Source organism: Lampris incognitus, chromosome 9 (genome assembly GCF_029633865.1).
Source record: "Lampris incognitus isolate fLamInc1 chromosome 9, fLamInc1.hap2, whole genome shotgun sequence".
Lineage (NCBI taxonomy): Eukaryota > Metazoa > Chordata > Actinopteri > Lampriformes > Lampridae > Lampris > Lampris incognitus.
In genome coordinates this window covers 92,250-151,414 of record NC_079219.1, presented here as the reverse complement: position 1 = coordinate 151,414, position 59,165 = coordinate 92,250, and the positions used below count along the sequence as shown (strand labels likewise).

Sequence of the window (59,165 nt, the reverse complement as noted above, 5' to 3'; positions counted from 1 at the left end):
AAGAGTTCGTCTCTGTTGCTGTGGTATTCTCTGTGTCATTGTCTGCCTGAGCTGATAAAACCCTTACACTAAGCGAAACGTATAGAAAGAAACGTCCATTAATTTTATCCAAGACTTTCACTCCGAGAAGCTTAGTACTTTCCATCAGAAATGCCATTGCCGTGGTTAGCTTGGCTACTGCGAAGAGTTCGTCTCTGTTGCTGTGGTATTCTCTGTGCGATTGTTTGCCTGAGCTGATAAAACCCTTAAGCTAAGCAAAACCTAGAAAGAGCCGTCTATTAATTTTATCCAAAACTTTCACTCCGAGAAGCTTGGTACTTTCCATCAGAAATGCCATTGCCGTGGTTAGCTTGGCTACTGCGAAGAGTTCGTCTCTGTTGCTGTGGTATTCTCTGTGCGATTGACTGCCTGAGCTGATAAAACCCTAACGCTAAGCGAAACATGTAGAAAGAGCTGTCCATTAATTTTATCCAAAACTTTCACTCCGAGAAGCTTGGTACTTTCCATCAGAAATGCCATTGCCGTGGTTAGCTTGGCTACTGCGAAGAGTTCGTCTCTGTTGCTGTGGTATTCTCTGTGCGATTGTCTGCCTGAGCTGATAAAACCCTTACACTAAGCGAAACCTAGAAAGAGCCGTCTATTAATTTTATCTAAGTCTTTCACTCCGAGAAGCTTGGTACTTTCCATCAGAAATGCCATTGCCGTGGTTAGCTTGGCTACTGCGAAGAGTTCGTCTCTGTTGCTGTGGTATTCTCTGTGCGATCGTCTGCCTGAGCTGATAAAACCCTTACACTAAGCGAAACCTAGAAAGAGCCGTCTATTAATTTTATCCAAAACTTTCACTGCAAGAAACTTGATACTTTCCATCAGGAATGCCATTGCAATAGTTAGCTTGGCTACTACAAAGAGTTGGTCTCTGTTGCTGTGGTATTCTCTGTGCGATTGTCTGTCTGAGCTTATAAAACCCTTACACTAAGCGAAACGTATAGAAAGAAACGTCCAGTAATTTTATCCAAAACTTTTACTGTGAGAAGTTTGGTACTTTCCATCAGAAATGCCATTGCCGTGGTTAGCTTGTCTACTGCGAAGAGTTAGTCTGTTGCTGTGGTATTCTCTGTGCGATTGTCTGCCTGAGCTGATAAAACCCTTACACTAAGCGAAACATAAAGAGCCGTCCATTAATTATATCCAAGACTTTCACTCCGAGAAGCTTGGTACTTTCCATCAGAAATGCCATTGCCGTGGTTAGCTTGGCTACTGCGAAGAGTTCGTCTCTGTTGCTGTGGTATTCTCTGTGCGATTGTCTGCCTGAGCTGATAAAACCCTTACACTAAGCGAAACCTAGAAAGAGCCGTCTATTAATTTTATCTAAGTCTTTCACTCCGAGAAGCTTGGTACTTTCCATCAGAAATGCCATTGCCGTGGTTAGCTTGGCTACTGCGAAGAGTTCGTCTCTGTTGCTGTGGTATTCTCTGTGCGATTGACTGCCTGAGCTGATAAAACCCTAACGCTAAGCGAAACATGTAGAAAGAGCTGTCCATTAATTTTATCCAAAACTTTCACTCCGAGTAGCTAGGTACTTTCCATCAGAAATGCCATTGCCGTGGTTAGCTTGGCTACTGCGAAGAGTTCGTCTCTGTTGCTGTGGTATTCTCTGTGCGATTGTCTGCCTGAGCTGATAAAACCCTTACACTAAGCGAAACATAAAGAGCCGTCCATTAATTTTATCCAAGACTTTCACTCCGAGAAGCTTGGTACTTTCCATCAGAAATGCCATTGCCGTGGTTAGCTTGGCTACTGCGAAGAGTTCGTCTCTGTTGCTGTGGTATTCTCTGTGCGATTGACTGCCTGAGCTGATAAAACCCTAACGCTAAGCGAAACATGTAGAAAGAGCTGTCCATTAATTTTATCCAAAACTTTCACTCCGAGTAGCTAGGTACTTTCCATCAGAAATGCCATTGCCGTGGTTAGCTTGGCTACTGCGAATAGTTCGTCTCTGTTGCTGTGGTATTCTCTGTGCGATTGTCTGCCTGAGCTGATAAAACCCTTACACTAAGCGAAACATAAAGAGCCGTCCATTAATTTTATCCAAGACTTTCACTCCGAGAAGCTTGGTACTTTCCATCAGAAATGCCATTGCCGTGGTTAGCTTGGCTACTGCGAAGAGTTCGTCTCTGTTGCTGTGGTATTCTCTGTGCGATTGTCTGCCTGAGCTGATAAAACCCTTAAGCTAAGCAAAACCTGGAAAGAGCCATCTATTAAGTTTATCTAAGCCTTTCGCTCCGAGAAGCTTGGTACTTTCCATCAGAAATGCCATTGCCGTGGTTAGCTTGGCTACTGCGAAGAGTTCGTCTCTGTTGCTGTGGTGTTCTCTGTGCGATTGACTGCCTGAGCTGATCAAACCCTAACGCTAAGCGAAACATGTAGAAAGAGCTGTCCATTAATTTTATCCATAACTTTCACTCCGAGAAGCTTGGTACTTTCCATCAGAAATGCCATTGCCGTGGTTAGCTTGGCTACTGCGAAGAGTTCATCTCTGTTGCTGTGGTATTCTCTGTGCGATTGTCTGCCTGAGCTGATAAAACCCTCACACTAAGCGAAACGTATAGAAAGAAACGTCCATTAATTTTATCCAAGACTTTCACTCCGAGAAGCTTGGTACTTTCCATCAGAAATGCCATTGCCGTGGTTAGCTTGGCTACTGCGAAGAGTTCGTCTCTGTTGCTGTGGTATTCTCTGTGCGATTGTCTGCCTGAGCTGATAAAACCCTTACACTAAGCGAAACATAGAGCCGTCCATTAATTTTATCCAAGACTTTCACTCCGAGAAGCTTGGTACTTTCCATCAGAAATGCAATTGCCGTGGTTAGCTTGGCTACTGCGAAGAGTTCGTCTCTGTTGCTGTGGTATTCTCTGTGCGATTGACTGCCTGAGCTGATAAAACCCTAACGCTAAGCGAAACATGTAGAAAGAGCTGTCCATTAATTTTATCCAAAACTTTCACTCCGAGTAGCTAGGTACTTTCCATCAGAAATGCCATTGCCGTGGTTAGCTTGGCTACTGCGAAGAGTTCGTCTCTGTTGCTGTGGTATTCTCTGTGCGATTGTCTGCCTGAGCTGATAAAACCCTTACACTAAGCGAAACATAAAGAGCCGTCCATTAATTTTATCCAAGACTTTCACTCCGAGAAGCTTGGTACTTTCCATCAGAAATGCCATTGCCGTGGTTAGCTTGGCTACTGCGAAGAGTTCGTCTCTGTTGCTGTGGTATTCTCTGTGCGATTGTCTGCCTGAGCTGATAAAACCGTTAAGCTAAGCAAAACCCGGAAAGAGCCGTCTATTAAGTTTATCTAAGCCTTTCGCTCCGAGAAGCTTGGTACTTTCCATCAGAAATGCCATTGCCGTGGTTAGCTTGGCTACTGCGAAGAGTTCGTCTCTGTTGCTGTGGTGTTCTCTGTGCGATTGACTGCCTGAGCTGATCAAACCCTAACGCTAAGCGAAACATGTAGAAAGAGCTGTCCATTAATTTTATCCAAAACTTTCACTCCGAGAAGCTTGGTACTTTCCATCAGAAATGCCATTGCCGTGGTTAGCTTGGCTACTGCGAAGAGTTCATCTCTGTTGCTGTGGTATTCTCTGTGCGATTGTCTGCCTGAGCTGATAAAACCCTCACACTAAGCGAAACGTATAGAAAGAAACGTCCATTAATTTTATCCAAGACTTTCACTCCGAGAAGCTTGGTACTTTCCATCAGAAATGCCATTGCCGTGGTTAGCTTGGCTACTGCGAAGAGTTCATCTCTGTTGCTGTGGTATTCTCTGTGCGATTGTCTGCCTGAGCTGATAAAACCCTTACACTAAGCGAAACATAGAGCCGTCCATTAATTTTATCCAAGACTTTCACTCCGAGAAGCTTGGTACTTTCCATCAGAAATGCAATTGCCGTGGTTAGCTTGGCTACTGCGAAGAGTTCGTCTCTGTTGCTGTGGTATTCTCTGTGTCATTGTCTGCCTGAGCTGATAAAACCCTTACACTAAGCGAAACGTTTAGAAAGAAACGTCCATTAATTTTATCCAAGACTTTCACTCCGAGAAGCTTAGTACTTTCCATCAGAAATGCCATTGCCGTGGTTAGCTTGGCTACTGCGAAGAGTTCGTCTCTGTTGCTGTGGTATTCTCTGTGCGATTGTCTGCCTGAGCTGATAAAACCCTTACACTAAGCGAAACATAAAGAGCCGTCCATTAATTTTATCCAAGACTTTCACTCCGAGAAGCTTGGTACTTTCCATCAGAAATGCCATTGCCGTGGTTAGCTTGGCTACTGCGAAGAGTTCGTCTCTGTTGCTGTGGTATTCTCTGTGCGATTGTCTGCCTGAGCTGATAAAACCGTTAAGCTAAGCAAAACCTGGAAAGAGCCGTCTATTAAGTTTATCTAAGCCTTTCGCTCCGAGAAGCTTGGTACTTTCCATCAGAAATGCCATTGCCGTGGTTAGCTTGGCTACTGCGAAGAGTTCGTCTCTGTTGCTGTGGTGTTCTCTGTGCGATTGACTGCCTGAGCTGATCAAACCCTAACGCTAAGCGAAACATGTAGAAAGAGCTGTCCATTAATTTTATCCAAAACTTTCACTCCGAGAAGCTAGGTACTTTCCATCAGAAATGCCATTGCCGTGGTTAGCTTGGCTACTGCAAAGAGTTCATCTCTGTTGCTGTGGTATTCTCTGTGCGATTGTCTGCCTGAGCTGATAAAACCCTCACACTAAGCGAAACGTATAGAAAGAAACGTCCATTAATTTTATCCAAGACTTTAACTCCGAGAAGCTTGGTACTTTCCATCAGAAATGCCATTGCCGTGGTTAGCTTGGCTACTGCGAAGAGTTCGTCTCTGTTGCTGTGGTATTCTCTGTGCGATTGTCTGCCTGAGCTGATAAAACCCTTACACTAAGCGAAACATAGAGCCGTCCATTAATTTTATCCAAGACTTTCACTCCGAGAAGCTTGGTACTTTCCATCAGAAATGCAATTGCCGTGGTTAGCTTGGCTACTGCGAAGAGTTCGTCTCTGTTGCTGTGGTATTCTCTGTGTCATTGTCTGCCTGAGCTGATAAAACCCTTACACTAAGCGAAACGTATAGAAAGAAACGTCCATTAATTTTATCCAAGACTTTCACTCCGAGAAGCTTAGTACTTTCCATCAGAAATGCCATTGCCGTGGTTAGCTTGGCTACTGCGAAGAGTTCGTCTCTGTTGCTGTGGTATTCTCTGTGCGATTGTTTGCCTGAGCTGATAAAACCCTTAAGCTAAGCAAAACCTAGAAAGAGCCGTCTATTAATTTTATCCAAAACTTTCACTCCGAGAAGCTTGGTACTTTCCATCAGAAATGCCATTGCCGTGGTTAGCTTGGCTACTGCGAAGAGTTCGTCTCTGTTGCTGTGGTATTCTCTGTGCGATTGACTGCCTGAGCTGATAAAACCCTAACGCTAAGCGAAACATGTAGAAAGAGCTGTCCATTAATTTTATCCAAAACTTTCACTCCGAGAAGCTTGGTACTTTCCATCAGAAATGCCATTGCCGTGGTTAGCTTGGCTACTGCGAAGAGTTCGTCTCTGTTGCTGTGGTATTCTCTGTGCGATTGTCTGCCTGAGCTGATAAAACCCTTACACTAAGCGAAACCTAGAAAGAGCCGTCTATTAATTTTATCTAAGTCTTTCACTCCGAGAAGCTTGGTACTTTCCATCAGAAATGCCATTGCCGTGGTTAGCTTGGCTACTGCGAAGAGTTCGTCTCTGTTGCTGTGGTATTCTCTGTGCGATCGTCTGCCTGAGCTGATAAAACCCTTACACTAAGCGAAACCTAGAAAGAGCCGTCTATTAATTTTATCCAAAACTTTCACTGCAAGAAACTTGATACTTTCCATCAGGAATGCCATTGCAATAGTTAGCTTGGCTACTACAAAGAGTTGGTCTCTGTTGCTGTGGTATTCTCTGTGCGATTGTCTGTCTGAGCTTATAAAACCCTTACACTAAGCGAAACGTATAGAAAGAAACGTCCAGTAATTTTATCCAAAACTTTTACTGTGAGAAGTTTGGTACTTTCCATCAGAAATGCCATTGCCGTGGTTAGCTTGTCTACTGCGAAGAGTTAGTCTGTTGCTGTGGTATTCTCTGTGCGATTGTCTGCCTGAGCTGATAAAACCCTTACACTAAGCGAAACATAAAGAGCCGTCCATTAATTATATCCAAGACTTTCACTCCGAGAAGCTTGGTACTTTCCATCAGAAATGCCATTGCCGTGGTTAGCTTGGCTACTGCGAAGAGTTCGTCTCTGTTGCTGTGGTATTCTCTGTGCGATTGTCTGCCTGAGCTGATAAAACCCTTACACTAAGCGAAACCTAGAAAGAGCCGTCCATTAATTATATCCAAGACTTTCACTCCGAGAAGCTTGGTACTTTCCATCAGAAATGCCATTGCCGTGGTTAGCTTGGCTACTGCGAAGAGTTCGTCTCTGTTGTTGTGGTATTCTCTGTGCGATTGTCTGCCTGAGCTGATAAAACCCTTACACTAAGCGAAACCTAGAAAGAGCCGTCTATTAATTTTATCTAAGTCTTTCACTCCGAGAAGCTTGGTACTTGACATCAGAAATGCCATTGCCGTGGTTAGCTTGGCTACTGCGAAGAGTTCGTCTCTGTTGCTGTGGTATTCTCTGTGCGATTGACTGCCTGAGCTGATAAAACCCTAACGCTAAGCGAAACATGTAGAAAGAGCTGTCCATTAATTTTATCCAAAACTTTCACTCCGAGTAGCTAGGTACTTTCCATCAGAAATGCCATTGCCGTGGTTAGCTTGGCTACTGCGAAGAGTTCGTCTCTGTTGCTGTGGTATTCTCTGTGCGATTGTCTGCCTGAGCTGATAAAACCCTTACACTAAGCGAAACATAAAGAGCCGTCCATTAATTTTATCCAAGACTTTCACTCCGAGAAGCTTGGTACTTTCCATCAGAAATGCCATTGCCGTGGTTAGCTTGGCTACTGCGAAGAGTTCGTCTCTGTTGCTGTGGTATTCTCTGTGCGATTGTCTGCCTGAGCTGATAAAACCGTTAAGCTAAGCAAAACCTGGAAAGAGCCGTCTATTAAGTTTATCTAAGCCTTTCGCTCCGAGAAGCTTGGTACTTTCCATCAGAAATGCCATTGCCGTGGTTAGCTTGGCTACTGCGAAGAGTTCGTCTCTGTTGCTGTGGTGTTCTCTGTGCGATTGACTGCCTGAGCTGATCAAACCCTAACGCTAAGCGAAACATGTAGAAAGAGCTGTCCATTAATTTTATCCAAAACTTTCACTCCGAGTAGCTTGGTACTTTCCATCAGAAATGCCATTGCTGTGGTTAGCTACGCTACTGCGAAGAGTTCATCTCTGTTGCTGTGGTATTCTCTTTGTCATTGTCTGCCTAAGCTGATAAAACCCTTACACTAAGCGAAATATGTGGAAAGAGCTGTCCAGTAATTTTATCCAAAACTTTCACTCAGAGAATCTTGATACTTTTCCTCAGTAATGACATTGCCTTGGTTTGCTTCGCTTCCACGAAGAGTTAGTTTCTGTTGCTATTGTATTTCTGCGGGATTGTCCGACTGAACATATAAAACCCTTACTGTAAGTGAAATATGTAGAATAGCCGTTCATTAATTTTATCCAAAACTTTCACTGCAAGAAACTTGATACTTTCCATCAGGAATGCCATTGCAATAGTTAGCTTGGCTACTACAAAGAGTTGGTCTCTGTTGCTGTGGTATTCTCTGTGCGATTGTCTGTCTGAGCTTATAAAACCCTTACACTAAGCGAAACGTGTAGAAAGAAACGTCCAGTAATTTTATCCAAAACCTTTACAGTGAGAAGTTTGGTACTTTCCATCAGAAATGCCATTGCCGTGGTTACCTTGGCTACTGCGAAGAGTTCGTCTCTGTTGCGGTGGTATTCTCGGTGTGATTGTCTGCCTGAGCTGATAAAACCCTTACACTAAGCGAAACGTATAGAAAGAAACGTCCATTAATTTTATCCAAGACTTTCACTCCGAGAAGCTTGGTACTTTCCATCAGAAATGCCATTGCCGTGGTTAGCTTGGCTACTGCGAAGAGTTCGTCTCTGTTGCTGTGGTATTCTCTGTGCGATTGTCTGCCTGAGCTGATAAAACCCTTACACTAAGCGAAACATAGAGCCGTCCATTAATTTTATCCAAGACTTTCACTCCGAGAAGCTTAGTACTTTCCATCAGAAATGCCATTGCCGTGGTTAGCTTGGCTACTGCGAAGAGTTCGTCTCTGTTGCTGTGGTATTCTCTGTGCGATTGTTTGCCTGAGCTGATAAAACCCTTAAGCTAAGCAAAACCTAGAAAGAGCCGTCTATTAATTTTATCCAAAACTTTCACTCCGATAAGCTTGGTACTTTCCATCAGAAATGCCATTGCCGTGGTTAGCTTGGCTACTGCGAAGAGTTCGTCTCTGTTGCTGTGGTATTCTCTGTGCGATTGACTGCCTGAGCTGATAAAACCCTAACGCTAAGCGAAACATGTAGAAAGAGCTGTCCATTAATTTTATCCAAAACTTTCACTCCGAGAAGCTTGGTACTTTCCATCAGAAATGCCATTGCCGTGGTTAGCTTGGCTACTGCGAAGAGTTCGTCTCTGTTGCTGTGGTATTCTCTGTGCGATTGTCTGCCTGAGCTGATAAAACCCTTACACTAAGCGAAACCTAGAAAGAGCCGTCTATTAATTTTATCTAAGTCTTTCACTCCGAGAAGCTTGGTACTTTCCATCAGAAATGCCATTGCCGTGGTTAGCTTGGCTACTGCGAAGAGTTCGTCTCTGTTGCTGTGGTATTCTCTGTGCGATCGTCTGCCTGAGCTGATAAAACCCTTACACTAAGCGAAACCTAGAAAGAGCCGTCTATTAATTTTATCCAAAACTTTCACTGCAAGAAACTTGATACTTTCCATCAGGAATGCCATTGCAATAGTTAGCTTGGCTACTACAAAGAGTTGGTCTCTGTTGCTGTGGTATTCTCTGTGCGATTGTCTGTCTGAGCTTATAAAACCCTTACACTAAGCGAAACGTATAGAAAGAAACGTCCAGTAATTTTATCCAAAACTTTTACTGTGAGAAGTTTGGTACTTTCCATCAGAAATGCCATTGCCGTGGTTAGCTTGTCTACTGCGAAGAGTTAGTCTGTTGCTGTGGTATTCTCTGTGCGATTGTCTGCCTGAGCTGATAAAACCCTTACACTAAGCGAAACATAAAGAGCCGTCCATTAATTATATCCAAGACTTTCACTCCGAGAAGCTTGGTACTTTCCATCAGAAATGCCATTGCCGTGGTTAGCTTGGCTACTGCGAAGAGTTCGTCTCTGTTGCTGTGGTATTCTCTGTGCGATTGTCTGCCTGAACTGATAAAACCCTTACACTAAGCGAAACCTAGAAAGAGCCGTCTATTAATTTTATCTAAGTCTTTCACTCCGAGAAGCTTGGTACTTTCCATCAGAAATGCCATTGCCGTGGTTAGCTTGGCTACTGCGAAGAGTTCGTCTCTGTTGCTGTGGTATTCTCTGTGCGATTGACTGCCTGAGCTGATAAAACCCTAACGCTAAGCGAAACATGTAGAAAGAGCTGTCCATTAATTTTATCCAAAACTTTCACTCCGAGTAGCTAGGTACTTTCCATCAGAAATGCCATTGCCGTGGTTAGCTTGGCTACTGCGAAGAGTTCGTCTCTGTTGCTGTGGTATTCTCTGTGCGATTGTCTGCCTGAGCTGATAAAACCCTTACACTAAGCGAAACATAAAGAGCCGTCCATTAATTTTATCCAAGACTTTCACTCCGAGAAGCTTGGTACTTTCCATCAGAAATGCCATTGCCGTGGTTAGCTTGGCTACTGCGAAGAGTTCGTCTCTGTTGCTGTGGTATTCTCTGTGCGATTGTCTGCTTGAGCTGATAAAACCGTTAAGCTAAGCAAAACCTGGAAAGAGCCGTCTATTAAGTTTATCTAAGCCTTTCGCTCCGAGAAGCTTGGTACTTTCCATCAGAAATGCCATTGCCGTGGTTAGCTTGGCTACTGCGAAGAGTTCGTCTCTGTTGCTGTGGTGTTCTCTGTGCGATTGACTGCCTGAGCTGATCAAACCCTAACGCTAAGCGAAACATGTAGAAAGAGCTGTCCATTAATTTTATCCAAAACTTTCACTCCGAGAAGCTTGGTACTTTCCATCAGAAATGCCATTGCCGTGGTTAGCTTGGCTACTGCGAAGAGTTCATCTCTGTTGCTGTGGTATTCTCTGTGCGATTGTCTGCCTGAGCTGATAAAACCCTCACACTAAGCGAAACGTATAGAAAGAAACGTCCATTAATTTTATCCAAGACTAACTCCGAGAAGCTTGGTACTTTCCATCAGAAATGCCATTGCCGTGGTTAGCTTGGCTACTGCGAAGAGTTCGTCTCTGTTGCTGTGGTATTCTCTGTGCGATTGACTGCCTGAGCTGATAAAACCCTAACGCTAAGCGAAACATGTAGAAAGAGCTGTCCATTAATTTTATCCAAAACTTTCACTCCGAGTAGCTAGGTACTTTCCATCAGAAATGCCATTGCCGTGGTTAGCTTGGCTACTGCGAAGAGTTCGTCTCTGTTGCTGTGGTATTCTCTGTGCGATTGTCTGCCTGAGCTGATAAAACCCTTACACTAAGCGAAACATAAAGAGCCGTCCATTAATTTTATCCAAGACTTTCACTCCGAGAAGCTTGGTACTTTCCATCAGAAATGCCATTGCCGTGGTTAGCTTGGCTACTGCGAAGAGTTCGTCTCTGTTGCTGTGGTATTCTCTGTGCGATTGTCTGCCTGAGCTGATAAAACCCTTAAGCTAAGCAAAACCTAGAAAGAGCCGTCTATTAAGTTTATCTAAGCCTTTCACTCCGAGAAGCTTGGTACTTTCCATCAGAAATGCCATTGCCGTGGTTAGCTTGGCTACTGCGAAGAGTTCGTCTCTGTTGCTGTGGTATTCTCTGTGCGATTGACTGCCTGAGCTGATCAAACCCTAACGCTAAGCGAAACATGTAGAAAGAGCTGTCCATTAATTTTATCCAAAACTTTCACTCCGAGAAGCTTGGTACTTTCCATCAGAAATGCCATTGCCGTGGTTAGCTTGGCTACTGCGAAGAGTTCATCTCTGTTGCTGTGGTATTCTCTGTGCGATTGTCTGCCTGAGCTGATAAAACCCTCACACTAAGCGAAACGTATAGAAAGAAACGTCCATTAATTTTATCCAAGACTTTAACTCCGAGAAGCTTGGTACTTTCCATCAGAAATGCCATTGCCGTGGTTAGCTTGGCTACTGCGAAGAGTTCGTCTCTGTTGCTGTGGTATTCTCTGTGCGATTGTCTGCCTGAGCTGATAAAACCCTTACACTAAGCGAAACCTAGAAAGAGCCGTCTATTAATTTTATCTAAGTCTTTCACTCCGAGAAGCTTGGTACTTTCCATCAGAAATGCCATTGCCGTGGTTAGCTTGGCTACTGCGAAGAGTTCGTCTCTGTTGCTGTGGTATTCTCTGTGCGATTGTCTGCCTGAGCTGATAAAACCCTTACACTAAGCGAAACCTAGAAAGAGCCGTCTATTAATTTTATCCAAAACTTTCACTGCAAGAAACTTGATACTTTCCATCAGGAATGCCATTGCAATAGTTAGCTTGGCTACTACAAAGAGTTGGTCTCTGTTGCTGTGGTATTCTCTGTGCGATTGTCTGCCTGAGCTGATAAAACCCTTACACTAAGCGAAACCTAGAAAGAGCCGTCTATTAATTTTATCCAAAACTTTCACTGCAAGAAACTTGATACTTTCCATCAGGAATGCCATTGCAATAGTTAGCTTGGCTACTACAAAGAGTTGGTCTCTGTTGCTGTGGTATTCTCTGTGCGATTGACTGCCTGAGCTGATAAAACCCTAACGCTAAGCGAAACATGTAGAAAGAGCTGTCCATTAATTTTATCCAAAACTTTTACTGTGAGAAGTTTGGTACTTTCCATCAGAAATGCCATTGCCGTGGTTAGCTTGTCTACTGCGAAGAGTTAGTCTGTTGCTGTGGTATTCTCTGTGTGATTGTCTGCCTGAGCTGATAAAACCCTTACACTAAGCAAAACATAAAGAGCCGTCCATTAATTATATCCAAGACTTTCACTCCGAGAAGCTTGGTACTTTCCATCAGAAATGCCATTGCCGTGGTTAGCTTGGCTACTGCGAAGAGTTCGTCTCTGTTGCTGTGGTATTCTCTGTGCGATTGTCTGCCTGAGCTGATAAAACCCTTACACTAAGCGAAACCTAGAAAGAGCCGTCTATTAAGTTTATCTAAGCCTTTCACTCCGAGAAGCTTGGTACTTTCCATCAGAAATGCCATTGCCGTGGTTAGCTTGGCTACTGCGAAGAGTTCGTCTCTGTTGCTGTGGTATTCTCTGTGCGATTGACTGCCTGAGCTGATCAAACCCTAACGCTAAGCGAAACATGTAGAAAGAGCTGTCCATTAATTTTATCCAAAACTTTCACTCCGAGTAGCTAGGTACTTTCCATCAGAAATGCCATTGCCGTGGTTAGCTTGGCTACTGCGAAGAGTTCGTCTCTGTTGCTGTGGTATTCTCTGTGCAATTGTCTGCCTGAGCTGATAAAACCCTTACACTAAGCGAAACATAAAGAGCCGTCCATTAATTTTATCCAAGACTTTCACTCCGAGAAGCTTGGTACTTTCCATCAGAAATGCCATTGCCGTGGTTAGCTTGGCTACTGCGAAGAGTTCGTCTCTGTTGCTGTGGTATTCTCTGTGCGATTGACTGCCTGAGCTGATAAAACCCTAACGCTAAGCGAAACATGTAGAAAGAGCTGTCCATTAATTTTATCCAAAACTTTCACTCCGAGTAGCTAGGTACTTTCCATCAGAAATGCCATTGCCGTGGTTAGCTTGGCTACTGCGAAGAGTTCGTCTCTGTTGCTGTGGTATTCTCTGTGCGATTGTCTGCCTGAGCTGATAAAACCCTTACACTAAGCGAAACATAAAGAGCCGTCCATTAATTTTATCCAAGACTTTCACTCCGAGAAGCTTGGTACTTTCCATCAGAAATGCCATTGCCGTGGTTAGCTTGGCTACTGCGAAGAGTTCGTCTCTGTTGCTGTGGTATTCTCTGTGCGATTGTCTGCCTGAGCTGATAAAACCCTTAAGCTAAGCAAAACCTAGAAAGAGCCGTCTATTAAGTTTATCTAAGCCTTTCACTCCGAGAAGCTTGGTACTTTCCATCAGAAATGCCATTGCCGTGGTTAGCTTGGTTACTGCGAAGAGTTCGTCTCTGTTGCTGTGGTATTCTCTGTGCGATTGACTGCCTGAGCTGATCAAACCCTAACGCTAAGCGAAACATGTAGAAAGAGCTGTCCATTAATTTTATCCAAAATTTTCACTCCGAGAAGCTTGGTACTTTCCATCAGAAATGCCATTGCCGTGGTTAGCTTGGCTACTGCGAAGAGTTCGTCTCTGTTGCTGTGGTATTCTCTGTGCGATTGTCTGCCTGAGCTGATAAAACCCTTAAGCTAAGCAAAACCTAGAAAGAGCCGTCTATTAATTTTATCTAAGCCTTTCACTCCGAGAAGCTTGGTACTTTCCATCAGAAATGCCATTGCCGTGGTTAGCTTGGCTACTGCGAAGAGTTCGTCTCTGTTGCTGTGGTATTCTCTGTGCGATTTACTGCCTGAGCTGATAAAACCCTAACGCTAAGCGAAACATGTAGAAAGAGCTGTCCATTAATTTTATCCAAATTTTCACTCCGAGAAGCTTGCTACTTTCCATCAGAAATGCCATTGCCGTGGTTAGCTTGGCTACTGCGAAGAGTTCGTCTCTGTTGCTGTGGTATTCTCTGTGCGATTGTCTGCCTGAGCTGATAAAACCCTTACACTAAGCGAAACATATAGAAAGAAACGTCCATTAATTTTATCCAAGACTTTCACTCCGAGAAGCTTGGTACTTTCCATCACAAATGCCATTGCCGTGGTTAGCTCTGCTATTGCGAAGAGTTCGTCTCTGTTGCTGTGGTATTCTCTGTGCGATTGTCTGCCTGAGATGATGAAACCCTTACCCCAACCATAACCGAAAGATATAGAGCCATCCGTAACGTTTAGCAAAACCTAATCCTACTTTCGGGGATAAGTTCTTTTAGTCTTATCGTGAGAAATGTTTTTCTAAAGTGAGTTCCGCCACCCACGATGATGAGCTGGGGTGCTTCTTCATGAGCGCTAATGTGGTACAGAGAAGTGGTTTAATCACAAGCTCTGTGCCTTAGATGATGTTCAATGTTCCTTTCATGGGAGCATCAAGAGAAGGGGCATGTTCTGAGTGGTAAAAAGGAAAAAAGTGCAGAAATTCATCAATTTGATCTAAACCTTAGTCTTAACTCTTAAAACATTAAATTGCAATTGCAGAAAAATTAAATTTAAAAACCAAAAACAAAAAAACACTTATTGTTCCAAACCCCACCAACAACATTTCAAGTTTAAAACGGGATAAAGTAATCAAGATATAAGACAATGGGAGATCAGTTGTAACGAATAAACACCCAAATTGCCCCTAGACTTAACCAATCAAACTCTATCCCTAACCGTAATCTTTGGGGTATTTCTAATCCAGCACTTGGGCATTGGCGGAGGTGCTCAGTTGACATGTGTTGGCTCTGGCATTCAACCCTAACCATAAAGTTAACCTAGTATTTTCAATCTGAAATGCCCTTGCCGTGGTTAGCTTGGCTACCGCGAAGAGTTGGTCTCTGTTGCTGTGGTATTCTCTGTGCGATTGACTGCCTGAGCTGACAAAACGCTAAGCGAAACATGTAGAAAGAGCCGTCCATTAATTTTATCCAAAACTTTCACTCCGAGAAGCTTGCTACTTTCCATCAGAAATGCCATTGCCGTGGTTAGCTTGGCTACTGCGAAGAGTTCGTCTCTGTTGCTGTGGTATTCTCTGTGCGATTGTCTGACTGAGCTGATAAAACCCTTACACTAAGCGAAACCTAGAAAGAGCCGTCCATTAATTTTATCCAAGTCTTTCACTCCGAGAAGCTTGGTACTTTCCATCAGAAATGCCATTGCCGTGGTTAGCTTGGCTACTGCGAAGAGTTCGTCTCTGTTGCTGTGGTATTCTCTGTGCGATTGTCTGCCTGAGCTGATAAAACCGTTAAGCTAAGCAAAACCTGGAAGGAGCCGTCTATTAAGTTTATCTAAGCCTTTCGCTCCGAGAAGCTTGGTACTTTCCATCAGAAATGCCATTGCCGTGGTTAGCTTGGCTACTGCGAAGAGTTCGTCTCTGTTGCTGTGGTGTTCTCTGTGCGATTGACTGCCTGAGCTGATCAAACCCTAACGCTAAGCGAAACATGTAGAAAGAGCTGTCCATTAATTTTATCCAAAACTTTCACTCCGAGAAGCTTGGTACTTTCCATCAGAAATGCCATTGCCGTGGTTAGCTTGGCTACTGCGAAGAGTTCATCTCTGTTGCTGTGGTATTCTCTGTGCGATTGTCTGCCTGAGCTGATAAAACCCTCACACTAAGCGAAACGTATAGAAAGAAACGTCCATTAATTTTATCCAAGACTTTAACTCCGAGAAGCTTGGTACTTTCCATCAGAAATGCCATTGCCGTGGTTAGCTTGGCTACTGCGAAGAGTTCGTCTCTGTTGCTGTGGTATTCTCTGTGCGATTGACTGCCTGAGCTGATAAAACCCTAACGCTAAGCGAAACATGTAGAAAGAGCTGTCCATTAATTTTATCCAAAACTTTCACTCCGAGTAGCTAGGTACTTTCCATCAGAAATGCCATTGCCGTGGTTAGCTTGGCTACTGCGAAGAGTTCGTCTCTGTTGCTGTGGTATTCTCTGTGCGATTGTCTGCCTGAGCTGATAAAACCCTTAAGCTAAGCAAAACCTAGAAAGAGCCGTCTATTAAGTTTATCTAAGCCTTTCACTCCGAGAAGCTTGGTACTTTCCATCAGAAATGCCATTGCCGTGGTTAGCTTGGCTACTGCGAAGAGTTCGTCTCTGTTGCTGTGGTATTCTCTGTGCGATTGTCTGCCTGAGCTGATAAAACCCTTACACTAAGCGAAACCTAGAAAGAGCCGTCTATTAATTTTATCTAAGTCTTTCACTCCGAGAAGCTTGGTACTTTCCATCAGAAATGCCATTGCCGTGGTTAGCTTGGCTACTGCGAAGAGTTCGTCTCTGTTGCTGTGGTATTCTCTGTGCGATTGTCTGCCTGAGCTGATAAAACCCTTACACTAAGCGAAACCTAGAAAGAGCCGTCTATTAATTTTATCCAAAACTTTCACTGCAAGAAACTTGATACTTTCCATCAGGAATGCCATTGCAATAGTTAGCTTGGCTACTACAAAGAGTTGGTCTCTGTTGCTGTGGTATTCTCTGTGCGATTGTCTGCCTGAGCTGATAAAACCCTTACACTAAGCGAAACCTAGAAAGAGCCGTCTATTAATTTTATCCAAAACTTTCACTGCAAGAAACTTGATACTTTCCATCAGGAATGCCATTGCAATAGTTAGCTTGGCTACTACAAAGAGTTGGTCTCTGTTGCTGTGGTATTCTCTGTGCGATTGTCTGTCTGAGCTTATAAAACCCTTACACTAAGCGAAACGTATAGAAAGAAACGTCCAGTAATTTTATCCAAAACTTTTACTGTGAGAAGTTTGGTACTTTCCATCAGAAATGCCATTGCCGTGGTTAGCTTGTCTACTGCGAAGAGTTAGTCTGTTGCTGTGGTATTCTCTGTGCGATTGTCTGCCTGAGCTGATAAAACCCTTACACTAAGCGAAACATAAAGAGCCGTCCATTAATTATATCCAAGACTTTCACTCCGAGAAGCTTGGTACTTTCCATCAGAAATGCCATTGCCGTGGTTAGCTTGGCTACTGCGATGAGTTCGTCTCTGTTGCTGTGGTATTCTCTGTGCGATTGTCTGCCTGAGCTGATAAAACCCTTACACTAAGCGAAACCTAGAAAGAGCCGTCTATTAATTTTATCTAAGTCTTTCACTCCGAGAAGCTTGGTACTTTCCATCAGAAATGCCATTGCCGTGGTTAGCTTGGCTACTGCGAAGAGTTCGTCTCTGTTGCTGTGGTATTCTCTGTGCGATTGACTGCCTGAGCTGATAAAACCCTAACGCTAAGCGAAACATGTAGAAAGAGCTGTCCATTAATTTTATCCAAAACTTTCACTCCGAGTAGCTAGGTACTTTCCATCAGAAATGCCATTGCCGTGGTTAGCTTGGCTACTGCGAAGAGTTCGTCTCTGTTGCTGTGGTATTCTCTGTGCGATTGTCTGCCTGAGCTGATAAAACCCTTACACTAAGCGAAACATAAAGAGCCGTCCATTAATTTTATCCAAGACTTTCACTCCGAGAAGCTTGGTACTTTCCATCAGAAATGCCATTGCCGTGGTTAGCTTGGCTACTGCGAAGAGTTCGTCTCTGTTGCTGTGGTATTCTCTGTGCGATTGTCTGCCTGAGCTGATAAAACCCTTAAGCTAAGCAAAACCTAGAAAGAGCCGTCTATTAATTTTATCTAAGCCTTTCACTCCGAGAAGCTTGGTACTTTCCATCAGAAATGCCATTGCCGTGGTTAGCTTGGCTACTGCGAAGAGTTCGTCTCTGTTGCTGTGGTATTCTCTGTGCGATTGACTGCCTGAGCTGATAAAACCCTAACGCTAAGCGAAACATGTAGAAAGAGCTGTCCATTAATTTTATCCAAAATTTTCACTCCGAGAAGCTTGCTACTTTCCATCAGAAATGCCATTGCCGTGGTTAGCTTGGCTACTGCGAAGAGTTCGTCTCTGTTGCTGTGGTATTCTCTGTGCAATTGTCTGCCTGAGCTGATAAAACCCTTACACTAAGCGAAACATATAGAAAGAAACGTCCATTAATTTTATCCAAGACTTTCACTCCGAGAGGCTTGGTACTTTCCATCACAAATGCCATTGCCGTGGTTAGCTCTGCTATTGCGAAGAGTTCGTCTCTGTTGCTGTGGTATTCTCTGTGCGATTGTCTGCCTGAGATGATGAAACCCTTACCCCAACCATAACCGAAAGATATAGAGCCATCCGTAACGTTTAGCAAAACCTAATCCTACTTTCGGGGATAAGTTCTTTTAGTGTTATCGTGAGAAATGTTTTTCTAAAGTGAGTTCCGCCACCCACGATGATGAGCTGGGGTGCTTCTTCCTGAGCGCTAATGTGGTACAGAGAAGTGGTTTAATCACAAGCTCTGTGCCTTAGATGATGTTCAATGTTCCTTTCATGGGAGCATCAAGAGAAGGGGCATGTTCTGAGTGGTAAAAAGGAAAAAAGTGCAGAAATTCATCAATTTGATCTAAACCTTAGTCTTAACTCTTAAAACATTAAATTGCAATTGCAGAAAAATTAAATTTAAAAACCAAAAACAAAAAAACACTTGTATTGTTCCAAACCCCACCAACAACATTTCAAGTTTAAAACGGGATAAAGTAATCAAGATATAAGACAATGGGAGATCAGTTGTAACGAATAAACACCCAAATTGCCCCTAGACTTAACCAATCAAACTCTATCCCTAACCGTAATCTTTGGGGTATTTCTAATCCAGCACTTGGGCATTGGCGGAGGTGCTCAGTTGACATGTGTTGGCTCTGGCATTCAACCCTAACCATAAAGTTAACCTAGTATTTTCAATCTGAAATGCCCTTGCCGTGGTTAGCTTGGCTACCGCGAAGAGTTGGTCTCTGTTGCTGTGGTATTCTCTGTGCGATTGACTGCCTGAGCTGACAAAACGCTAAGCGAAACATGTAGAAAGAGCCGTCCATTAATTTTATCCAAAACTTTCACTCCGAGAAGCTTGCTACTTTCCATCAGAAATGCCATTGCCGTGGTTAGCTTGGCTACTGCGAAGAGTTCGTCTCTGTTGCTGTGGTATTCTCTGTGCGATTGTCTGACTGAGCTGATAAAACCCTTACACTAAGCGAAACCTAGAAAGAGCCGTCCATTAATTTTATCCAAGTCTTTCACTCCGAGAAGCTTGGTACTTTCCATCAGAAATGCCATTGCCGTGGTTAGCTTGGCTACTGCGAAGAGTTCGTCTCTGTTGCTGTGGTATTCTCTGTGCGATTGTCTGCCTGAGCTGATAAAACCGTTAAGCTAAGCAAAACCTGGAAGGAGCCGTCTATTAAGTTTATCTAAGCCTTTCACTCCGAGAAGCTTGGTACTTTCCATCAGAAATGCCATTGCCGTGGTTAGCTTGGCTACTGCGAAGAGTTCGTCTCTGTTGCTGTGGTGTTCTCTGTGCGATTGACTGCCTGAGCTGATCAAACCCTAACGCTAAGCGAAACATGTAGAAAGAGCTGTCCATTAATTTTATCCAAAACTTTCACTCCGAGAAGCTTGGTACTTTCCATCAGAAATGCCATTGCCGTGGTTAGCTTGGCTACTGCGAAGAGTTCATATCTGTTGCTGTGGTATTCTCTGTGCGATTGTCTGCCTGAGCTGATAAAACCCTCACACTAAGCGAAACGTATAGAAAGAAACGTCCATTAATTTTATCCAAGACTTTAACTCCGAGAAGCTTGGTACTTTCCATCAGAAATGCCATTGCCGTGGTTAGCTTGGCTACTGCGAAGAGTTCGTCTCTGTTGCTGTGGTATTCTCTGTGCGATTGACTGCCTGAGCTGATAAAACCCTAACGCTAAGCGAAACATGTAGAAAGAGCTGTCCATTAATTTTATCCAAAACTTTCACTCCGAGTAGCTAGGTACTTTCCATCAGAAATGCCATTGCCGTGGTTAGCTTGGCTACTGCGAAGAGTTCGTCTCTGTTGCTGTGGTATTCTCTGTGCGATTGTCTGCCTGAGCTGATAAAACCCTTACACTAAGCGAAACATAAAGAGCCGTCCATTAATTTTATCCAAGACTTTCACTCCGAGAAGCTTGGTACTTTCCATCAGAAATGCCATTGCCGTGGTTAGCTTGGCTACTGCGAAGAGTTCGTCTCTGTTGCTGTGGTATTCTCTGTGCGATTGTCTGCCTGAGCTGATAAAACCCTTAAGCTAAGCAAAACCTAGAAAGAGCCGTCTATTAAGTTTATCTAAGCCTTTCACTCCGAGAAGCTTGGTACTTTCCATCAGAAATGCCATTGCCGTGGTTAGCTTGGCTACTGCGAAGAGTTCGTCTCTGTTGCTGTGGTATTCTCTGTGCGATTGACTGCCTGAGCTGATCAAACCCTAACGCTAAGCGAAACATGTAGAAAGAGCTGTCCATTAATTTTATCCAAAACTTTCACTCCGAGAAGCTTGGTACTTTCCATCAGAAATGCCATTGCCGTGGTTAGCTTGGCTACTGCGAAGAGTTCATCTCTGTTGCTGTGGTATTCTCTGTGCGATTGTCTGCCTGAGCTGATAAAACCCTCACACTAAGCGAAACGTATAGAAAGAAACGTCCATTAATTTTATCCAAGACTTTAACTCCGAGAAGCTTGGTACTTTCCATCAGAAATGCCATTGCCGTGGTTAGCTTGGCTACTGCGAAGAGTTCGTCTCTGTTGCTGTGGTATTCTCTGTGCGATTGTCTGCCTGAGCTGATAAAACCCTTACACTAAGCGAAACCTAGAAAGAGCCGTCTATTAATTTTATCCAAAACTTTCACTCCGAGAAGCTTGGTACTTTCCATCAGAAATGCCATTGCCGTGGTTAGCTTGGCTACTGCGAAGAGTTCGTCTCTGTTGCTGTGGTATTCTCTGTGCGATTGTCTGACTGAGCTGATAAAACCCTTACACTAAGCGAAACCTAGAAAGAGCCGTCCATTAATTTTATCCAAGTCTTTCACTCCGAGAAGCTTGGTACTTTCCATCAGAAATGCCATTGCCGTGGTTAGCTTGGCTACTGCGAAGAGTTCGTCTCTGTTGCTGTGGTATTCTCTGTGCGATTGTCTGCCTGAGCTGATAAAACCGTTAAGCTAAGCAAAACCTGGAAGGAGCCGTCTATTAAGTTTATCTAAGCCTTTCGCTCCGAGAAGCTTGGTACTTTCCATCAGAAATGCCATTGCCGTGGTTAGCTTGGCTACTGCGAAGAGTTCGTCTCTGTTGCTGTGGTGTTCTCTGTGCGATTGACTGCCTGAGCTGATCAAACCCTAACGCTAAGCGAAACATGTAGAAAGAGCTGTCCATTAATTTTATCCAAAACTTTCACTCCGAGAAGCTTGGTACTTTCCATCAGAAATGCCATTGCCGTGGTTAGCTTGGCTACTGCGAAGAGTTCATATCTGTTGCTGTGGTATTCTCTGTGCGATTGTCTGCCTGAGCTGATAAAACCCTCACACTAAGCGAAACGTATAGAAAGAAACGTCCATTAATTTTATCCAAGACTTTAACTCCGAGAAGCTTGGTACTTTCCATCAGAAATGCCATTGCCGTGGTTAGCTTGGCTACTGCGAAGAGTTCGTCTCTGTTGCTGTGGTATTCTCTGTGCGATTGACTGCCTGAGCTGATAAAACCCTAACGCTAAGCGAAACATGTAGAAAGAGCTGTCCATTAATTTTATCCAAAACTTTCACTCCGAGTAGCTAGGTACTTTCCATCAGAAATGCCATTGCCGTGGTTAGCTTGGCTACTGCGAAGAGTTCGTCTCTGTTGCTGTGGTATTCTCTGTGCGATTGTCTGCCTGAGCTGATAAAACCCTTAAGCTAAGCAAAACCTAGAAAGAGCCGTCTATTAAGTTTATCTAAGCCTTTCACTCCGAGAAGCTTGGTACTTTCCATCAGAAATGCCATTGCCGTGGTTAGCTTGGCTACTGCGAAGAGTTGGTCTCTGTTGCTGTGGTATTCTCTGTGCGATTGTCTGCCTGAGCTGATAAAACCCTTACACTAAGCGAAACCTAGAAAGAGCCGTCTATTAATTTTATCTAAGTCTTTCACTCCGAGAAGCTTGGTACTTTCCATCAGAAATGCCATTGCCGTGGTTAGCTTGGCTACTGCGAAGAGTTCGTCTCTGTTGCTGTGGTATTCTCTGTGCGATTGTCTGCCTGAGCTGATAAAACCCTTACACTAAGCGAAACCTAGAAAGAGCCGTCTATTAATTTTATCTAAAACTTTCACTGCAAGAAACTTGATACTTTCCATCAGGAATGCCATTGCAATAGTTAGCTTGGCTACTACAAAGAGTTGGTCTCTGTTGCTGTGGTATTCTCTGTGCGATTGTCTGCCTGAGCTGCTAAAACCCTTACACTAAGCGAAACCTAGAAAGAGCCGTCTATTAATTTTATCCAAAACTTTCACTGCAAGAAACTTGATACTTTCCATCAGGAATGCCATTGCAATAGTTAGCTTGGCTACTACAAAGAGTTGGTCTCTGTTGCTGTGGTATTCTCTGTGCGATTGTCTGTCTGAGCTTATAAAACCCTTACACTAAGCGAAACGTATAGAAAGAAACGTCCAGTAATTTTATCCAAAACTTTTACTGTGAGAAGTTTGGTACTTTCCATCAGAAATGCCATTGCCGTGGTTAGCTTGTCTACTGCGAAGAGTTAGTCTGTTGCTGTGGTATTCTCTGTGCGATTGTCTGCCTGAGCTGATAAAACCCTTACACTAAGCGAAACATAAAGAGCCGTCCATTAATTATATCCAAGACTTTCACTCCGAGAAGCTTGGTACTTTCCATCAGAAATGCCATTGCCGTGGTTAGCTTGGCTACTGCGATGAGTTCGTCTCTGTTGCTGTGGTATTCTCTGTGCGATTGTCTGCCTGAGCTGATAAAACCCTTACACTAAGCGAAACCTAGAAAGAGCCGTCTATTAATTTTATCTAAGTCTTTCACTCCGAGAAGCTTGGTACTTTCCATCAGAAATGCCATTGCCGTGGTTAGCTTGGCTACTGCGAAGAGTTCATCTCTGTTGCTGTGGTATTCTCTGTGCGATTGTCTGCCTGAGCTGATAAAACCCTCACACTAAGCGAAACGTATAGAAAGAAACGTCCATTAATTTTATCCAAGACTTTAACTCCGAGAAGCTTGGTACTTTCCATCAGAAATGCCATTGCCGTGGTTAGCTTGGCTACTGCGAAGAGTTCGTCTCTGTTGCTGTGGTATTCTCTGTGCGATTGACTGCCTGAGCTGATAAAACCCTAACGCTAAGCGAAACATGTAGAAAGAGCTGTCCATTAATTTTATCCAAAACTTTCACTCCGAGTAGCTAGGTACTTTCCATCAGAAATGCCATTGCCGTGGTTAGCTTGGCTACTGCGAAGAGTTCGTCTCTGTTGCTGTGGTATTCTCTGTGCGATTGTCTGCCTGAGCTGATAAAACCCTTAAGCTAAGCAAAACCTAGAAAGAGCCGTCTATTAAGTTTATCTAAGCCTTTCACTCCGAGAAGCTTGGTACTTTCCATCAGAAATGCCATTGCCGTGGTTAGCTTGGCTACTGCGAAGAGTTCGTCTCTGTTGCTGTGGTATTCTCTGTGCGATTGTCTGCCTGAGCTGATAAAACCCTTACACTAAGCGAAACCTAGAAAGAGCCGTCTATTAATTTTATCTAAGTCTTTCACTCCGAGAAGCTTGGTACTTTCCATCAGAAATGCCATTGCCGTGGTTAGCTTGGCTACTGCGAAGAGTTCGTCTCTGTTGCTGTGGTATTCTCTGTGCGATTGTCTGCCTGAGCTGATAAAACCCTTACACTAAGCGAAACCTAGAAAGAGCCGTCTATTAATTTTATCCAAAACTTTCACTGCAAGAAACTTGATACTTTCCATCAGGAATGCCATTGCAATAGTTAGCTTGGCTACTACAAAGAGTTGGTCTCTGTTGCTGTGGTATTCTCTGTGCGATTGTCTGCCTGAGCTGATAAAACCCTTACACTAAGCGAAACCTAGAAAGAGCCGTCTATTAATTTTATCCAAAACTTTCACTGCAAGAAACTTGATACTTTCCATCAGGAATGCCATTGCAATAGTTAGCTTGGCTACTACAAAGAGTTGGTCTCTGTTGCTGTGGTATTCTCTGTGCGATTGTCTGTCTGAGCTTATAAAACCCTTACACTAAGCGAAACGTATAGAAAGAAACGTCCAGTAATTTTATCCAAAACTTTTACTGTGAGAAGTTTGGTACTTTCCATCAGAAATGCCATTGCCGTGGTTAGCTTGTCTACTGCGAAGAGTTAGTCTGTTGCTGTGGTATTCTCTGTGCGATTGTCTGCCTGAGCTGATAAAACCCTTACACTAAGCGAAACATAAAGAGCCGTCCATTAATTATATCCAAGACTTTCACTCCGAGAAGCTTGGTACTTTCCATCAGAAATGCCATTGCCGTGGTTAGCTTGGCTACTGCGATGAGTTCGTCTCTGTTGCTGTGGTATTCTCTGTGCGATTGTCTGCCTGAGCTGATAAAACCCTTACACTAAGCGAAACCTAGAAAGAGCCGTCTATTAATTTTATCTAAGTCTTTCACTCCGAGAAGCTTGGTACTTTCCATCAGAAATGCCATTGCCGTGGTTAGCTTGGCTACTGCGAAGAGTTCGTCTCTGTTGCTGTGGTATTCTCTGTGCGATTGACTGCCTGAGCTGATAAAACCCTAACGCTAAGCGAAACATGTAGAAAGAGCTGTCCATTAATTTTATCCAAAACTTTCACTCCGAGTAGCTAGGTACTTTCCATCAGAAATGCCATTGCCGTGGTTAGCTTGGCTACTGCGAAGAGTTCGTCTCTGTTGCTGTGGTATTCTCTGTGCGATTGTCTGCCTGAGCTGATAAAACCCTTACACTAAGCGAAACATAAAGAGCCGTCCATTAATTTTATCCAAGACTTTCACTCCGAGAAGCTTGGTACTTTCCATCAGAAATGCCATTGCCGTGGTTAGCTTGGCTACTGCGAAGAGTTCGTCTCTGTTGCTGTGGTATTCTCTGTGCGATTGTCTGCCTGAGCTGATAAAACCCTTAAGCTAAGCAAAACCTAGAAAGAGCCGTCTATTAATTTTATCTAAGCCTTTCACTCCGAGAAGCTTGGTACTTTCCATCAGAAATGCCATTGCCGTGGTTAGCTTGGCTACTGCGAAGAGTTCGTCTCTGTTGCTGTGGTATTCTCTGTGCGATTGACTGCCTGAGCTGATAAAACCCTAACGCTAAGCGAAACATGTAGAAAGAGCTGTCCATTAATTTTATCCAAAATTTTCACTCCGAGAAGCTTGCTACTTTCCATCAGAAATGCCATTGCCGTGGTTAGCTTGGCTACTGCGAAGAGTTCGTCTCTGTTGCTGTGGTATTCTCTGTGCAATTGTCTGCCTGAGCTGATAAAACCCTTACACTAAGCGAAACATATAGAAAGAAACGTCCATTAATTTTATCCAAGACTTTCACTCCGAGAGGCTTGGTACTTTCCATCACAAATGCCATTGCCGTGGTTAGCTCTGCTATTGCGAAGAGTTCGTCTCTGTTGCTGTGGTATTCTCTGTGCGATTGTCTGCCTGAGATGATGAAACCCTTACCCCAACCATAACCGAAAGATATAGAGCCATCCGTAACGTTTAGCAAAACCTAATCCTACTTTCGGGGATAAGTTCTTTTAGTGTTATCGTGAGAAATGTTTTTCTAAAGTGAGTTCCGCCACCCACGATGATGAGCTGGGGTGCTTCTTCCTGAGCGCTAATGTGGTACAGAGAAGTGGTTTAATCACAAGCTCTGTGCCTTAGATGATGTTCAATGTTCCTTTCATGGGAGCATCAAGAGAAGGGGCATGTTCTGAGTGGTAAAAAGGAAAAAAGTGCAGAAATTCATCAATTTGATCTAAACCTTAGTCTTAACTCTTAAAACATTAAATTGCAATTGCAGAAAAATTAAATTTAAAAACCAAAAACAAAAAAACACTTGTATTGTTCCAAACCCCACCAACAACATTTCAAGTTTAAAACGGGATAAAGTAATCAAGATATAAGACAATGGGAGATCAGTTGTAACGAATAAACACCCAAATTGCCCCTAGACTTAACCAATCAAACTCTATCCCTAACCGTAATCTTTGGGGTATTTCTAATCCAGCACTTGGGCATTGGCGGAGGTGCTCAGTTGACATGTGTTGGCTCTGGCATTCAACCCTAACCATAAAGTTAACCTAGTATTTTCAATCTGAAATGCCCTTGCCGTGGTTAGCTTGGCTACCGCGAAGAGTTGGTCTCTGTTGCTGTGGTATTCTCTGTGCGATTGACTGCCTGAGCTGACAAAACGCTAAGCGAAACATGTAGAAAGAGCCGTCCATTAATTTTATCCAAAACTTTCACTCCGAGAAGCTTGCTACTTTCCATCAGAAATGCCATTGCCGTGGTTAGCTTGGCTACTGCGAAGAGTTCGTCTCTGTTGCTGTGGTATTCTCTGTGCGATTGTCTGACTGAGCTGATAAAACCCTTACACTAAGCGAAACCTAGAAAGAGCCGTCCATTAATTTTATCCAAGTCTTTCACTCCGAGAAGCTTGGTACTTTCCATCAGAAATGCCATTGCCGTGGTTAGCTTGGCTACTGCGAAGAGTTCGTCTCTGTTGCTGTGGTATTCTCTGTGCGATTGTCTGCCTGAGCTGATAAAACCGTTAAGCTAAGCAAAACCTGGAAGGAGCCGTCTATTAAGTTTATCTAAGCCTTTCACTCCGAGAAGCTTGGTACTTTCCATCAGAAATGCCATTGCCGTGGTTAGCTTGGCTACTGCGAAGAGTTCGTCTCTGTTGCTGTGGTGTTCTCTGTGCGATTGACTGCCTGAGCTGATCAAACCCTAACGCTAAGCGAAACATGTAGAAAGAGCTGTCCATTAATTTTATCCAAAACTTTCACTCCGAGAAGCTTGGTACTTTCCATCAGAAATGCCATTGCCGTGGTTAGCTTGGCTACTGCGAAGAGTTCATATCTGTTGCTGTGGTATTCTCTGTGCGATTGTCTGCCTGAGCTGATAAAACCCTCACACTAAGCGAAACGTATAGAAAGAAACGTCCATTAATTTTATCCAAGACTTTAACTCCGAGAAGCTTGGTACTTTCCATCAGAAATGCCATTGCCGTGGTTAGCTTGGCTACTGCGAAGAGTTCGTCTCTGTTGCTGTGGTATTCTCTGTGCGATTGACTGCCTGAGCTGATAAAACCCTAACGCTAAGCGAAACATGTAGAAAGAGCTGTCCATTAATTTTATCCAAAACTTTCACTCCGAGTAGCTAGGTACTTTCCATCAGAAATGCCATTGCCGTGGTTAGCTTGGCTACTGCGAAGAGTTCGTCTCTGTTGCTGTGGTATTCTCTGTGCGATTGTCTGCCTGAGCTGATAAAACCCTTACACTAAGCGAAACATAAAGAGCCGTCCATTAATTTTATCCAAGACTTTCACTCCGAGAAGCTTGGTACTTTCCATCAGAAATGCCATTGCCGTGGTTAGCTTGGCTACTGCGAAGAGTTCGTCTCTGTTGCTGTGGTATTCTCTGTGCGATTGTCTGCCTGAGCTGATAAAACCCTTAAGCTAAGCAAAACCTAGAAAGAGCCGTCTATTAAGTTTATCTAAGCCTTTCACTCCGAGAAGCTTGGTACTTTCCATCAGAAATGCCATTGCCGTGGTTAGCTTGGCTACTGCGAAGAGTTCGTCTCTGTTGCTGTGGTATTCTCTGTGCGATTGACTGCCTGAGCTGATCAAACCCTAACGCTAAGCGAAACATGTAGAAAGAGCTGTCTATTAATTTTATCCAAAACTTTCACTCCGAGAAGCTTGGTACTTTCCATCAGAAATGCCATTGCCGTGGTTAGCTTGGCTACTGCGAAGAGTTCATCTCTGTTGCTGTGGTATTCTCTGTGCGATTGTCTGCCTGAGCTGATAAAACCCTCACACTAAGCGAAACGTATAGAAAGAAACGTCCATTAATTTTATCCAAGACTTTAACTCCGAGAAGCTTGGTACTTTCCATCAGAAATGCCATTGCCGTGGTTAGCTTGGCTACTGCGAAGAGTTCGTCTCTGTTGCTGTGGTATTCTCTGTGCGATTGTCTGCCTGAGCTGATAAAACCCTTACACTAAGCGAAACCTAGAAAGAGCCGTCTATTAATTTTATCCAAAACTTTCACTCCGAGAAGCTTGGTACTTTCCATCAGAAATGCCATTGCCGTGGTTAGCTTGGCTACTGCGAAGAGTTCGTCTCTGTTGCTGTGGTATTCTCTGTGCGATTGTCTGACTGAGCTGATAAAACCCTTACACTAAGCGAAACCTAGAAAGAGCCGTCCATTAATTTTATCCAAGTCTTTCACTCCGAGAAGCTTGGTACTTTCCATCAGAAATGCCATTGCCGTGGTTAGCTTGGCTACTGCGAAGAGTTCGTCTCTGTTGCTGTGGTATTCTCTGTGCGATTGTCTGCCTGAGCTGATAAAACCGTTAAGCTAAGCAAAACCTGGAAGGAGCCGTCTATTAAGTTTATCTAAGCCTTTCGCTCCGAGAAGCTTGGTACTTTCCATCAGAAATGCCATTGCCGTGGTTAGCTTGGCTACTGCGAAGAGTTCGTCTCTGTTGCTGTGGTGTTCTCTGTGCGATTGACTGCCTGAGCTGATCAAACCCTAACGCTAAGCGAAACATGTAGAAAGAGCTGTCCATTAATTTTATCCAAAACTTTCACTCCGAGAAGCTTGGTACTTTCCATCAGAAATGCCATTGCCGTGGTTAGCTTGGCTACTGCGAAGAGTTCATATCTGTTGCTGTGGTATTCTCTGTGCGATTGTCTGCCTGAGCTGATAAAACCCTCACACTAAGCGAAACGTATAGAAAGAAACGTCCATTAATTTTATCCAAGACTTTAACTCCGAGAAGCTTGGTACTTTCCATCAGAAATGCCATTGCCGTGGTTAGCTTGGCTACTGCGAAGAGTTCGTCTCTGTTGCTGTGGTATTCTCTGTGCGATTGACTGCCTGAGCTGATAAAACCCTAACGCTAAGCGAAACATGTAGAAAGAGCTGTCCATTAATTTTATCCAAAACTTTCACTCCGAGTAGCTAGGTACTTTCCATCAGAAATGCCATTGCCGTGGTTAGCTTGGCTACTGCGAAGAGTTCGTCTCTGTTGCTGTGGTATTCTCTGTGCGATTGTCTGCCTGAGCTGATAAAACCCTTAAGCTAAGCAAAACCTAGAAAGAGCCGTCTATTAAGTTTATCTAAGCCTTTCACTCCGAGAAGCTTGGTACTTTCCATCAGAAATGCCATTGCCGTGGTTAGCTTGGCTACTGCGAAGAGTTGGTCTCTGTTGCTGTGGTATTCTCTGTGCGATTGTCTGCCTGAGCTGATAAAACCCTTACACTAAGCGAAACCTAGAAAGAGCCGTCTATTAATTTTATCTAAGTCTTTCACTCCGAGAAGCTTGGTACTTTCCATCAGAAATGCCATTGCCGTGGTTAGCTTGGCTACTGCGAAGAGTTCGTCTCTGTTGCTGTGGTATTCTCTGTGCGATTGTCTGCCTGAGCTGATAAAACCCTTACACTAAGCGAAACCTAGAAAGAGCCGTCTATTAATTTTATCTAAAACTTTCACTGCAAGAAACTTGATACTTTCCATCAGGAATGCCATTGCAATAGTTAGCTTGGCTACTACAAAGAGTTGGTCTCTGTTGCTGTGGTATTCTCTGTGCGATTGTCTGCCTGAGCTGCTAAAACCCTTACACTAAGCGAAACCTAGAAAGAGCCGTCTATTAATTTTATCCAAAACTTTCACTGCAAGAAACTTGATACTTTCCATCAGGAATGCCATTGCAATAGTTAGCTTGGCTACTACAAAGAGTTGGTCTCTGTTGCTGTGGTATTCTCTGTGCGATTGTCTGTCTGAGCTTATAAAACCCTTACACTAAGCGAAACGTATAGAAAGAAACGTCCAGTAATTTTATCCAAAACTTTTACTGTGAGAAGTTTGGTACTTTCCATCAGAAATGCCATTGCCGTGGTTAGCTTGTCTACTGCGAAGAGTTAGTCTGTTGCTGTGGTATTCTCTGTGCGATTGTCTGCCTGAGCTGATAAAACCCTTACACTAAGCGAAACATAAAGAGCCGTCCATTAATTATATCCAAGACTTTCACTCCGAGAAGCTTGGTACTTTCCATCAGAAATGCCATTGCCGTGGTTAGCTTGGCTACTGCGATGAGTTCGTCTCTGTTGCTGTGGTATTCTCTGTGCGATTGTCTGCCTGAGCTGATAAAACCCTTACACTAAGCGAAACCTAGAAAGAGCCGTCTATTAATTTTATCTAAGTCTTTCACTCCGAGAAGCTTGGTACTTTCCATCAGAAATGCCATTGCCGTGGTTAGCTTGGCTACTGCGAAGAGTTCGTCTCTGTTGCTGTGGTATTCTCTGTGCGATTGACTGCCTGAGCTGATAAAACCCTAACGCTAAGCGAAACATGTAGAAAGAGCTGTCCATTAATTTTATCCAAAACTTTCACTCCGAGTAGCTAGGTACTTTCCATCAGAAATGCCATTGCCGTGGTTAGCTTGGCTACTGCGAAGAGTTCGTCTCTGTTGCTGTGGTATTCTCTGTGCGATTGTCTGCCTGAGCTGATAAAACCCTTACACTAAGCGAAACATAAAGAGCCGTCCATTAATTTTATCCAAGACTTTCACTCCGAGAAGCTTGGTACTTTCCATCAGAAATGCCATTGCCGTGGTTAGCTTGGCTACTGCGAAGAGTTCGTCTCTGTTGCTGTGGTATTCTCTGTGCGATTGTCTGCCTGAGCTGATAAAACCCTTACACTAAGCGAAACCTAGAAAGAGCCGTCTATTAATTTTATCCAAAACTTTCACTGCAAGAAACTTGATACTTTCCATCAGGAATGTCATTGCAATAGTTAGCTTGGCTACTACAAAGAGTTCGTCTCTGTTGCTGTGGTATTCTCTGTGCGATTGTCTGCCTGAGCTGATAAAACCCTTAAGCTAAGCAAAACCTAGAAAGAGCCGTCTATTAAGTTTATCTAAGCCTTTCACTCCGAGAAGCTTGGTACTTTCCATCAGAAATGCCATTGCCGTGGTTAGCTTGGCTACTGCGAAGAGTTCGTCTCTGTTGCTGTGGTATTCTCTGTGCGATTGACTGCCTGAGCTGATCAAACCCTAACGCTAAGCGAAACATTTAGAAAGAGCTGTCCATTAATTTTATCCAAAACTTTCACTCCGAGAAGCTTGGTACTTTCCATCAGAAATGCCATTGCCGTGGTTAGCTTGGCTACTGCGAAGAGTTCATCTCTGTTGCTGTGGTATTCTCTGTGCGATTGTCTGCCTGAGCTGATAAAACCCTCACACTAAGCGAAACGTATAGAAAGAAACGTCCATTAATTTTATCCAAGACTTTAACTCCGAGAAGCTTGGTACTTTCCATCAGAATTGCCATTGCCGTGGTTAGCTTGGCTACTGCGAAGAGTTGGTCTCTGTTGCTGTGGTATTCTCTGTGCGATTGTCTGCCTGAGCTGATAAAACCCTTACACTAAGCGAAACCTAGAAAGAGCCGTCTATTAATTTTATCTAAGTCTTTCACTCCGAGAAGCTTGGTACTTTCCATCAGAAATGCCATTGCCGTGGTTAGCTTGGCTACTGCGAAGAGTTCGTCTCTGTTGCTGTGGTATTCTCTGTGCGATTGTCTGCCTGAGCTGATAAAACCCTTACACTAAGCGAAACCTAGAAAGAGCCGTCTATTAATTTTATCCAAAACTTTCACTGCAAGAAACTTGATACTTTCCATCAGGAATGCCATTGCAATAGTTAGCTTGGCTACTACAAAGAGTTGGTCTCTGTTGCTGTGGTATTCTCTGTGCGATTGTCTGCCTGAGCTGATAAAACCCTTACACTAAGCGAAACCTAGAAAGAGCCGTCTATTAATTTTATCCAAAACTTTCACTGCAAGAAACTGAATACTTTCCATCAGGAATGCCATTGCAATAGTTAGCTTGGCTACTACAAAGAGTTGGTCTCTGTTGCTGTGGTATTCTCTGTGCGATTGTCTGTCTGAGCTTATAAAACCCTTACACTAAGCGAAACGTATAGAAAGAAACGTCCAGTAATTTTATCCAAAACTTTTACTGTGAGAAGTTTGGTACTTTCCATCAGAAATGCCATTGCCGTGGTTAGCTTGTCTACTGCGAAGAGTTAGTCTGTTGCTGTGGTATTCTCTGTGCGATTGTCTGCCTGAGCTGATAAAACCCTTACACTAAGCGAAACATAAAGAGCCGTCCATTAATTATATCCAAGACTTTCACTCCGAGAAGCTTGGTACTTTCCATCAGAAATGCCATTGCCGTGGTTAGCTTGGCTACTGCGATGAGTTCGTCTCTGTTGCTGTGGTATTCTCTGTGCGATTGTCTGCCTGAGCTGATAAAACCCTTACACTAAGCGAAACCTAGAAAGAGCCGTCTATTAATTTTATCTAAGTCTTTCACTCCGAGAAGCTTGGTACTTTCCATCAGAAATGCCATTGCCGTGGTTAGCTTGGCTACTGCGAAGAGTTCGTCTCTGTTGCTGTGGTATTCTCTGTGCGATTGACTGCCTGAGCTGATAAAACCCTAACGCTAAGCGAAACATGTAGAAAGAGCTGTCCATTAATTTTATCCAAAACTTTCACTCCGAGTAGCTAGGTACTTTCCATCAGAAATGCCATTGCCGTGGTTAGCTTGGCTACTGCGAAGAGTTCGTCTCTGTTGCTGTGGTATTCTCTGTGCGATTGTCTGCCTGAGCTGATAAAACCCTTACACTAAGCGAAACATAAAGAGCCGTCCATTAATTTTATCCAAGACTTTCACTCCGAGAAGCTTGGTACTTTCCATCAGAAATGCCATTGCCGTGGTTAGCTTGGCTACTGCGAAGAGTTCGTCTCTGTTGCTGTGGTATTCTCTGTGCGATTGTCTGCCTGAGCTGATAAAACCGTTAAGCTAAGCAAAACCTAGAAAGAGCCGTCTATTAAGTTTATCTAAGCCTTTCACTCCGAGAAGCTTGGTACTTTCCATCAGAAATGCCATTGCCGTGGTTAGCTTGGTTACTGCGAAGAGTTCGTCTCTGTTGCTGTGGTATTCTCTGTGCGATTGACTGCCTGAGCTGATAAAACCCTAACGCTAAGCGAAACATGTAGAAAGAGCTGTCCATTAATTTTATCCAAAACTTTCACTCCGAGAAGCTTGGTACTTTCCATCAGAAATGCCATTGCCGTGGTTAGCTTGGCTACTGCGAAGAGTTCGTCTCTGTTGCTGTGGTATTCTCTGTGCGATTGTCTGCCTGAGCTGATAAAACCCTTAAGCTAAGCAAAACCTAGAAAGAGCCGTCTATTAATTTTATCTAAGCCTTTCACTCCGAGAAGCTTGGTACTTTCCATCAGAAATGCCATTGCCGTGGTTAGCTTGGCTACTGCGAAGAGTTCGTCTCTGTTGCTGTGGTATTCTCTGTGCGATTGACTGCCTGAGCTGATAAAACCCTAACGCTAAGCGAAACATGTAGAAAGAGCTGTCCATTAATTTTATCCAAAATTTTCACTCCGAGAAGCTTGCTACTTTCCATCAGAAATGCCATTGCCGTGGTTAGCTTGGCTACTGCGAAGAGTTCGTCTCTGTTGCTGTGGTATTCTCTGTGCGATTGTCTGCCTGAGCTGATAAAACCCTTACAATAAGCGAAACATATAGAAAGAAACGTCCATTAATTTTATCCAAGACTTTCACTCCGAGAAGCTTGGTACTTTCCATCACAAATGCCATTGCCGTGGTTAGCTCTGCTATTGCGAAGAGTTCGTCTCTGTTGCTGTGGTATTCTCTGTGCGATTGTCTGCCTGAGATGATGAAACCCTTACCCCAACCATAACCGAAAGATATAGAGCCATCCGTTACGTTTAGCAAAACCTAATCCTACTTTCGGGGATAAGTTCTTTTAGTCTTATCGTGAGAAATGTTTTTCTAAAGTGAGTTCCGCCACCCACGATGATGAGCTGGGGTGCTTCTTCCTGAGCGCTAATGTGGTACAGAGAAGTGGTTTAATCACAAGCTCTGTGCCTTAGATGATGTTCAATGTTCTTTTCATGGGAGCATCAAGAGAAGGGGCATATTCTGAGTGGTAAAAAGGAAAAAAGTGCAGAAATTCATCAATTTGATCTAAACCTTAGTCTTAACTCTTAAAACATTAAATTGCAATTGCAGAAAAATTAAATTTAAAAACCAAAAACAAAAAAACACTTGTATTGTTCCAAACCCCACCAACAACATTTCAAGTTTAAAACGGGATAAAGTAATCAAGATATAAGACAATGGGAGATCAGTTGTAACGAATAAACACCCAAATTGCCCCTAGACTTAACCAATCAAACTCTATCCCTAACCGTAATCTTTGGGGTATTTCTAATCCAGCACTTGGGCATTGGCGGAGGTGCTCAGTTGACATGTGTTGGCTCTGGCATTCAACCCTAACCATAAAGTTAACCTAGTATTTTCAATCTGAAATGCCCTTGCCGTGGTTAGCTTGGCTACCGCGAAGAGTTGGTCTCTGTTGCTGTGGTATTCTCTGTGCGATTGACTGCCTGAGCTGACAAAACGCTAAGCGAAACATGTAGAAAGAGCCGTCCATTAATTTTATCCAAAACTTTCACTCCGAGAAGCTTGCTACTTTCCATCAGAAATGCCATTGCCGTGGTTAGCTTGGCTACTGCGAAGAGTTCGTCTCTGTTGCTGTGGTATTCTCTGTGCGATTGACTGCCTGAGCTGATAAAACCCTAACGCTAAGCGAAACATGTAGAAAGAGCTGTCCATTAATTTTATCCAAAACTTTCACTCCGAGAAGCTTGGTACTTTCCATCAGAAATGCCATTGCCGTGGTTAGCTTGGCTACTGCGAAGAGTTCGTCTCTGTTGCTGTGGTATTCTCTGTGCGATTGTCTGCCTGAGCTGATAAAACCCTTACACTAAGCGAAACATAAAGAGCCGTCCATTAATTTTATCCAAGACTTTCACTCCGAGAAGCTTGGTACTTTCCATCAGAAATGCCATTGCCGTGGTTAGCTTGGCTACTGCGAAGAGTTCGTCTCTGTTGCTGTGGTATTCTCTGTGCGATTGTCTGCCTGAGCTGATAAAACCCTTAAGCTAAGGAAAACCTAGAAAGAGCCGTCTATTAAGTTTATCTAAGCCTTTCACTCCGAGAAGCTTGGTACTTTCCATCAGAAATGCCATTGCCGTGGTTAGCTTGGTTACTGCGAAGAGTTCGTCTCTGTTGCTGTGGTATTCTCTGTGCGATTGACTGCCTGAGCTGATCAAACCCTAACGCTAAGCGAAACATGTAGAAAGAGCTGTCCATTAATTTTATCCAAAACTTTCACTCCGAGAAGCTTGGTACTTTCCATCAGAAATGCCATTGCCGTGGTTAGCTTGGCTACTGCGAAGAGTTCGTCTCTGTTGCTGTGGTATTCTCTGTGTGATTGTCTGCCTGAGCTGATAAAACCCTTAAGCTAAGCAAAACCTAGAAAGAGCCGTCTATTAATTTTATCTAAGCCTTTCACTCCGAGAAGCTTGGTACTTTCCATCAGAAATGCCATTGCCGTGGTTAGCTTGGCTACTGCGAAGAGTTCGTCTCTGTTGCTGTGGTATTCTCTGTGCGATTGACTGCCTGAGCTGATAAAACCCTAACGCTAAGCGAAACATGTAGAAAGAGCTGTCCATTAATTTTATCCAAAATTTTCACTCCGAGAAGCTTGCTACTTTCCATCAGAAATGCCATTGCCGTGGTTAGCTTGGCTACTGCGAAGAGTTCGTCTCTGTTGCTGTGGTATTCTCTGTGCGATTGTCTGCCTGAGCTGATAAAACCCTTACACTAAGCGAAACATATAGAAAGAAACGTCCATTAATTTTATCCAAGACTTTCACTCCGAGAAGCTTGGTACTTTCCATCACAAATGCCATTGCCGTGGTTAGCTCTGCTATTGCGAAGAGTTCGTCTCTGTTGCTGTGGTATTCTCTGTGCGATTGTCTGCCTGAGATGATGAAACCCTTACCCCAACCATAACCGAAAGATATAGAGCCATCCGTAACGTTTAGCAAAACCTAATCCTACTTTCGGGGATAAGTTCTTTTAGTGTTATCGTGAGAAATGTTTTTCTAAAGTGAGTTCCGCCACCCACGATGATGAGCTGGGGTGCTTCTTCCTGAGCGCTAATGTGGTACAGAGAAGTGGTTTAATCACAAGCTCTGTGCCTTAGATGATGTTCAATGTTCCTTTCATGGGAGCATCAAGAGAAGGGGCATGTTCTGAGTGGTAAAAAGGAAAAAAGTGCAGAAATTCATCAATTTGATCTAAACCTTAGTCTTAACTCTTAAAACATTAAATTGCAATTGCAGAAAAATTAAATTTAAAAACCAAAAACAAAAAAACACTTGTATTGTTCCAAACCCCACCAACAACATTTCAAGTTTAAAACGGGATAAAGTAATCAAGATATAAGACAATGGGAGATCAGTTGTAACGAATAAACACCCAAATTGCCCCTAGACTTAACCAATCAAACTCTATCCCTAACCGTAATCTTTGGGGTATTTCTAATCCAGCACTTGGGCATTGGCGGAGGTGCTCAGTTGACATGTGTTGGCTCTGGCATTCAACCCTAACCATAAAGTTAACCTAGTATTTTCAATTTGAAATGCCCTTGCCGTGGTTAGCTTGGCTACCGCGAAGAGTTGGTCTCTGTTGCTGTGGTATTCTCTGTGCGATTGACTGCCTGAGCTGACAAAACGCTAAGCGAAACATGTAGAAAGAGCCGTCCATTAATTTTATCCAAAACTTTCACTCCGAGAAGCTTGCTACTTTCCATCAGAAATGCCATTGCCGTGGTTAGCTTGGCTACTGCGAAGAGTTCGTCTCTGTTGCTGTGGTATTCTCTGTGCGATTGTCTGACTGAGCTGATAAAACCCTTACACTAAGCGAAACCTAGAAAGAGCCGTCCATTAATTTTATCCAAGTCTTTCACTCCGAGAAGCTTGGTACTTTCCATCAGAAATGCCATTGCCGTGGTTAGCTTGGCTACTGCGAAGAGTTCGTCTCTGTTGCTGTGGTATTCTCTGTGCGATTGTCTGCCTGAGCTGATAAAACCGTTAAGCTAAGCAAAACCTGGAAGGAGCCGTCTATTAAGTTTATCTAAGCCTTTCGCTCCGAGAAGCTTGGTACTTTCCATCAGAAATGCCATTGCCGTGGTTAGCTTGGCTACTGCGAAGAGTTCGTCTCTGTTGCTCTGGTGTTCTCTGTGCGATTGACTGCCTGAGCTGATAAAACCCTAACGCTAAGCGAAACATGTAGAAAGAGCTGTCCATTAATTTTATCCAAAACTTTCACTCCGAGAAGCTTGGTACTTTCCATCAGAAATGCCATTGCCGTGGTTAGCTTGGCTACTGCGAAGAGTTCATCTCTGTTGCGGTGGTATTCTCTGTGCGATTGTCTGCCTGAGCTGATAAAACCCTCACACTAAGCGAAACGTATAGAAAGAAACGTCCATTAATTTTATCCAAGACTTTAACTCCGAGAAGCTTGGTACTTTCCATCAGAAATGCCATTGCCGTGGTTAGCTTGGCTACTGCGAAGAGTTCGTCTCTGTTGCTGTGGTATTCTCTGTGTTGATTGACTGCCTGAGCTGATAAAACCCTAACGCTAAGCGAAACATGTAGAAAGAGCTGTCCATTAATTTTATCCAAAACTTTCACTCCGAGTAGCTAGGTACTTTCCATCAGAAATGCCATTGCCGTGGTTAGCTTGGCTACTGCGAAGAGTTCGTCTCTGTTGCTGTGGTATTCTCTGTGCGATTGTCTGCCTGAGCTGATAAAACCCTTACACTAAGCGAAACATAAAGAGCCGTCCATTAATTTTATCCAAGACTTTCACTCCGAGAAGCTTGGTACTTTCCATCAGAAATGCCATTGCCGTGGTTAGCTTGGCTACTGCGAAGAGTTCGTCTCTGTTGCTGTGGTATTCTCTGTGCGATTGTCTGCCTGAGCTGATAAAACCCTTAAGCTAAGCAAAACCTAGAAAGAGCCGTCTATTAAGTTTATCTAAGCCTTTCACTCCGAGAAGCTTGGTACTTTCCATCAGAAATGCCATTGCCGTGGTTAGCTTGGCTACTGCGAAGAGTTCGTCTCTGTTGCTGTGGTATTCTCTGTGCGATTGACTGCCTGAGCTGATCAAACCCTAACGCTAAGCGAAACATGTAGAAAGAGCTGTCCATTAATTTTATCCAAAACTTTCACTCCGAGAAGCTTGGTACTTTCCATCAGAAATGCCATTGCAGTGGTTAGCTTGGCTACTGCGAAGAGTTCATCTCTGTTGCTGTGGTATTCTCTGTGCGATTTTCTGCCTGAGCTGATAAAACCCTCACACTAAGCGAAACGTATAGAAAGAAACGTCCAGTAATTTTATCCAAGACTTTAACTCCGAGAAGCTTGGTACTTTCCATCAGAAATGCCATTGCCGTGGTTAGCTTGGCTACTGCGAAGAGTTCGTCTCTGTTGCTGTGGTATTCTCTGTGCGATTGTCTGCCTGAGCTGATAAAACCCTTACACTAAGCGAAACCTAGAAAGAGCCGTCTATTAATTTTATCTAAGTCTTTCACTCCGAGAAGCTTGGTACTTTCCATCAGAAATGCCATTGCCGTGGTTAGCTTGGCTACTGCGAAGAGTTCGTCTCTGTTGCTGTGGTATTCTCTGTGCGATTGTCTGGCTGAGCTGATAAAACCCTTACACTAAGCGAAACCTAGAAAGAGCCGTCTATTAATTTTATCCAAAACTTTCACTGCAAGAAACTTGATACTTTCCATCAGGAATGCCATTGCAATAGTTAGCTTGGCTACTACAAAGAGTTCGTCTCTGTTGCTGTGGTATTCTCTGTGCGATTGTCTGCCTGAGCTGATAAAACCGTTAAGCTAAGCAAAACCTAGAAAGAGCCGTCTATTAAGTTTATCTAAGCCTTTCACTCCGAGAAGCTTGGTACTTTCCATCAGAAATGCCATTGCCGTGGTTAGCTTGGCTACTGCGAAGAGTTCGTCTCTGTTGCTGTGGTATTCTCTGTGCGATTGACTGCCTGAGCTGATCAAACCCTAACGCTAAGCGAAACATGTAGAAAGAGCTGTCCATTAATTTTATCCAAAACTTTCACTCCGAGAAGCTTGGTACTTTCCATCAGAAATGCCATTGCCGTGGTTAGCTTGGCTACTGCGAAGAGTTCATCTCTGTTGCTGTGGTATTCTCTGTGCGATTGTCTGCCTGAGCTGATAAAACCCTCACACTAAGCGAAACGTATAGAAAGAAACGTCCATTAATTTTATCCAAGACTTTAACTCCGAGAAGCTTGGTACTTTCCATCAGAAATGCCATTGCCGTGGTTAGCTTGGCTACTGCGAAGAGTTCGTCTCTGTTGCTGTGGTATTCTCTGTGCGATTGTCTGCCTGAGCTGATAAAACCCTTACACTAAGCGAAACCTAGAAAGAGCCGTCTATTAATTTTATCTAAGTCTTTCACTCCGAGAAGCTTGGTACTTTCCATCAGAAATGCCATTGCCGTGGTTAGCTTGGCTACTGCGAAGAGTTCGTCTCTGTTGCTGTGGTATTCTCTGTGCGATTGTCTGCCTGAGCTGATAAAACCCTTACACTAAGCGAAACCTAGAAAGAGCCGTCTATTAATTTTATCCAAAACTTTCACTGCAAGAAACTTGATACTTTCCATCAGGAATGCCATTGCAATAGTTAGCTTGGCTACTACAAAGAGTTGGTCTCTGTTGCTGTGGTATTCTCTGTGCGATTGTCTGTCTGAGCTTATAAAACCCTTACACTAAGCGAAACGTATAGAAAGAAACGTCCAGTAATTTTATCCAAAACTTTTACTGTGAGAAGTTTGGTACTTTCCATCAGAAATGCCATTGCCGTGGTTAGCTTGTCTACTGTGAAGAGTTAGTCTGTTGCTGTGGTATTCTCTGTGCGATTGTCTGCCTGAGCTGATAAAACCCTTACACTAAGCGAAACATAAAGAGCCGTCCATTAATTATATCCAAGACTTTCACTCCGAGAAGCTTGGTACTTTCCATCAGAAATGCCATTACCGTGGTTAGCTTGGCTACTGCGATGAGTTCGTCTCTGTTGCTGTGGTATTCTCTGTGCGATTGTCTGCCTAAGCTGATAAAACCCTTACACTAAGCGAAACCTAGAAAGAGCCGTCTATTAATTTTATCTAAGTCTTTCACTCCGAGAAGCTTGGTACTTTCCATCAGAAATGCCATTGCCGTGGTTAGCTTGGCTACTGCGAAGAGTTCGTCTCTGTTGCTGTGGTATTCTCTGTGCGATTGACTGCCTGAGCTGATAAAACCCTAACGCTAAGCGAAACATGTAGAAAGAGCTGTCCATTAATTTTATCCAAAACTTTCACTCCGAGTAGCTAGGTACTTTCCATCAGAAATGCCATTGCCGTGGTTAGCTTGGCTACTGCGAAGAGTTCGTCTCTGTTGCTGTGGTATTCTCTGTGCGATTGTCTGCCTGAGCTGATAAAACCCTTACACTAAGCGAAACATAAAGAGCCGTCCATTAATTTTATCCAAGACTTTCACTCCGAGAAGCTTGGTACTTTCCATCAGAAATGCCATTGCCGTGGTTAGCTTGGCTACTGCGAAGAGTTCGTCTCTGTTGCTGTGGTATTCTCTGTGCGATTGTTTGCCTGAGCTGATAAAACCCTTAAGCTAAGCAAAACCTAGAAAGAGCCGTCTATTAAGTTTATCTAAGCCTTTCACTCCGAGAAGCTTGGTACTTTCCATCAGAAATGCCATTGCCGTGGTTAGCTTGGTTACTGCGAAGAGTTCGTCTCTGTTGCTGTGGTATTCTCTGTGCGATTGACTGCCTGAGCTGATCAAACCCTAACGCTAAGCGAAACATGTAGAAAGAGCTGTCCATTAATTTTATCCAAAACTTTCACTCCGAGAAGCTTGGTACTTTCCATCAGAAATGCCATTGCCGTGGTTAGCTTGGCTACTGCGAAGAGTTCGTCTCTGTTGCTGTGGTATTCTCTGTGCGATTGTCTGCCTGAGCTGATAAAACCCTTAAGCTAAGCAAAACCTAGAAAGAGCCGTCCATTAATTTTATCTAAGCCTTTCACTCCGAGAAGCTTGGTACTTTCCATCAGAAATGCCATTGCCGTGGTTAGCTTGGCTACTGCGAAGAGTTCGTCTCTGTTGCTGTGGTATTCTCTGTGCGATTGACTGCCTGAGCTGATAAAACCCTAACGCTAAGCGAAACATGTAGAAAGAGCTGTCCATTAATTTTATCCAAAATTTTCACTCCGAGAAGCTTGCTACTTTCCATCAGAAATGCCATTGCCGTGGTTAGCTTGGCTACTGCGAAGAGTTCGTCTCTGTTGCTGTGGTATTCTCTGTGCGATTGTCTGCCTGAGCTGATAAAACCCTTACACTAAGCGAAACATATAGAAAGAAACGTCCATTAATTTTATCCAAGACTTTCACTCCGAGAAGCTTGGTACTTTCCATCACAAATGCCATTGCCGTGGTTAGCTCTGCTATTGCGAAGAGTTCGTCTCTGTTGCTGTGGTATTCTCTGTGCGATTGTCTGCCTGAGATGATGAAACCCTTACCCCAACCATAACCGAAAGATATAGAGCCATCCGTAACGTTTAGCAAAACCTAATCCTACTTTCGGGGATAAGTTCTTTTAGTGTTATCGTGAGAAATGTTTTTCTAAAGTGAGTTCCGCCACCCACGATGATGAGCTGGGGTGCTTCTTCCTGAGCGCTAATGTGGTACAGAGAAGTGGTTTAATCACAAGCTCTGTGCCTTAGATGATGTTCAATGTTCCTTTCATGGGAGCATCAAGAGAAGGGGCATGTTCTGAGTGGTAAAAAGGAAAAAAGTGCAGAAATTCATCAATTTGATCTAAACCTTAGTCTTAACTCTTAAAACATTAAATTGCAATTGCAGAAAAATTAAATTTAAAAACCAAAAACAAAAAAACACTTGTATTGTTCCAAACCCCACCAACAACATTTCAAGTTTAAAACGGGATAAAGTAATCAAGATATAAGACAATGGGAGATCAGTTGTAACGAATAAACACCCAAATTGCCCCTAGACTTAACCAATCAAACTCTATCCCTAACCGTAATCTTTGGGGTATTTCTAATCCAGCACTTGGGCATTGGCGGAGGTGCTCAGTTGACATGTGTTGGCTCTGGCATTCAACCCTAACCATAAAGTTAACCTAGTATTTTCAATTTGAAATGCCCTTGCCGTGGTTAGCTTGGCTACCGCGAAGAGTTGGTCTCTGTTGCTGTGGTATTCTCTGTGCGATTGACTGCCTGAGCTGACAAAACGCTAAGCGAAACATGTAGAAAGAGCCGTCCATTAATTTTATCCAAAACTTTCACTCCGAGAAGCTTGCTACTTTCCATCAGAAATGCCATTGCCGTGGTTAGCTTGGCTACTGCGAAGAGTTCATCTCTGTTGCTGTGGTATTCTCTGTGCGATTGTCTGCCTGAGCTGATAAAACCCTCACACTAAGCGAAACGTATAGAAAGAAACGTCCATTAATTTTATCCAAGACTTTAACTCCGAGAAGCTTGGTACTTTCCATCAGAAATGCCATTGCCGTGGTTAGCTTGGCTACTGCGAAGAGTTCGTCTCTGTTGCTGTGGTATTCTCTGTGCGATTGACTGCCTGAGCTGATAAAACCCTAACGCTAAGCGAAACATGTAGAAAGAGCTGTCCATTAATTTTATCCAAAACTTTCACTCCGAGTAGCTAGGTACTTTCCATCAGAAATGCCATTGCCGTGGTTAGCTTGGCTACTGCGAAGAGTTCGTCTCTGTTGCTGTGGTATTCTCTGTGCGATTGTCTGCCTGAGCTGATAAAACCCTTACACTAAGCGAAACATAAAGAGCCGTCCATTAATTTTATCCAAGACTTTCACTCCGAGAAGCTTGGTACTTTCCATCAGAAATGCCATTGCCGTGGTTAGCTTGGCTACTGCGAAGAGTTCGTCTCTGTTGCTGTGGTATTCTCTGTGCGATTGTCTGCCTGAGCTGATAAAACCCTTACACTAAGCGAAACCTAGAAAGAGCCGTCTATTAATTTTATCCAAAACTTTCACTGCAAGAAACTTGATACTTTCCATCAGGAATGCCATTGCAATAGTTAGCTTGGCTACTACAAAGAGTTGGTCTCTGTTGCTGTGGTATTCTCTGTGCGATTGTCTGCCTGAGCTGATAAAACCCTTACACTAAGCGAAACCTAGAAAGAGCCGTCTATTAATTTTATCCAAAACTTTCACTGCAAGAAACTTGATACTTTCCATCAGGAATGCCATTGCAATAGTTAGCTTGGCTACTACAAAGAGTTGGTCTCTGTTGCTGTGGTATTCTCTGTGCGATTGTCTGTCTGAGCTTATAAAACCCTTACACTAAGCGAATCGTATAGAAAGAAACGTCCAGTAATTTTATCCAAAACTTTTACTGTGAGAAGTTTGGTACTTTCCATCAGAAATGCCATTGCCGTGGTTAGCTTGTCTACTGCGAAGAGTTAGTCTGTTGCTGTGGTATTCTCTGTGCGATTGTCTGCCTGAGCTGATAAAACCCTTACACTAAGCGAAACATAAAGAGCCGTCCATTAATTATATCCAAGACTTTCACTCCGAGAAGCTTGGTACTTTCCATCAGAAATGCCATTGCCGTGGTTAGCTTGGGTACTGCGAAGAGTTCGTCTCTGTTGCTGTGGTATTCTCTGTGCGATTGTCTGCCTGAGCTGATAAAACCCTTACACTAAGCGAAACCTAGAAAGAGCCGTCTATTAATTTTATCTAAGTCTTCACTCCGAGAAGCTTGGTACTTTCCATCAGAAATGCCATTGCCGTGGTTAGCTTGGCTACTGCGAAGAGTTCGTCTCTGTTGCTGTGGTATTCTCTGTGCGATTGTCTGCCTGAGCTGATAAAACCCTAACGCTAAGCGAAACATGTAGAAAGAGCTGTCCATTAATTTTATCCAAAACTTTCACTCCGAGTAGCTAGGTACTTTCCATCAGAAATGCCATTGCCGTGGTTAGCTTGGCTACTGCGAAGAGTTCGTCTCTGTTGCTGTGGTATTCTCTGTGCGATTGTCTGCCTGAGCTGATAAAACCCTTACATTAAGCGAAACATAAAGAGCCGTCCATTAATTTTATCCAAGACTTTCACTCCGAGAAGCTTGGTACTTTCCATCAGAAATGCCATTGCCGTGGTTAGCTTGGCTACTGCGAAGAGTTCGTCTCTGTTGCTGTGGTATTCTCTGTGCGATTGTCTGCCTGAGCTGATAAAACCCTTAAGCTAAGCAAAACCTAGAAAGAGCCGTCTATTAAGTTTATCTAAGCCTTTCACTCCGAGAAGCTTGGTACTTTCCATCAGAAATGCCATTGCCGTGGTTAGCTTGGTTACTGCGAAGAGTTCGTCTCTGTTGCTGTGGTATTCTCTGTGCGATTGACTGCCTGAGCTGATCAAACCCTAACGCTAAGCGAAACATGTAGAAAGAGCTGTCCATTAATTTTATCCAAAACTTTCACTCCGAGAAGCTTGGTACTTTCCATCAGAAATGCCATTGCCGTGGTTAGCTTGGCTACTGCGAAGAGTTCGTCTCTGTTGCTGTGGTATTCTCTGTGCGATTGTCTGCCTGAGCTGATAAAACCCTTAAGCTAAGCAAAACCTAGAAAGAGCCGTCCATTAATTTTATCTAAGCCTTTCACTCCGAGAAGCTTGGTACTTTCCATCAGAAATGCCATTGCCGTGGTTAGCTTGGCTACTGCGAAGAGTTCGTCTCTGTTGCTGTGGTATTCTCTGTGCGATTGACTGCCTGAGCTGATAAAACCCTAACGCTAAGCGAAACATGTAGAAAGAGCTGTCCATTAATTTTATCCAAAATTTTCACTCCGAGAAGCTTGCTACTTTCCATCAGAAATGCCATTGCCGTGGTTAGCTTGGCTACTGCGAAGAGTTCGTCTCTGTTGCTGTGGTATTCTCTGTGCAATTGTCTGCCTGAGCTGATAAAACCCTTACACTAAGCGAAACATATAGAAAGAAACGTCCATTAATTTTATCCAAGACTTTCACTCCGAGAAGCTTGGTACTTTCCATCACAAATGCCATTGCCGTGGTTAGCTCTGCTATTGCGAAGAGTTCGTCTCTGTTGCTGTGGTATTCTCTGTGCGATTGTCTGCCTGAGATGATGAAACCCTTACCCCAACCATAACCGAAAGATATAGAGCCATCCGTAACGTTTAGCAAAACCTAATCCTACTTTCGGGGATAAGTTCTTTTAGTGTTATCGTGAGAAACGTTTTTCTAAAGTGAGTTCCGCCACCCACGATGATGAGCTGGGGTGCTTCTTCCTGAGCGCTAATGTGGTACAGAGAAGTGGTTTAATCACAAGCTCTGTGCCTTAGATGATGTTCAATGTTCCTTTCATGGGAGCATCAAGAGAAGGGGCATGTTCTGAGTGGTAAAAAGGAAAAAAGTGCAGAAATTCATCAATTTGATCTAAACCTTAGTCTTAACTCTTAAAACATTAAATTGCAATTGCAGAAAAATTAAATTTAAAAACCAAAAACAAAAAAACACTTGTATTGTTCCAAACCCCACCAACAACATTTCAAGTTTAAAACGGGATAAAGTAATCAAGATATAAGACAATGGGAGATCAGTTGTAACGAATAAACACCCAAATTGCCCCTAGACTTAACCAATCAAACTCTATCCCTAACCGTAATCTTTGGGGTATTTCTAATCCAGCACTTGGGCATTGGCGGAGGTGCTCAGTTGACATGTGTTGGCTCTGGCATTCAACCCTAACCATAAAGTTAACCTAGTATTTTCAATCTGAAATGCCCTTGCCGTGGTTAGCTTGGCTACCGCGAAGAGTTGGTCTCTGTTGCTGTGGTATTCTCTGTGCGATTGACTGCCTGAGCTGACAAAACGCTAAGCGAAACATGTAGAAAGAGCCGTCCATTAATTTTATCCAAAACTTTCACTCCGAGAAGCTTGCTACTTTCCATCAGAAATGCCATTGCCGTGGTTAGCTTGGGTACTGCGAAGAGTTCGTCTCTGTTGCTGTGGTATTCTCTGTGCGATTGTCTGCCTGAGCTGATAAAACCCTTACACTAAGCGAAACATAAAGAGCCGTCCATTAATTTTATCCAAGACTTTCACTCCGAGAAGCTTGGTACTTTCCATCAGAAATGCCATTGCCGTGGTTAGCTTGGCTACTGCGAAGAGTTCGTCTCTGTTGCTGTGGTATTCTCTGTGCGATTGTCTGCCTGAGCTGATAAAACCCTTAAGCTAAGCAAAACCTAGAAAGAGCCGTCTATTAAGTTTATCTAAGCCTTTCACTCCGAGAAGCTTGGTATTTTCCATCAGAAATGCCATTGCCGTGGTTAGCTTGGCTACTGCGAAGAGTTCGTCTCTGTTGCTGTGGTATTCTCTGTGCGATTGACTGCCTGAGCTGATCAAACCCTAACGCTAAGCGAAACATGTAGAAAGAGCTGTCCATTAATTTTATCCAAAACTTTCACTCCGAGAAGCTTGGTACTTTCCATCAGAAATGCCATTGCCGTGGTTAGCTTGGCTACTGCGAAGAGTTCATCTCTGTTGCTGTGGTATTCTCTGTGCGATTGTCTGCCTGAGCTGATAAAACCCTCACACTAAGCGAAACGTATAGAAAGAAACGTCCATTAATTTTATCCAAGACTTTAACTCCGAGAAGCTTGGTACTTTCCATCAGAAATGCCATTGCCGTGGTTAGCTTGGCTACTGCGAAGAGTTCGTCTCTGTTGCTGTGGTATTCTCTGTGCGATTGTCTGCCTGAGCTGATAAAACCCTTACACTAATTAAAACCTAGAAAGAGCCGTCTATTAATTTTATCTAAGTCTTTCACTCCGAGAAGCTTGCTACTTTCCATCAGAAATGCCATTGCCGTGGTTAGCTTGGCTACTGCGAAGAGTTCGTCTCTGTTGCTGTGGTATTCTATGTGCGATTGTCTGCCTGAGCTGATAAAACCCTTACACTAAGCGAAACGTATAGAAAGAAGCGTCCATTAATTTTATCCAAGACTTTCACTCCGACAAGCTTGGTACTTTCCATCAGAAATGCCATTGCCGTGGTTAGCTTGGCTACTGCGAAGAGTTCGTCTCTGTTGCTGTGGTATTCTCTGTGCGATTGTCTGCCTGAGCTGATAAAACCCTTACACTAAGCGAAACCTAGAAAGAGCCGTCTATTAATTTTATCCAAAACTTTCACTGCAAGAAACTTGATACTTTCCATCAGGAATGCCATTGCAATAGTTAGCTTGGCTACTACAAAGAGTTGGTCTCTGTTGCTGTGGTATTCTCTGTGCGATTGTCTGTCTGAGCTTATAAAACCCTTACACTAAGCGAATCGTATAGAAAGAAACGTCCAGTAATTTTATCCAAAACTTTTACTGTGAGAAGTTTGGTACTTTCCATCAGAAATGCCATTGCCGTGGTTAGCTTGTCTACTGCGAAGAGTTAGTCTGTTGCTGTGGTATTCTCTGTGCGATTGTCTGCCTGAGCTGATAAAACCCTTACACTAAGCGAAACATAAAGAGCCGTCCATTAATTTTATCCAAGACTTTCACTCCGAGAAGCTTGGTACTTTCCATCAGAAATGCCATTGCCGTGGTTAGCTTGGCTACTGCGATGAGTTCGTCTCTGTTGCTGTGGTATTCTCTGTGCGATTGTCTGCCTGAGCTGATAAAACCCTTACACTAAGCGAAACCTAGAAAGAGCCGTCTATTAATTTTATCTAAGTCTTCACTCCGAGAAGCTTGGTACTTTCCATCAGAAATGCCATTGCCGTGGTTAGCTTGGCTACTGCGAAGAGTTCGTCTCTGTTGCTGTGGTATTCTCTGTGCGATTGACTGCCTGAGCTGATAAAACCCTAACGCTAAGCGAAACATGTAGAAAGAGCTGTCCATTAATTTTATCCAAAACTTTCACTCCGAGTAGCTAGGTACTTTCCATCAGAAATGCCATTGCCGTGGTTAGCTTGGCTACTGCGAAGAGTTCGTCTCTGTTGCTGTGGTATTCTCTGTGCGATTGTCTGCCTGAGCTGATAAAACCCTTACACTAAGCGAAACATAAAGAGCCGTCCATTAATTTTATCCAAGACTTTCACTCCGAGAAGCTTGGTACTTTCCATCAGAAATGCCATTGCCGTGGTTAGCTTGGCTACTGCGAAGAGTTCGTCTCTGTTGCTGTGGTATTCTCTGTGCGATTGTCTGCCTGAGCTGATAAAACCCTTACACTAAGCGAAACCTAGAAAGAGCCGTCTATTAATTTTATCCAAAACTTTCACTGCAAGAAACTTGATACTTTCCATCAGGAATGCCATTGCAATAGTTAGCTTGGCTACTACAAAGAGTTGGTCTCTGTTGCTGTGGTATTCTCTGTGCGATTGTCTGCCTGAGCTGATAAAACCCTTACACTAAGCGAAACCTAGAAAGAGCCGTCTATTAATTTTATCCAAAACTTTCACTGCAAGAAACTTGATACTTTCCATCAGGAATGCCATTGCAATAGTTAGCTTGGCTACTACAAAGAGTTGGTCTCTGTTGCTGTGGTATTCTCTGTGCGATTGTCTGTCTGAGCTTATAAAACCCTTACACTAAGCGAATCGTATAGAAAGAAACGTCCAGTAATTTTATCCAAAACTTTTACTGTGAGAAGTTTGGTACTTTCCATCAGAAATGCCATTGCCGTGGTTAGCTTGTCTACTGCGAAGAGTTAGTCTGTTGCTGTGGTATTCTCTGTGCGATTGTCTGCCTGAGCTGATAAAACCCTTACACTAAGCGAAACATAAAGAGCCGTCCATTAATTATATCCAAGACTTTCACTCCGAGAAGCTTGGTACTTTCCATCAGAAATGCCATTGCCGTGGTTAGCTTGGCTACTGCGATGAGTTCGTCTCTGTTGCTGTGGTATTCTCTGTGCGATTGTCTGCCTGAGCTGATAAAACCCTTACACTAAGCGAAACCTAGAAAGAGCCGTCTATTAATTTTATCTAAGTCTTCACTCCGAGAAGCTTGGTACTTTCCATCAGAAATGCCATTGCCGTGGTTAGCTTGGCTACTGCGAAGAGTTCGTCTCTGTTGCTGTGGTATTCTCTGTGCGATTGACTGCCTGAGCTGATAAAACCCTAACGCTAAGCGAAACATGTAGAAAGAGCTGTCCATTAATTTTATCCAAAACTTTCACTCCGAGTAGCTAGGTACTTTCCATCAGAAATGCCATTGCCGTGGTTAGCTTGGCTACTGCGAAGAGTTCGTCTCTGTTGCTGTGGTATTCTCTGTGCGATTGTCTGCCTGAGCTGATAAAACCCTTACACTAAGCGAAACATAAAGAGCCGTCCATTAATTTTATCCAAGACTTTCACTCCGAGAAGCTTGGTACTTTCCATCAGAAATGCCATTGCCGTGGTTAGCTTGGCTACTGCGAAGAGTTCGTCTCTGTTGCTGTGGTATTCTCTGTGCGATTGTCTGCCTGAGCTGATAAAACCCTTAAGCTAAGCAAAACCTAGAAAGAGCCGTCTATTAAGTTTATCTAAGCCTTTCACTCCGTGAAGCTTGGTACTTTCCATCAGAAATGCCATTGCCGTGGTTAGCTTGGTTACTGCGAAGAGTTCGTCTCTGTTGCTGTGGTATTCTCTGTGCGATTGACTGCCTGAGCTGATCAAACCCTAACGCTAAGCGAAACATGTAGAAAGAGCTGTCCATTAATTTTATCCAAAACTTTCACTCCGAGAAGCTTGGTACTTTCCATCAGAAATGCCATTGCCGTGGTTAGCTTGGCTACTGCGAAGAGTTCGTCTCTGTTGCTGTGGTATTCTCTGTGCGATTGTCTGCCTGAGCTGATAAAACCCTTAAGCTAAGCAAAACCTAGAAAGAGCCGTCCATTAATTTTATCTAAGCCTTTCACTCCGAGAAGCTTGGTACTTTCCATCAGAAATGCCATTGCCGTGGTTAGCTTGGCTACTGCGAAGAGTTCGTCTCTGTTGCTGTGGTATTCTCTGTGCGATTGACTGCCTGAGCTGATAAAACCCTAACGCTAAGCGAAACATGTAGAAAGAGCTGTCCATTAATTTTATCCAAAATTTTCACTCCGAGAAGCTTGCTACTTTCCATCAGAAATGCCATTGCCGTGGTTAGCTTGGCTACTGCGAAGAGTTCGTCTCTGTTGCTGTGGTATTCTCTGTGCAATTGTCTGCCTGAGCTGATAAAACCCTTACACTAAGCGAAACATATAGAAAGAAACGTCCATTAATTTTATCCAAGACTTTCACTCCGAGAAGCTTGGTACTTTCCATCACAAATGCCATTGCCGTGGTTAGCTCTGCTATTGCGAAGAGTTCGTCTCTGTTGCTGTGGTATTCTCTGTGCGATTGTCTGCCTGAGATGATGAAACCCTTACCCAGACCATAACCGAAAGATATAGAGCCATCCGTAACGTTTAGCAAAACCTAATCCTACTTTCGGGGATAAGTTCTTTTAGTCTTATCGTGAGAAACGTTTTTCTAAAGTGAGTTCCGCCACCCACGATGATGAGCTGGGGTGCTTCTTCCTGAGCGCTAATGTGGTACAGAGAAGTGGTTTAATCACAAGCTCTGTGCCTTAGATGATGTTCAATGTTCCTTTCATGGGAGCATCAAGAGAAGGGGCATGTTCTGAGTGGTAAAAAGGAAAAAAGTGCAGAAATTCATCAATTTGATCTAAACCTTAGTCTTAACTCTTAAAACATTAAATTGCAATTGCAGAAAAATTAAATTTAAAAACCAAAAACAAAAAAACACTTGTATTGTTCCAAACCCCACCAACAACATTTCAAGTTTAAAACGGGATAAAGTAATCAAGATATAAGACAATGGGAGATCAGTTGTAACGAATAAACACCCAAATTGCCCCTAGACTTAACCAATCAAACTCTATCCCTAACCGTAATCTTTGGGGTATTTCTAATCCAGCACTTGGGCATTGGCGGAGGTGCTCAGTTGACATGTGTTGGCTCTGGCATTCAACCCTAACCATAAAGTTAACCTAGTATTTTCAATCTGAAATGCCCTTGCCGTGGTTAGCTTGGCTACCGCGAAGAGTTGGTCTCTGTTGCTGTGGTATTCTCTGTGCGATTGACTGCCTGAGCTGACAAAACGCTAAGCGAAACATGTAGAAAGAGCCGTCCATTAATTTTATCCAAAACTTTCACTCCGAGAAGCTTGCTACTTTCCATCAGAAATGCCATTGCCGTGGTTAGCTTGGCTACTGCGAAGAGTTCGTCTCTGTTGCTGTGGTATTCTCTGTGCGATTGTCTGACTGAGCTGATAAAACCCTTACACTAAGCGAAACCTAGAAAGAGCCGTCCATTAATTTTATCCAAGTCTTTCACTCCGAGAAGCTTGGTACTTTCCATCAGAAATGCCATTGCCGTGGTTAGCTTGGCTACTGCGAAGAGTTCGTCTCTGTTGCTGTGGTATTCTCTGTGCGATTGTCTGCCTGAGCTGATAAAACCGTTAAGCTAAGCAAAACCTGGAAGGAGCCGTCTATTAAGTTTATATAAGCCTTTCGCTCCGAGAAGCTTGGTACTTTCCATCAGAAATGCCATTGCCGTGGTTAGCTTGGCTACTGCGAAGAGTTCGTCTCTGTTGCTGTGGTATTCTCTGTGCGATTCACTGCCTGAGCTGATAAAACCCTAACGCTAAGCGAAACATGTAGAAAGAGCTGTCCATTAATTTTATCCAAAACTTTCACTCCGAGTAGCTAGGTACTTTCCATCAGAAATGCCATTGCCGTGGTTAGCTTGGGTACTGCGAAGAGTTCGTCTCTGTTGCTGTGGTATTCTCTGTGCGATTGTCTGCCTGAGCTGATAAAACCCTTACACTAAGCGAAACATAAAGAGCCGTCCATTAATTTTATCCAAGACTTTCACTCCGAGAAGCTTGGTACTTTCCATCAGAAATGCCATTGCCGTGGTTAGCTTGGCTACTGCGAAGAGTTCGTCTCTGTTGCTGTGGTATTCTCTGTGCGATTGTCTGCCTGAGCTGATAAAACCCTTAAGCTAAGCAAAACCTAGAAAGAGCCGTCTATTAAGTTTATCTAAGCCTTTCACTCCGAGAAGCTTGGTATTTTCCATCAGAAATGCCATTGCCGTGGTTAGCTTGGCTACTGCGAAGAGTTCGTCTCTGTTGCTGTGGTATTCTCTGTGCGATTGACTGCCTGAGCTGATCAAACCCTAACGCTAAGCGAAACATGTAGAAAGAGCTGTCCATTAATTTTATCCAAAACTTTCACTCCGAGAAGCTTGGTACTTTCCATCAGAAATGCCATTGCCGTGGTTAGCTTGGCTACTGCGAAGAGTTCATCTCTGTTGCTGTGGTATTCTCTGTGCGATTGTCTGCCTGAGCTGATAAAACCCTCACACTAAGCGAAACGTATAGAAAGAAACGTCCATTAATTTTATCCAAGACTTTAACTCCGAGAAGCTTGGTACTTTCCATCAGAAATGCCATTGCCGTGGTTAGCTTGGCTACTGCGAAGAGTTCGTCTCTGTTGCTGTGGTATTCTCTGTGCGATTGTCTGCCTGAGCTGATAAAACCCTTACACTAAGCAAAACCTAGAAAGAGCCGTCTATTAATTTTATCTAAGTCTTTCACTCCGAGAAGCTTGGTACTTTCCATCAGAAATGCCATTGCCGTGGTTAGCTTGGCTACTGCGAAGAGTTCGTCTCTGTTGCTGTGGTATTCTATGTGCGATTGTCTGCCTGAGCTGATAAAACCCTTACACTAAGCGAAACGTATAGAAAGAAGCGTCCATTAATTTTATCCAAGACTTTCACTCCGACAAGCTTGGTACTTTCCATCAGAAATGCCATTGCCGTGGTTAGCTTGGCTACTGCGAAGAGTTCGTCTCTGTTGCTGTGGTATTCTCTGTGCGATTGTCTGCCTGAGCTGATAAAACCCTTACACTAAGCGAAACCTAGAAAGAGCCGTCTATTAATTTTATCCAAAACTTTCACTGCAAGAAACTTGATACTTTCCATCAGGAATGCCATTGCAATAGTTAGCTTGGCTACTACAAAGAGTTGGTCTCTGTTGCTGTGGTATTCTCTGTGCGATTGTCTGTCTGAGCTTATAAAACCCTTACACTAAGCGAATCGTATAGAAAGAAACGTCCAGTAATTTTATCCAAAACTTTTACTGTGAGAAGTTTGGTACTTTCCATCAGAAATGCCATTGCCGTGGTTAGCTTGTCTACTGCGAAGAGTTAGTCTGTTGCTGTGGTATTCTCTGTGCGATTGTCTGCCTGAGCTGATAAAACCCTTACACTAAGCGAAACATAAAGAGCCGTCCATTAATTATATCCAAGACTTTCACTCCGAGAAGCTTGGTACTTTCCATCAGAAATGCCATTGCCGTGGTTAGCTTGGCTACTGCGATGAGTTCGTCTCTGTTGCTGTGGTATTCTCTGTGCGATTGTCTGCCTGAGCTGATAAAACCCTTACACTAAGCGAAACCTAGAAAGAGCCGTCTATTAATTTTATCTAAGTCTTCACTCCGAGAAGCTTGGTACTTTCCATCAGAAATGCCATTGCCGTGGTTAGCTTGGCTACTGCGAAGAGTTCGTCTCTGTTGCTGTGGTATTCTCTGTGCGATTGACTGCCTGAGCTGATAAAACCCTAACGCTAAGCGAAACATGTAGAAAGAGCTGTCCATTAATTTTATCCAAAACTTTCACTCCGAGTAGCTAGGTACTTTCCATCAGAAATGCCATTGCCGTGGTTAGCTTGGCTACTGCGAAGAGTTCGTCTCTGTTGCTGTGGTATTCTCTGTGCGATTGTCTGCCTGAGCTGATAAAACCCTTACACTAAGCGAAACATAAAGAGCCGTCCATTAATTTTATCCAAGACTTTCACTCCGAGAAGCTTGGTACTTTCCATCAGAAATGCCATTGCCGTGGTTAGCTTGGCTACTGCGAAGAGTTCGTCTCTGTTGCTGTGGTATTCTCTGTGCGATTGTCTGCCTGAGCTGATAAAACCCTTAAGCTAAGCAAAACCTAGAAAGAGCCGTCTATTAAGTTTATCTAAGCCTTTCACTCCGAGAAGCTTGGTACTTTCCATCAGAAATGCCATTGCCGTGGTTAGCTTGGTTACTGCGAAGAGTTCGTCTCTGTTGCTGTGGTATTCTCTGTGCGATTGACTGCCTGAGCTGATCAAACCCTAACGCTAAGCGAAACATGTAGAAAGAGCTGTCCATTAATTTTATCCAAAACTTTCACTCCGAGAAGCTTGGTACTTTCCATCAGAAATGCCATTGCCGTGGTTAGCTTGGCTACTGCGAAGAGTTCGTCTCTGTTGCTGTGGTATTCTCTGTGCGATTGTCTGCCTGAGCTGATAAAACCCTTAAGCTAAGCAAAACCTAGAAAGAGCCGTCCATTAATTTTATCTAAGCCTTTCACTCCGAGAAGCTTGGTACTTTCCATCAGAAATGCCATTGCCGTGGTTAGCTTGGCTACTGCGAAGAGTTCGTCTCTGTTGCTGTGGTATTCTCTGTGCGATTGACTGCCTGAGCTGATAAAACCCTAACGCTAAGCGAAACATGTAGAAAGAGCTGTCCATTAATTTTATCCAAAATTTTCACTCCGAGAAGCTTGCTACTTTCCATCAGAAATGCCATTGCCGTGGTTAGCTTGGCTACTGCGAAGAGTTCGTCTCTGTTGCTGTGGTATTCTCTGTGCAATTGTCTGCCTGAGCTGATAAAACCCTTACACTAAGCGAAACATATAGAAAGAAACGTCCATTAATTTTATCCAAGACTTTCACTCCGAGAAGCTTGGTACTTTCCATCACAAATGCCATTGCCGTGGTTAGCTCTGCTATTGCGAAGAGTTCGTCTCTGTTGCTGTGGTATTCTCTGTGCGATTGTCTGCCTGAGATGATGAAACCCTTACCCCAACCATAACCGAAAGATATAGAGCCATCCGTAACGTTTAGCAAAACCTAATCCTACTTTCGGGGATAAGTTCTTTTAGTCTTATCGTGAGAAACGTTTTTCTAAAGTGAGTTCCGCCACCCACGATGATGAGCTGGGGTGCTTCTTCCTGAGCGCTAATGTGGTACAGAGAAGTGGTTTAATCACAAGCTCTGTGCCTTAGATGATGTTCAATGTTCCTTTCATGGGAGCATCAAGAGAAGGGGCATGTTCTGAGTGGTAAAAAGGAAAAAAGTGCAGAAATTCATCAATTTGATCTAAACCTTAGTCTTAACTCTTAAAACATTAAATTGCAATTGCAGAAAAATTAAATTTAAAAACCAAAAACAAAAAAACACTTGTATTGTTCCAAACCCCACCAACAACATTTCAAGTTTAAAACGGGATAAAGTAATCAAGATATAAGACAATGGGAGATCAGTTGTAACGAATAAACACCCAAATTGCCCCTAGACTTAACCAATCAAACTCTATCCCTAACCGTAATCTTTGGGGTATTTCTAATCCAGCACTTGGGCATTGGCGGAGGTGCTCAGTTGACATGTGTTGGCTCTGGCATTCAACCCTAACCATAAAGTTAACCTAGTATTTTCAATCTGAAATGCCCTTGCCGTGGTTAGCTTGGCTACCGCGAAGAGTTGGTCTCTGTTGCTGTGGTATTCTCTGTGCGATTGACTGCCTGAGCTGACAAAACGCTAAGCGAAACATGTAGAAAGAGCCGTCCATTAATTTTATCCAAAACTTTCACTCCGAGAAGCTTGCTACTTTCCATCAGAAATGCCATTGCCGTGGTTAGCTTGGCTACTGCGAAGAGTTCGTCTCTGTTGCTGTGGTATTCTCTGTGCGATTGTCTGACTGAGCTGATAAAACCCTTACACTAAGCGAAACCTAGAAAGAGCCGTCCATTAATTTTATCCAAGTCTTTCACTCCGAGAAGCTTGGTACTTTCCATCAGAAATGCCATTGCCATGGTTAGCTTGGCTACTGCGAAGAGTTCGTCTCTGTTGCTGTGGTATTCTCTGTGCGATTGTCTGCCTGAGCTGATAAAACCGTTAAGCTAAGCAAAACCTGGAAGGAGCCGTCTATTAAGTTTATATAAGCCTTTCGCTCCGAGAAGCTTGGTACTTTCCATCAGAAATGCCATTGCCGTGGTTAGCTTGGCTACTGCGAAGAGTTCGTCTCTGTTGCTGTGGTATTCTCTGTGCGATTCACTGCCTGAGCTGATAAAACCCTAACGCTAAGCGAAACATGTAGAAAGAGCTGTCCATTAATTTTATCCAAAACTTTCACTCCGAGTAGCTAGGTACTTTCCATCAGAAATGCCATTGCCGTGGTTAGCTTGGGTACTGCGAAGAGTTCGTCTCTGTTGCTGTGGTATTCTCTGTGCGATTGTCTGCCTGAGCTGATAAAACCCTTACACTAAGCGAAACATAAAGAGCCGTCCATTAATTTTATCCAAGACTTTCACTCCGAGAAGCTTGGTACTTTCCATCAGAAATGCCATTGCCGTGGTTAGCTTGGCTACTGCGAAGAGTTCGTCTCTGTTGCTGTGGTATTCTCTGTGCGATTGTCTGCCTGAGCTGATAAAACCCTTAAGCTAAGCAAAATCTAGAAAGAGCCGTCTATTAAGTTTATCTAAGCCTTTCACTCCGAGAAGCTTGGTATTTTCCATCAGAAATGCCATTGCCGTGGTTAGCTTGGCTACTGCGAAGAGTTCGTCTCTGTTGCTGTGGTATTCTCTGTGCGATTCACTGCCTGAGCTGATCAAACCCTAACGCTAAGCGAAACATGTAGAAAGAGCTGTCCATTAATTTTATCCAAAACTTTCACTCCGAGAAGCTTGGTACTTTCCATCAGAAATGCCATTGCCGTGGTTAGCTTGGCTACTGCGAAGAGTTCATCTCTGTTGCTGTGGTATTCTCTGTGCGATTGTCTGCCTGAGCTGATAAAACCCTCACACTAAGCGAAACGTATAGAAAGAAACGTCCATTAATTTTATCCAAGACTTTAACTCCGAGAAGCTTGGTACTTTCCATCAGAAATGCCATTGCCGTGGTTAGCTTGGCTACTGCGAAGAGTTCGTCTCTGTTGCTGTGGTATTCTATGTGCGATTGTCTGCCTGAGCTGATAAAACCCTTACACTAAGCAAAACCTAGAAAGAGCCGTCTATTAATTTTATCTAAGTCTTTCACTCCGAGAAGCTTGGTACTTTCCATCAGAAATGCCATTGCCGTGGTTAGCTTGGCTACTGCGAAGAGTTCGTCTCTGTTGCTGTGGTATTCTATGTGCGATTGTCTGCCTGAGCTGATAAAACCCTTACACTAAGCGAAACGTATAGAAAGAAGCGTCCATTAATTTTATCCAAGACTTTCACTCCGACAAGCTTGGTACTTTCCATCAGAAATGCCATTGCCGTGGTTAGCTTGGCTACTGCGAAGAGTTCGTCTCTGTTGCTGTGGTATTCTCTGTGCGATTGTCTGCCTGAGCTGATAAAACCCTTACACTAAGCGAAACCTAGAAAGAGCCGTCTATTAATTTTATCCAAAACTTTCACTGCAAGAAACTTGATACTTTCCATCAGGAATGCCATTGCCATGGTTAGCTTGGCTACTGCGAAGAGTTCGTCTCTGTTGCTGTGGTATTCTCTGTGCGATTGTCTGTCTGAGCTTATAAAACCCTTACACTAAGCGAAACGTATAGAAAGAAACGTCCAGTAATTTTATCCAAAACTTTTACTGTGAGAAGTTTGGTACTTTCCATCAGAAATGCCATTGCCGTGGTTAGCTTGGCTACTGCGAAGAGTTAGTCTGTTGCTGTGGTATTCTCTGTGCGATTGTCTGCCTGAGCTGATAAAACCCTTACACTAAGAGAAACGTATAGAAAGAAACGTCCATTAATTTTATCCAAGACTTTCACTCCGAGAAGCTTGGTACTTTCCATTAGAAATGCCATTGCCGTGGTTAGCTTGGCTACTGCGAAGAGTTCATATCTGTTGCGGTGGTATTCTCTGTGTGATTGTCTGCCTGAGCTGATAAAACCCTTACACTAAGAGAAACGTATAGAAAGAAACGTCCATTAATTTTATCCAAGACTTTCACTCCGAGAAGCTTGGTACTTTCCATCAGAAATGCCATTGCCGTGGTTAGCTTGGCTACTGCGAAGAATTCGTCTCTTTTGCTGTGGTATTCTCTGTGCGATTGACTGCCTGAGCTGATAAAACCCTAACGCTAAGCGAAACATGTAGAAAGAGCTGTCCATTAATTTTATTCAAAACTTTCACTCCGAGTAGCTAGGTACTTTCCATCAGAAATGCCATTGCCGTGGTTAGCTTGGCTACTGCGAAGAGTTCGTCTCTGTTGCTGTGGTATTCTCTGTGCGATTGTCTGCCTGAGCTGATAAAACCCTTACACTAAGCGAAACATAAAGAGCCGTCCATTAATTTTATCCAAGACTTTCACTCCGAGAAGCTTGGTACTTTCCATTAGAAATGCCATTGCCGTGGTTAGCTTGGCTACTGCGAAGAGTTCATATCTGTTGCGGTGGTATTCTCTGTGTGATTGTCTGCCTGAGCTGATAAAACCCTTACACTAAGAGAAACGTATAGAAAGAAACGTCCATTAATTTTATCCAAGACTTTCACTCCGAGAAGCTTGGTACTTTCCATCAGAAATGCCATTGCCGTGGTTAGCTTGGCTACTGCGAAGAGTTCGTCTCTGTTGCTGTGGTATTCTCTGTGCGATTGTCTGCCTGAGCTGATAAAACCCTTACACTAAGCGAAACATAGAGCCGTCCATTAATTTTATCCAAGACTTTCACTCCGAGAAGCTTGGTACTTTCCATCAGAAATGCAATTGCCGTGGTTAGCTTGGCTACTGCGAAGAGTTCGTCTCTGTTGCTGTGGTATTCTCTGTGTCATTGTCTGCCTGAGCTGATAAAACCCTTACACTAAACGAAACGTATAGAAAGAAACGTCCATTAATTTTATCCAAGACTTTCACTCCGAGAAGCTTGGTACTTTCCATCAGAAATGCCATTGCCGTGGTTAGCTTGGCTACTGCGAAGAGTTCGTCTCTGTTGCTGTGGTATTCTCTGTGCGATT

The 59,165-nt window shown here is 43.5% G+C and overlaps 9 non-coding genes across 9 annotated transcripts; all 9 read left to right on the top strand.

Annotated features, from left to right (window-relative positions):
* Positions 1 to 14,173: 14,173 nt before the first annotated feature.
* On the top strand, positions 14,174 to 14,386 carry LOC130118714 (small nucleolar RNA U3). Its single transcript, XR_008810784.1, has one exon. It is a non-coding gene; the product is annotated as a small nucleolar RNA U3 (small nucleolar RNA).
* Positions 14,387 to 18,156: 3,770 nt separating this feature from the next.
* On the top strand, positions 18,157 to 18,369 carry LOC130118704 (small nucleolar RNA U3). Its single transcript, XR_008810775.1, has one exon. It is a non-coding gene; the product is annotated as a small nucleolar RNA U3 (small nucleolar RNA).
* Positions 18,370 to 25,571: 7,202 nt separating this feature from the next.
* On the top strand, positions 25,572 to 25,784 carry LOC130118703 (small nucleolar RNA U3). The gene has a single exon (XR_008810774.1). It is a non-coding gene; the product is annotated as a small nucleolar RNA U3 (small nucleolar RNA).
* An 8,104-nt stretch (positions 25,785 to 33,888) lies between these two features.
* Positions 33,889 to 34,101, top strand: LOC130118710 (small nucleolar RNA U3). The gene has a single exon (XR_008810780.1). It is a non-coding gene; the product is annotated as a small nucleolar RNA U3 (small nucleolar RNA).
* A 1,970-nt stretch (positions 34,102 to 36,071) lies between these two features.
* LOC130118702 (small nucleolar RNA U3) lies at positions 36,072 to 36,284 on the top strand. Its single transcript, XR_008810773.1, has one exon. It is a non-coding gene; the product is annotated as a small nucleolar RNA U3 (small nucleolar RNA).
* A 5,401-nt stretch (positions 36,285 to 41,685) lies between these two features.
* Positions 41,686 to 41,898, top strand: LOC130118701 (small nucleolar RNA U3). Its single transcript, XR_008810772.1, has one exon. It is a non-coding gene; the product is annotated as a small nucleolar RNA U3 (small nucleolar RNA).
* A 3,409-nt stretch (positions 41,899 to 45,307) lies between these two features.
* On the top strand, positions 45,308 to 45,520 carry LOC130118709 (small nucleolar RNA U3). The gene has a single exon (XR_008810779.1). It is a non-coding gene; the product is annotated as a small nucleolar RNA U3 (small nucleolar RNA).
* A 5,028-nt stretch (positions 45,521 to 50,548) lies between these two features.
* On the top strand, positions 50,549 to 50,761 carry LOC130118713 (small nucleolar RNA U3). The gene has a single exon (XR_008810783.1). It is a non-coding gene; the product is annotated as a small nucleolar RNA U3 (small nucleolar RNA).
* A 4,313-nt stretch (positions 50,762 to 55,074) lies between these two features.
* On the top strand, positions 55,075 to 55,287 carry LOC130118712 (small nucleolar RNA U3). Its single transcript, XR_008810782.1, has one exon. It is a non-coding gene; the product is annotated as a small nucleolar RNA U3 (small nucleolar RNA).
* Positions 55,288 to 59,165: the final 3,878 nt, after the last annotated feature.